This window comes from Cyrtonyx montezumae, unplaced genomic scaffold (genome assembly GCF_038088225.1).
Source record: "Cyrtonyx montezumae isolate F1298 unplaced genomic scaffold, pur_monq_1.0 scaffold_2, whole genome shotgun sequence".
Classification (NCBI taxonomy): domain Eukaryota; kingdom Metazoa; phylum Chordata; class Aves; order Galliformes; family Odontophoridae; genus Cyrtonyx; species Cyrtonyx montezumae.
Genome location: NW_027071936.1, coordinates 18,415,314 through 18,487,402, shown reverse-complemented (window position 1 = coordinate 18,487,402; position 72,089 = coordinate 18,415,314). Strand labels below are relative to the sequence as shown.

At 36.7% G+C, this 72,089-nt stretch overlaps 1 protein-coding gene across 1 annotated transcript; it reads right to left on the bottom strand.

The window, feature by feature from the left end:
• Window positions 1–13,302: 13,302 nt before the first annotated feature.
• On the bottom strand, window positions 13,303–43,605 carry TACR3 (tachykinin receptor 3). Its single transcript, XM_065736071.1, has 5 exons — window positions 43,139–43,605; window positions 28,462–28,650; window positions 26,963–27,113; window positions 15,993–16,189; window positions 13,303–13,618 (listed from the first exon to the last, which is right to left on the bottom strand). Exons 1-5 carry the CDS (start codon window positions 43,603–43,605, stop codon window positions 13,303–13,305), a joined length of 1,320 nt encoding a protein of 439 aa, XP_065592143.1.
• Window positions 43,606–72,089: the final 28,484 nt, after the last annotated feature.

Here is a 72,089-nt window from a genome sequence, read left to right as displayed (position 1 = left end):
TACTAATGTTAAAAACTAAACAAAATAGTATTTTTGTCTGTGCATGGGCATTTTTAACATTCAGGTTTTTTTGGTTGAAGCAAGGTAGTGCTTTTTTTTTTTTTCCAATGATGGTATAATACAATTTTTTGCAGCAAGAGGAATAGGCAAATGAGAAATGCTGTCATTTTAAAATTAATGATTTGACAGATATTCTTCATTTGTTCTAATAGGTGTGAGCTAGTTAAGCAACTCTTATTTAGAGGGTAAATAGATTCTTGTTAAAAGCCTGCTTGGAGGAAAAGTAATCTCATCTTCCAAACTGGACTATGTACTTATCCAGGCTAGGAAAAGGCTGAAAAAATTCTCTTAGGGATCTTAAAACACCAAACTTTACATGTATGTCAGCTGCATGAACTTTTTGGCAATAACTACAAATATCACTAATATTTTTGTAGTAACTTTGGGATGAAGCAAATGATGATCTGTCTGTTAGGGGCAGGTAGTTGCTTGATGTGGGTGGGTAACACTGATATCAGAACTTCTAGAGAAGAGGAAACAAAATTGTAGTAGGCAGCATGATCTACTGCTACTGAATGGCTCTGTAGTCCATGAAAAAGGCATCTCTTATTTCATACATATATGTATGGTCCTGTGGATCTTAACATTTTCCTTTTATCAGTTTTGGGTTTAATTTCATTCCTGCTCCCAAACTTTCTGATACTTTTTCTCAGTGTTAAAATGCAGTGTAGGAATCTGCAGGTACCTAATTTTTGAGACCACACAAGTGTTTTGTTTTTATAATGCAAATATTCTTTTTTTCATATGGAAAGAGATCCCAACTGTATCTGTTGCCAGCTGTTAGGTCAAGTGTAGCAAAAAGCTATGTGTGTGAAGCCTGAAGGCTGGGTATATAATGGATTGTTTAATTCTTTGTGGTACATAGCACTATTTCCCAGGAAGGTGGTGGAGTTGCCATCCCTGATGTGTTTAAAAACTGTCTGCATGTGGTGTTCAGGGATGTGATTTAGCAGTGGATTGTTAGAGTTAGTGTAGTATGGTTAGATTGTGGTTGGGCTTGATGATCTTGTAGGTCTTCTCCAATGTGTGCAGTTCTGTGATTCTATTTTTTTAGTTTTTATTGAGAAATTCTAAGGTACACATTGACATGTGACTTGGCAGAGACATCTGTGCCTCAGCAAGGAAGAGTTTTCCTGGTTTAACTGCAGATTTGAGTTTCCATGGGAGGGAAGTAGTGTTCTTTTTTTGCTCTGGGATTAATGGAAGTCTCTGGTTAGAAGGTGCTTTAGGTGTAACTCAGGTACCATGTAGACTTCCTATCTGTGATTTGTTATTCTGTGTAGGCGTGAATGTGGGCAAGTCTTCAGCAATGGAGATAGTAGAAACTTCTTTGGAGAAGCAGTTAAGTGTTAACTGTCAGTGAGAACCAGATAAGGTTATTATTTCTGGGGGCTTCGTAATAGCCTTTGGGCAGCAAATGGCTTACTGCCACTAGCCTGTAATGAAGAGTTGTGCAGCCTCTTTTTATCTATCAAGTCTCTGGAGAGAGGTGCTGTACTGGCTGGATGAAAAGCAAGTAACGCTGGCAGAAATTGAAGAGAGTGATGGGAAGATACAGTTCAGCATTCTTACTCATTCTTTCTGAAGTAGATATTGAGGGAGTACAAAATTTTCTTAGACGCAATCAGTGCCTTCTGTTAAGTAATATCACTTAGTCATTAGTCTTTTAGAACCACCCAAATGAAAATGAAGGAAATAGAAGCAGTGGCTCAAGTAGTGCCTTTGGTTTAGGCAACAAAACTAGAAGGTGATTTTGCCTTGTTGACTGACAAAGTCAGATTGTAAAGGAAGTATCTGGGTGCCAGATCAAGCACTTCATATGTCTCTGTGAAACCATATGCCACTATGTTGTTTCCTTATGACAAGAGAATACTTCTTTACTTTCAGAATGCTAATTATTTTGTCAGTCATTTAACCCAAACATCAAAATGTTTGTGACATGAATTCCTCCCCTGGCTACTGGACTGTGTTATCACAGCAGCCTGACTGTTATGCGTGTCGGACATGGGGCCATTGTTCCAATTTTCTTCTGTAATTCCTATGGTACACTGTTTCACCTTACACACTGTGCAATATAGTGGTATTACTGTATCAAGCAATGTGTGCCAACAGCAATGTGTTTAAGTTCCTTTGTCACAACAGCAGCAATCTTAGGCTCTTGATACTTCAGTTATTTTTTTGATAGGGCGTGCTCACTGTAGCCTCTTTTTATGAATTAATGAGATTGGGACTCAAGCAAAGCTTTGACTTGCTGTGAGTTATGTTGAATTGGTGGCAAGTAAATACCTAAAAATAGAATTTTTCTGGAGGTGGTAATCACTGAACGACAGGACTTGCTTCAAGTTCAGTGCCTGATGGGGATTTGTGAATGATGATGTTAACAGTTGTCAGTGACAGCTTGAAATCTATCACGTTAACAATTAAAGACATTTCAGTGAGTAAAACCACTGTCAAGTCTACTCATGTTTGGCACACTTGTTGAAAATGAAAACGGCTTCCTGACATATCTAATATCTTTTTAGATAAATAAGAAATATGGCTGAGAACAATTTGTTTGGGAGGTCATGGTTCTTGACATTCAAGAAAATAATTATGTGGATGCATTTTTTTTTTTTTAAAGAATCCAAATTAAACTTTGTGATTTGTTAGGAACTGAAGTGAATATATGATCTAATATATCTACAAGGCTTCCTAAGGTCTGGCCAACTCAGTAATGCTCTACAAGAGTTCCAAACCATTGAAGCACCATCTGCTAGCTTCCTTTCCCTCAGAAGTACCTGTAAAACAAACACAGACTAGGCTACTTATTGTAAGACTTCAGGCTGAAGAAGCTGCAGAACTGAGGGTGCCACAAATTGTGGACGCTTAAGGATGGAGAGGGGATATTGATGCCTTGATGTCTGGCTCACTGTGTTAGTTTCACTAAGTAGTGCAGTGTATTTTGTTAGCCATTCCTGTCTTAAAGCAAGTGTGTTATGACTTGCAGAGGGCTGTGTTCCAAAAGAGTAGTACATAGAACCATTTGCATTCTTGTACTCATTTTTATTTCCTCAATTTTTGATAGATAGCAAGCCTAACACAGTTGTGTACTGTTGGGCAAAAAAGCAGAGAATAAAGGTTTTTACAGCTGCATAAGGAGAAAAGAATATTGAAGGTTAATAATGGGGAGAACTAATTGTGTAAGTGTTTTTTGTACAAAGCGCTACTTCTGTAAAATTCTGTATCTGAATGTCTATAAATGGTAATGGTACAGAGCAACTGTAAAAGTGAATAATAGCCTCTTATTAGACACATTTCTATGGCAGAAAATCAGCAGTGGTCATTTGTAATGGATTGCAGATGAAATGTGAGTACTTGTCATTGCTAGGGTCCTGTCCGTATGTTCTTTTCAGCAGAGTATGACAGTACTTGTTTGGCAGGTGTACAAAGGTGTTGCTGAGGGTAAACAGGTGGCTGAGAGGAGCAGTCTGTGGTACTCCACCTCATCTACAAGATTGGTGTTTCCATTTGCTCTGGGAATTAGTATGTCAATCAGACTTCTTTTTAATCTTGTATGCTTGTATGCATCTTCTATGCGTAAGTCACAGGCATAACTGAGTTGAAGCTTTCTTGAAGGTGTAGAGAAATCTAAGTCTGTGTGATTTGTCAAGGATATTTTTGTGCTCTAACTCTTGGTACGTAAGGGAAGTGAGCGATTGCTGTGCTACTCTTCTTGCAGTGATGGTGTGTGAGTGTTTTGCAAAATACCTGACCAAGAGTAATTTTCAGTGATACTCTTGTTAGAGAGCTTTTTTACTTTTGTGCCTGTGATTCATCCCTTTCAGAACCCGAGTTGCTCAGACTACGCATTATACTGTTCAGCTTCTCTATGCCTCAGACTTAGATCAAGATGGCTTTCTGCCTCATCTCATGCAGTATAATGGATTCAATTAAATGTACTTAAATGCTTCTGATTTTTAAAGGTGGCATTGTTTGGTGAGCCACTCACATCTATTTAGGTACAGACATAGATATGAAACATCTTTTGTTCTTTTTATATCTGTCATCTTGTGAGAGAAAGTTGGGATGAATTCTTTATTAAAATAAAACTAAAATGCAGCTGTGGAATCTATTCCTATACTGTCTTGTATGGGGTTTTACATGATAGAAATATTTACCTATTAAGTTACTCAGAAGTACTGCTTACTAAAATGTAGAATTGCTTAAAAACTTCCTGATAACTATTCAGGTTACCAGGTGTCTCACTTCTTTTTATAGAGATATTGTGTAGTACAGAAGGTTATTGCGAATGAAATGCGAGTAGATAAGAGGAATGCTTTTTCCATTAATGAAAATTAAAGTAATCGCATCTCATGTTTTATTATTTAGTACCCAGTTATGTGAAAATCAATGTGATTTTTTTTTTTCCAGCTTAGTCATCCCCCCTTCTAGTTTTCTAGTGCTGACTTTCCAGCACATTGTTCTTTTCAGAGTTTGGTAATTAAGTTCACTTGTAGAGAGAAAATCAGACAATTTTCTTAATGATCCAAAGGTTTTGATTCAGAAATAAGAATCTTGTGTTTCAGAAGCTCATCCAGTCTGTCCCAGAGAAGCTAATGACATTCATCTTTACAATTAATCTGAGCACTAGGTCTCAAAGAATATTTAAGTTAAATCACTTGCTGTTTCTCAAATGCTATTCATGAGATTTTTCATAGCTATCTGATAAAGCAATGGGAAAAGACTCATTTCTTTCAGACAGGAATCTTTTTCCAGTCTGTTGCATTAGATGAGTTGTTCATTTCTTATTGCAGTGCTGGTTGTTTTATTGTATGTAGTAGCTTTTTTCCTCAGCTCTAAATCTGTGTGTTCCAGTTAAATGATGGTAATTCAGGCAAACCATATTCTAGGCTTTCTATTTATGTACTTTTGCAGTGGAGCAGATGTATGGATGAAAAGATTCAAGGAATCTATGTAGCTCACCCCAGAAGTAATGCCTCCTATTTATATCCATGGAAACTCCAACAGACAGAGCACGGTAACGCCATTTGATAGAGCAAATTCTTGGCTGCAGAACACAGACTGGCATGATTCTGGACTGAAGCTTTTATTTCCTACTATATATCTGTTTTGCTTTTTGGCCTGACGGTACTTTGCAGCTCTGTGCTGTGTATTTGGCACTTGTGGGGACAAACTGCCATCACCTTGACCTCTGCTGTATGCTCAAATCTGACACTGAAATGCCTATTATTTAACTCACTTTTATGTAAGTCTACTTCTACATAATGCAGTATTTAATAGAATATTTTAAATGTACAAAAAATTGCCCAGCTATAATAATTTGTCAATTAATTCGTCAGTTATTGCTGCAACATCAGCTCATTAAGTAGAAGTTTCTTTTCCCACAGTTTTTGCCTTCTTTCTATCCTTACCTTCCCAGTTTTTAATAGGTAAAATCCTTGGGAAGAACAAGTAAGCAAAAAAACTAGTTCTAAAAGAGACAGTTGAGTCAGGGCAGTTTGCTGGAGCCCGATGAAATCTGGAGTCTCCCTTTTGGCCTGAGAGATACAATTCGTGTCACAGGGAACTCCCTGTTTCAATGATGCTTTCATATTGCTGCAGATCCTGTAACAAAATAAAGTCTCTACTATAGGAGTCTGTAATGAATATTTGTTTATCCAAGATCTAATAAACACCATATTAACTGCTCATTCAGGCAAATCAGACTTTCAAGCAGTGAAGGCTGGTATGAAATTGCTCAGGTGAGAGCTGTTGCAAAGCCAAAGGGAATGAATGGAGTCTCCTGCTTCATTTCAATGAGGACTGTAGTAGTTTTTGAGCACAAAGGCAAATGAAATAAAAGGAGCTGCCAGAGGGAAGATATTTGACCAAAAAAAAGTCATTGTTAATGGCCACGACTGGAGGGTATGCTCATTGCAGTCTACTTGTGTTTGTGTTCAGATGGATCCCACAGGCCCAGCAGAGATTGGATTCCCATTGCACTAAAACTGAGAAGTACCCTCAAATGCTTTAATCTAGTATTAGTTGTCCTCAGAGAAAGCACATTTTTGTCCTGAAATTTTGAAGCCTAACAGAAATATTTAGGATGCAAGATAGAAAAGGGTCATAACTTTCTGAGATGTAAGTCTTAGCTTGCTCATACATGCATTCCTTTTATCACATTGCTCACTTAAGACTGTTGATGAGGAATGAAGTCAAGTTTGTCAGGCATGTTCTTTGTCAAGAATTACCCATAAAAAATACAGAAAACATTTTTATCAGATGTTAGCATACTGTTACACATCTACTTTTGACTATACCATTTTATTGGTTGACTTTTTGCATATACAACATCTTAAATGCTTTATTTAGTGCACTGTGTGAAGTTAGCTGGTTATTCATTCTCATTAACAATTGGATGCTAGAAATGCTTTTGTTTAATCTTTTTCTTGTTCCCCTTCAGAATTTTTTCTGTAACCTATAGGTGTATAATTATAACAAGTTTTCAATTTCTGTGTAAATGTGTGCCTTGGGAGTAAGCCTGAGAAAATAATGCCTTCTGCATTCTTGTTTGTACCTGAGTGAATAAAAATGAAACTAATGAAAATATTCTTACAATTTTTGCTGATAAGCAGATTTTGCTCAGTTATGTAAGAGTGAAGCCAGCATAATGTAATTAACTTTGTTGCATGCAATTAAAAGGAATACATTATTTGGTCACAGACGCCCTCTCACAGATCATCTTGTGAATGCAGTGTTAACTTTGCAAGAAGAGAAAAGGAGTTGTATTTTTCCAGTGAGGGAATGAAGAGACATTTTGAAAGCCTTATATGAGCAAGCTGATTAATTTTATTAGCAAACTTGTTTTCATCTGCCTGTCACTTCTTGTATTACATTTTATTTAGCTGTATGTGAAGCGTGCAGTGAGTCTAGCTCCAGGGCAAGAATTCAGGCAGCATTATGCTGCTACTGTCAGAGAAATAAGTACAGTGTTTTTATGTTAAGATTATAATTTTTTTTCCTCATACCTACATCTCTGATGTGAGCTATTAAATCCCTATTCTGGTTTTCAATTTCTTGTTTATCCAAGCACTCAGTTTTATATGAAAAAAAAAAAACCAGCTCTGTTAAGCATTTTGGAGTTTCCTATTTTTCCATATTGGAAGGATACAAATATGTTTACTTCTATAGCATATGGCTGTAGAAGACTGGGGAGTGGTGGTGGGGAAGGTTTTATTGGTGTTTGTAGAAAGGCAAGCTAAAAAGACATATGATCCTTATGTATGTCTTTTTTCCTGACAGTTTCTAGTAAAAGCTGTTATGGTGTGTTCATTGAGGAAAACGAGCTCTAAAAATTTGTACGCTTAACAATTTCTGTGCCTCAGAGAATGGAAGTTCACTCTCAGAACAAGCAAGATAAATGTCTTCTTTCAACCCTTTTCTGCTTTGTGGGGTTTTTTTAGGGTTTTTGAAACAACAAAAAGTCACAGTTAAAGATGTTTAGATTAATCATTTCAGGGCACAATGTACTTCTGGGAGAAACACAGTAGAGATGCATAACAGCAATCATCAGCTGCTGTTTGCAGCTTTGTGATGAGTAATTTCTTTTTTTATTGGGTACCAAAGTGTTTTCTGCGTATCTCAACCTTCAAGATCACAAGCAAAGCTCATTTATCCCCTTCCCATCTGGCTGCTTGAGCCAAGATTCATACAGAGGAGAAAGAATTGCTGAAGTCTAATGCTTTTCATTTAGTGGCTTTACTGTAAAGCACTCTTATTTAAATCACTGAGTAGGGCCACTTTCAGGCTTCCTTATAAATACTGTCTTCATATAATAGCCAGTGAGAAAGTAAGGAAAAAAAATGGAGGGCAAGTGGAATTTATATTATAGTGACAGGAATATGAATCTAACAGGATTTGATCTTATGGAGGGGGAAGAAAAAAAAAACCAAAACTTGGCTATTGGCAAGGAACTGAATCATTTCCTTGTACTACAGTACTTTGATTTTATGAAGCATTTGTGAACCTATGAAAGGAGAAGAGAGCAAAACACACTCTTGATTATTAGTCTCATGGTTAAACCTGTCCCTGTGTCAATTACTTATGATAGCAAACTCATTACATATGCTAATTTAATTTGTGTGCACAGTCCTGGGTCTTTAAAAGCACACAGCTGATACTCAGCTGCTGTAAGTGGCAGCTGTTTGCAGGATTGTGATACCACTTGTAAGAGCTGATTCCAGCGTAGGCAGCAAAACTCTGTGTTGCTCTTCAGCATAACTAAACGTATCCCAGAAAAGCTAGCATGTGAAGCTTCCTATTCAGGAAGGATCACCTCAGCAAAATTAAATTGCTGTTTGGCCTTTATTCCTAATGGCTCTGGCAGTGACTGGAAAGACTAAAGTTATTTTAACAGCACTGTGTCTTTTAAAGCATCAAGACCTGTCCTAATGCACCCAGAAACACGTAGTGACTAGTATAAGAGGATGTTACTTTCATTTCTGTGTTCAGTTATTACCCCTAAAGCCAAGGGCTTCTAGGTTCTTCGGTGCAAGCTCCTTTATCCCCTCTTCAGAGGCCTCCAAAGAATTAAAGCTTTTCTTTGTTAGTTAACTACCAAGCCACGTTTATTCAGTAGAATACAGATGTGCTACACGGTTCTGAAATACGAATTTTAAAAGTAATAGTTTAATAATAAATTATGTTGTGGACTGTAGCTACTCTTTCATTTGCTGGCTTTCATTGTCTGAAGTCATTCACAATTCAGTCTCTCCATTCACACCTACGGGCACATCTTCAGCCTGCTTGGCTGTTTCCCCTAGTACATGTATATCCCCCAATTTTTGGCTAATTCATACTCTAAATGTCCCTAATTTTGGAATGTGCTTATTTGCAAGTTTTTAAAGGAAAATAAGTAACTAAGTGTTTATAATTGGGTTATCTGGGAAATTTGTGCAATCCTCCTGAGCTGTGAGCTTACAGCTTCTGTATTGCTATAGCAAGCAGATTTCCAGTTGATCCCACTGTTATATTGGGTGAAGTTATGTCATCTGGGAGTGGGAGCTGCCATGTGTAAGACAGCCAGATCCCTTCCTTGAATTCTGCGTTCTGCAAAACTGGCACAGCGGGCTCATGTTAGCCCACATAGCTTTGCTGCAACCACTTCATTGAAAGTGAATTCTTCATCAGCAGCCTGATACTTAACAGTTCAGGCCACTGGTACTCAGGCTGTTTGAAGATGTGCTGCCTTCAAAAATAAGGAGCAGAAGTGTGTTAGAATCTTTACAGGCTTTTGAACTTGTCTGATAATTATTTAATTTCATTAGTTGTTCATGCTATTTTATTTTAATTTAATACATTTATTTTTTAAATGTTTCCTGTGTGCTAAAATGCTTGCAGATTGTTGTTTCCAAGCTGTTTGAACTGTTCACTTTTTTATGTTCATCGCGGGTGGCTTATTGCACAATGTGGGTGTGGAAAGATGCTCCTAACATAAGCCTGCAGACATATAATAATTTATGCCAAAATTCAGAGTGTTATCTGTGAATTCAGCATTCAGATGACAAAAGATGCAACTTCTAAGAGGCAGGGTGATTGTTTTTCATGCTTGTGAAAAATAGTGAAGCTCTGAGTTGACAAATTCTGTTTATTAGTCTAATTTACTTATAATTACTAAATCTGGGCTCTGAATATGAACAGTTGTTAGATGTTGAGTGTGTTCTGACAGGAATTTGTTAGGGAAATTAATTACTGTTAAGCTGCTTTTTTTTGTTGTTTTTCCTGTATATTTTTCTGAGGATGATATATATATATTTAATCTAAATAATCACTTTAGTTGATACTCAGTGACTAATTTTATATGCTGTTTACTTAAACACTACTGGAGAAGTGTTCCCAACTGTCAGCCTTTTATACTAGAAGAGCAAGTTGTTGATTAGGGTTTATTTATTTTTTGCTATATTGAGGGCCAGAGACTTATTTTACGAAGACAAAATACATTATGGCTGTTTTGTACCTGATCCATTTTTGGCATCTCAGGGCTGAAGAGTCAAGTTGCACATGGGTATACCGCTGCTGCTTGATAGTAATTTTGGATTTCTTTACAAGACACAGAAGGTGCTAGTGTTTGGGATATTGGGGAATAGATCAACAGGGTGTAAAACTAAACTTACAAATGACATGTGTTTAATCTGTTCTACCTGAATAATCATTTCTGAATGTTCATTTACTGTCTCAGTGAGATATTTTTGTCTGAGATTTAAGGTAGCTTTATCTCTTCCTTGGTCAGTGTTAAGCACCTGCAAAAGCAATGAAGCTGTGGCTGTGCTGATTGGTAGGTATGCCATGTTTGATGTACTGTCATTATGACTGAAAAGTCAAATGTATAATATCATCCAACTGCTGGCCTGTAGTGTCTTTGGTGAAAGCTTATTCTGTCTTTCAATGATGCCTGATATGCAGTGCTGATGAGGAAGAGCCTAAAAGAGGGTATTTGACCAGTGTCACCAGACAAATGTTCTGAGGGCTGATCTCATTTGTGACTGGGGAATGTCTGCTGCCTCCAGAGACCCTTCAAAGCTGCCAGAAGGCAGAGTGCTCTAATCACACAACATGAGAGACAAAGCAGCTGGGTTATGTTAACTAAGCAGAGGTTACCTCCAAGAGGAGGCAGCCCCCTCATTGCCTACTATTTGTCTTGCAAGCAGGCAAAAAGAAGGGAGTGGAAGCTGGGATCTTAAGTTAATATGGAGAAACTACCGAAGAACCAAAGGATCTAGTGGAAAAAGAGAGTTATAAAAGCTTATTGTGAGGAGAAATACGTCTCTTTTATGTGACAAAAGTTTACAGTAATTAGGCTTTCTCTGGTTACTGAAGTTGTTCAGCCAAGGAGAAGCTTGTGGTTGTGTGTGAAAAGGGGAATTTCAAGGTCTCAGTTGTTATTTTTGGCATGTCACATTCACTCGAAGACCACACTGCAGTGATCCTTGGTGTGAATGTCCTTGGGCTCAGTGTGACCTAGAGTCAAAGAGGAAGTGTTTCATGTAAGATGTGTGTGATAGGCATTATGTGAGAGATAATTGCTAAAATGGTGCTAGATAAGTGTTTGAAAGCATGGTGGATGGTTGAACTGGGGTTTTTTTTTGTTGTTGTTTTCTAATACATTAGGATAATAAATGCTTTGTAATGTGAATTATGTGAAATCTATGCATGTGTGATTCTGGCTATTGGAATTAGTCACATGGTAATCTTGTTTACCTGTGGTTATTTGATAGTTAGGTAATTTCAAGTTAAATTTTAGCCATTGCAGGGCTCTACATTGTCATGTCTGCACTACTTTTTGTACCTAAGCTCACCTGCTGCTCACTGTGAAGTATCTTTACATCCTACTTGTTTGAGGAAGATTGAATGCCTGGCAACCTATGGAGAGTAATGTTGAATCCAAGGGCAAACTTCTTGGCTTGATGTCTCTTTACTTCTGGTTCCAGGCACAGTGAAAATGTTTCACTGATTAAAAAGAAAAGTGGGAAATAAAAGGAAGTGAGGAAGCTGCTGTTTCTTCTTCATTGTTTGCTAATCAAGGATCATAAAAGTTGTGTGATGTTTTGTTCATAAATTAAGATCACTACAATATTATCATTTGAACTTACATTTGTGTATTGATTTTATCAACACTGATTTTTGTAATAGCCACAGTTAGAAAAGATGGTTTATTTCACAGCTGTAAATTTTCTGTACAAATGTTGCTCAGAAGTTACATATAAGCAGCAAGGAGACTTTATGGTACGTGCAGGTAATGTATCACCACCAGGTTAATTTATCTAGGTATATTTCTCGTGTATGTGGAAATTCTGAGCCTTCTCAGCAGGATTTTAGACACCTTTAAGGATCTCATATCTTTAAAACAGAGTATTTCAGGGGAAAATGAAATAAAACCAAATAAAACGACGTGACATTTACTGGATTACTATAGGCGTGAGGGAAGTGGGTTTTTTTTTTTTTAGAAGTGTAGCCTATTAAAGGAAAAACAAACCGTCAGGAAAAGCCATTAATAACTCTTTGCTTCAGTGGATTTCAGATCAGGCCTTTGATAGGAAAACTCAGAGCCTGGAATTTTGCTAGTGTGTGTATATATACATATAAGAATCAAATACTCTATGGCCAAATTCTTTGTTATTCTGAATGTGAGGGGGTAACTGCTCAATATCACATCTATGTATTTGGGGATAGTTGATGCTGCTTGTGAGTTTGATTTAGTCCAGTGATAGTGATGCACTGAAATCACAATATGAATACAAGTTGCGCTTAGTGGAGTGTAACATTTGCACTGTAGAGGTGAATCACAATACAAACATGGGTCTAATTACTGGTCTCTGTATCTGCTCACCACCATGGTGGTGGGCATCTCCAGTTGCTGGAAAAGGATCCTCATGTGGGTTGAAGCTCAAACCTTGTGTTCTTCAAAATTCTGCATATTTGCTTAGTTTTTATACTGTGTTGATCTCAGCCGCGTGTACACTCCCACCGTACTGCTGTGACTCAGGAAGACAGTCACAATGTTTTCATTAAGTTTTGATAAACTGCTTTAGGGTATATGATTGCACAACCAGTTAATCCATGTAACCAGTACAGCCACAAATGCAGCCTAATCTATGACCATTTAGCTAAAACTGAGACCATGCTCTGCTCACCTTCAAGACTGACTTCCTTTGCAACAGCCGTCAGTTCCTCTCTAAATTCCTAAATTTACAGAGAGAGATGAACTTCATCTTCTCTACTTGGGTGGGGATAAAGCTAAAAAATAAATCAACTGAATAGATTTGTCTCATTTAATCTCTGTTGTAGAGAAATATTTTAAATCAGTTCTTATATAACTTTGTTATTGTCAAATTAATACACTCAAAACAGATGACCACCTAAAGCTCAAGAAATGAAGGGGAACTTGTTACATTTCAGTAAATGCCATGGGTCAGAAGCTGAAACAATGGGTTTTGTGCCTTTAGCTTGTTTTAGGTAGTCCTTACAATAATGTGTGTGAGGTGTGACCACGCTGTTAGCCTGATAAGTATGTCTTCAAGTTTCTTTTTCTCTCCAAAGCACAAAAGTAGGTGATGTCTAACAGTCCCATGGTATTTATAGCTGAGGTTCACCATTGGAATACCTTTGTTTTCTTGTGGAATTAATATCTAGTTCCAAAGTAAGAGAGTGCTGAGTCTTGTGTGTCCAGTGCTGCCTTTCTTGCAAGAAAGTGTCACCAAGAAATGCTTAGGAATAATCATTTCCCACTGTGTACAGAGAACTGACAAAACTGGAGGCTGTGGAGACAGCCTTGGAATTCCTCCGTGAACAGCCATTGAAACTTGCATTCCTTGGAGCTGCTTTTTTCTTGCGACTGGAATGGGAGTTGTCTCCATTGTTGGTGTCGAGCACTACTGTTGTGCTGGACTCCATTCTGGACACAGCATATAGGCTGCTTTGCCGGGTGGGGTGAAACCTGGCAGCCTTGAGCTCTAGTTCATCATGGCTGGACAGCTCAATGAAGGGGCACCAGCGGAAAGCTCTCTTGAAGCCAGCTCGGAACCTGGGAAGAAAGGTACTTAGTGAAAAACAGTGCTGCAAGCCTTTGTCTGAAAACATACACAGGTACTGACTTAACACAGGGACTCAGCTAATTAACAGTGTCTGTAGGGAAATCAGTGAAAGTTTTCTTGGCTGAAGTTGAGGTAGGAAAATAAAGATACGCATAACAGATCTTTCCTGCTTTGTGATATTTTCCTGATAATCAATTTCTCGTCCTTTGCCCATACCTAAAGATATAAACAATTAAATGTCAGCTTTCATAAAGCTGTCGTCATAGCAATTGTTCTGATTGACTTGTGGTGAAAAGTACACCTGTATTTTATCTTTCCTCAGCAGAAACTTTGTAGCGTCCCATCCTTTCCTCAGATTCTAGTATCTCTGCTGTTTCCTTTTATGTTAGAGAGGCCTGAATGGGAATTATGTAATGGCTAATAATGGTTCACATAAAATATTTGGAAAATCATTTGCAATAATCAAGATTCTAGAAAACCTGAAAACTGAGTGTGAATGACTTACAAGCAGTAAAGGATTTTAAGGCTTTAGCACACTGGTGCTCTCAATATTCATATGTGGGTACTTTTTATTAGTTCAAATCAGAGGCAGAGATTAGATAGAGGAACTATTATAATTTTTTGAGTGTAAGCCTTTGCATCATAAAAATTAAATATCAGGAAGAACAAAAAACAACAATTCACAGTGTATTTGTGCAACCTGAAAAAGAACATTTTTTCACCTAGACCTAAAACATAATGCTCAAACTAAATGACCTAGATCTAAAACATAATGCTCAACATAAACTCTTCCTCGTGATGGTTTTGTTTCAACAAGGTTTCTGTATTGCTGATTGTCAGCTTTTTGTTTTGTAGTGATGGTTCAGCTATCACAGTGATAACTACAGATAAAAACATGTATGAATTTTTCAGTGAAAACTCTCCCGAAACTTCCCTTCCTCCTCAGTTTTTCAGAGGGAGATAAATACATTAATTAAAATCTGTTATTCTTTCATACTTTGGTATGGAGTTGTCATGTGATTATAAATGACGATGTAGCATGATATTCATCATTAATCTGTTTATAAGCAGTCCAAACATAGAAGTTTATTCTTTATTTTGCTACTACCTCTTAAGGAAATAGGTTTAGTGTAGTAAGACGCAAAACCTTAAATATCTTTAGATTGTATTTTTTCATTGCGCTTTTTATCCTTTGCGCTTTTTATCCTCTTTCTTAAGGGTTTTTTCCTTCCTCTTGATAGACAGCTATCTTTATTTAGATACATAAGTAGTATCCATGGAAGATGAGGTTGGGGATAACTATTCTAACCATATCTGATGCCAGATCCAGTGGTGCTAACAAACAGTACTGTGTGAATAGGCCTGGCTATCAGCAACAGACTTTCCTTTTCCTACTGTACAAAAGATAAGCAGACATTCAGGCTTCTTAATTTCAATACAAACTTTAATTATAATTGAACTGTCCCCAACATCATTCTTGCATTGAATTTTGAACTAGGAGATCTTTTAATGTGTCTCAAAATTGCAAAGGTTTTTTTATTTGCATTCCTTAATCTAGATGAGTAATTTCACAGTGTGCAAGTGTCAACGTATACTTAAGTCACATAATCAGTATTCACTTTTTATGAATAATATCTTCTGTAACTGCCACAAGTGGTTTTTGAAGTAAATGACAATGTTTTAGAGATGATGCGGTAGTAAATAAGAAAATATGCAACCTGGTTCTTTGGTTTCGTTTTTACAGACACTAGATGTCTAGTGATATCTGATCACCATTGAAATTAATTAAAATTTGCCATTTGAGTTAGGATTTTGGTCTGGGATGCTAAAACTTGAGCTCTTATTTAGACAGTTGTAAGCGTGATTAAAAAGGATCAGAAAGTTTTAAGAAATCATTTTAAGAAAACTGATACTTCAAAAGACTGAAAGCAGCTCTGTAGGCTGCTTCTGATTGAGACAGGTTTATCTTGAAAATGGCTACTTTATTCAAAGGTAATTTGAAACAATCTTGAAGAATGCTTATTTAGTACTGATTTATGCTGACTGAGTTTGTGGACTAACTCGTTGCTCTTAATGGTCTCTATTCAGTAAGAGTACAAGAAACACTGAACAGTTTAGTAGTTGGAAACAGAAAAGGTTGATCGCTAAATACTGAATTTTCCTCTGTAACTTCATTTAGAACAACGTATCTACTGGAAATATGCACTTGGTTCTTTAGGTTTGTACCTGATAGGAATCCAAAGGAAGATTTTATTTTTTTCCTCAGTAACTGAAAACTGTTAAAGTGAAAATTCTTTTATCACGTTGAAACTATTTATTTTTCTCATAAAATACATACATACCAACTTTGTACCTGGTTCTTACCTCTTATTAAGGCAGCAGTAGATAATGGGATTGTACATGGTAGAACTCATGGCAAGCCAAAAACTGGCCAGATAAATTTGCTGAATGTATTTCCATCGATTTAATTGTTGGTAGATTCCAGTAACTATGAAGTAAGTGTGGTAGGGCAGCCAACAGATGGCAAATGTCATCACAACCACAATCATCATTTTTACCACCTGAAGGAAAGAAATTAGAATTCTGTTTTATAATATACTTCACTGCTTTAAAAAAAAAAAAACAAAACTAGTGCTTAACATCAGTTAACTCTTATATTCTCATATTTCTTTTATCTTCCTATTCTTAGATAAAATAATAGATGTTTATCTGACATTTTCTGTATTCTTACAATAAATGTATTTTCTTACTTATATTTGGTTATCTAAATTATTACTTGATTCCGTGTTAAGATCTTGAAAAATGTCATCAATTGTTTCATTTGAACACTATGCTGTGGCATTTATTGACCTTGGTGTCATTTTCTGTTGTGGTCCACAAGTATAGTCCTTGTTCCCAATTAGTAGATGTAAATTAATAAACACTTGGTTGTAGGAAATGAGCAACTGCAGCATCCTCTTTAATTTTGGAGGCTAACAATTTCCTTTGCTGGTGCTTACTGCTTGTTGTGCTGCAACAATCTATTGGCTTCTGCAGTTTCTGTTAAATACAGATGAAGAGTAGCTCTGTTTTGTGCATGACACGTGAGGAAAAGTTGTCACATTAAGTTTTCACTGCTTCTTCCCCTTTTCAGCTGTGCCAACTGCTAGCCCAGTTACGATTTCCAATGAGATGTGTCACAGTCACACAGCAGATTATCCTTCTATAAATATATTAAAACCAGTCATTAGAGGGCTGTGCTGAGTATTCTCTTGTTCATTTGTACTGTGAATACTGAGGAATACCAGAGATTTCTCTGAGCAGTTGCTGTCATTTCTCTGTACAAGGCAGTTTTCTGCTGCTTACAGTTTTCCCAGAAAAAAGACAACCAACCAGAGACCTGAAAATTCCTATGCCTACATATCTTAGGTTGATATACTAGGAAACATCAGCTACTGTGGAAAAATCAATTTACACAAGCATCGTGACACTATTCTTATCATTTTTGTTGAAAATGTAAAGCAATTTAATATCTGGCACTCATTTATGAGCTTATCTGCAAGCTGTCTGTATTGTACAAGATAAGAATGCTAATTGCTGATAACTTTTGCATTTTAAGTGATTACTGATACATATTTACCTTTGTCCACACGTAATATGACATGTATAGTTGTTGTTTTTTTCCAAAGTACTTTTCATCTGGTAGCTGTAAGTCGTTGCAGAAGGAAAATGAGTACTGTTATAACAAGGAAGGCATCGCACACCAAAACATAGTATCACCTTCACCTTCTTTCAGTGTGCGTCTGTGTGCCTCTACCTAGGCATGTATAGATGTATATGGGACTATCTGTGAGGGTAAATATGCCAGGATTATTATTATTATTTTGAGAAGGGAAGGGGATATGACTGTATGTGACTAGACATTTTTGGACTAAACTATATATCTGAAACGATGTCATGAAAATACACTGTCACATCACAGTCTTAATGGCTTAAATGGGATGTCTTTTTTACTCCTTTAGATATCATTTCAGTATTCTTGTGGAATTCCTGTGCCTTGCACATGTTGTACATGTTAGGTAGAAGACCTAATTCCAAGGTTTCACCATGATCCTTCATCTCATTGCAAATCAGCGCACTGATTTACAGATGCACTTTATTTGCTGCTTCATTTTTATATCTGATTGGAATCATTTGTATTACTTCAACACTGTCCAGGGATGTTTTAATTACAGAACAGTTGAAAATTTAATTACTTCTCTTGACATTTAATCAACAATCTTGCAGTACCTGTTGTGCACGTGAAATTATCATTTAGAATATTTAACATTGGAAAACCTTAGGTATAAAATGGAAGTTATTGAGGCATGGCTTTTGTCTCAACAAAAAATAACCACCTCACACCACACTGATCTTTATTGGTAGTAAAATCAGCAAAAAAAAACCCACAGCAAGTTCCTTTCAGATCTGCCTGTATCAATCTGAACATCACTGAAGTGAATTATAATACACTTATATATGTATGTTTAGAAGAAGACATGCATTAGGATTACCTTATTCTGCCAAGTTTTCTGTCCTAGAAGAAAGTGCTCTTTTTTTTTTCCTTTTTTCAAGCAAGAAAGGGCATCTTTAAAAAGTTCTTACTGTTAAAGTCAAGGATAAGTTGCTGTTGAGTATTTATAGTACAATGCACTTATTGGCATATTGCCTAAGGAGAATCTAAGTGAGATGTTTCAAGTCTTCATGGTGTAAAATCGTTTGAAATACAGGGAGTTGACAGCTGAATTTGAAGTAAACCACAAAAGCTGTAAGAGGAATTATAAAGCTCTGTTCTGCCCTCATTCATGGGGTAAGAATGTGTATGTGTTAGCAGAAATGTTGGAAAAGAAAAACAGGAAGCCGAAAAAGTCCAGATTTTTCTTTCAGAGACAGGCATGTCCATGGTGTAGGACAGCACCTCACAGTTTATAGCTGTGATTCTTGTCCACTCCCTTGGTCTTTCTGAACAGTATTATGTTTCAGTTCTTGATGATATCAATACTATGAACAGGAACACCCTTCCAGGTCTGTGAACTCAGGGCACCTTGATTTCACTTAGTATGGGTCCTGATGAATGGATGCCAGTATACAGGCTCAGCTGGGGCGAAGGGAAAATAAATGGAGTGGATGAGCATGAATTTGTTGCAAAAGCCCAATTGTCTTTATACTGTGATGACTCACCAACAAAAAAAGGCCAAGGATTCTTTTATACTCTACAAATGAACTTGCAAAGTGAGCCTTAACCTTTTGTTTGTAAGGAGTATTTAGACCTGTGATTCTGAGATATGAAATAAGAAACATCACTGAAGTAAGCAAACCAGAAAATGCCTGACTTCAGTTGTTCTTCCAGTCTAGCTCTCCTGCCACTGTTGCACAACAGAGCTTTCCAAAATGTGTGATGGCAGTGGGTGCCACCAAGCAGTGTTCTGATGGTACTGACCCCTCCTGGTGCTCTGTTCAATCACCCCTTGTGTATTATGGTAGTGTTCCTTTTCCTTTAAATCCTTCCGTTCTGTGTAAGAAGCATTCTTTCATTAATAAATTTTACATAATGAGAACAAACTATTTAACTATTCTAATGTGCAGAAGACCCATAAGTTTATTGGAGTTTGTGTGTATGTCTGTGTTGTGGAACATCTGAAATGGTCCGAGTGGGAGGGGGGGGGGGGGAGGGGAGAAGAGCTGACAGATTTTATGACACTCAGTAGCAAATATGTTATTTTCTCCTGTATTTACTTTGCATGGAAAATAGCTAGAAAAAAATGAGTCTGAGAAACAGCATTGAAAATGGCTCTTGCAGTATTAAGACTAAAATATACTTTCTGAGAAATTCAGACGCTGTGGAGTGAGGGGGGCAAGAGCAATTCACTTTGCAACACAATGATTTGCCATTAGTACCTAAGACTTAAGCCAGGGAAGCGTTTCCTTTCCAATTTGCTTTGCAACTCTTCATTGCCTAAGTCATCTTTGATATTGCTGCTTCTACAAGGTCAGGAGTTTGTCTTCCAATTTCTTTTGCAGTTTCAGATCCTATAACGTCATTGATATCAGAACTTCTACTTACTCCTAGGTTCTGTAGATGTAAATGTGAAGCAGAGCAAATAATTCAACAACCCGTGCCATGTAAGAGTTTCTTCATTTACCCACTCATGGGTATTATTTATTTACAGATACAATTTAAAAATTGTTCAGAGATAATCTCTGGAGGTCATAATGCGCTTTTTTTCTCACTCTGTGCTCCTCTGAAAGATGTAAAATTCCAAATTAATGCTGCACAACTGCTTTCCCCAACACATTAGCATGAGAACAGTAAATTCACATTCCAGCCTTGGGGAAATAAATGGCATTTGTTCCCTAAACATCATAGGGAAGAAAACTGTTATGTTTTTTTGCTGTTCTACAGTACTTATTTGGAGTAAAATATCCATCTTTTGAAAGAAAATTAGGATTTAAAGGAAACTACTGGCTTTAGGATGGACATTGGACTGTTTTCTGAGATGCAAGTGCTGTGAATTTTCAGATAAATTTTACAACTTTAGGTATTTTCTCTGCTCTCTTAGAAAGGAGAGATCCTTAATATCTGAAATAAATGCAGGTTCAGATAGGGAAGAAGTCAGAGAGCTTGAAATTATAAGAAGTCTTTCAATCAGGTACTAACCATGTCAATTCCCCTGCTCTATAAATCACTTAATTCTTCTGGCTCATGCTGTCCATTTTTTTTCTCAGTTTCTTGAAATAAACTATTTTTCATTGCACTTTGCAGAATCTCTTGCTTCAGACAGAATTCACAGTCACTTGCTTTGTTATTTAAACTGTAAAGATGAAAAAGTTTGTCCTTGTATCAAGTAGCTTTGAATCTGATTGCAGTCTTACAGGTGCTAAAATAAATATTTTTTTCTGCAAAATTAAAGCATTTGACACTTTTTCATGAGTAGCTTTAACTACTGATATTTTTTATTATGCTTCTCTAATGGCTCTGTGCATTTCTGGAGTTTGGCTCTTCTGAATTTTGTTAAATGAGTTTGCTGAAGGCTTTTCTGATATACAGTATTGAAGGCCCATACGTAATAATACTCAGGGAAGACAGAGCAGAGAGAATGGCTCTTAAGGTGCAATGTAAGTTCTTTCTATTTTCTGTTAAATCCTTGAATGAAGCATAGCTTTGTCAGAGTCTTTGATTATAAACATGCCCACTTACAACCTTTCCTTTAAAGAAGGTGGCTACAACTTTTTGGTTTCTGTTTCTTGTTTATTTGTTTCCACCTTGAGTAGGGATGACATTATAGGCATCCTTGTTAACATTATAGAACTCATCTTTTTATGTATTAGTCTTCTAAAAGGTCAGTACATATGAACTTTATTTGAAATAAGGCCTCATATTGAACAGTGCAATAATAATTAAACTGTCCTGAATAGTGCTAATGAATTATGCACAAGTATCCCAATACTTTGTCTCCTTTATGTGGGTTCCTCTCAATGGAAACTACCCTGTTGGACCTAAAGTCAAATAGGCATCCCTGGTTATCTTCAAAATAGAAACACAGGCTATGATTTTGTATGGAAAGCCTTTTGAATTGCTTTATTTTTAGTCTATTTGCTCATAGGTGTTATCACGTAAAAGACCAGAAGTGCCCATTTAATTTATTTAGTGAATTGTAAATAAAGGTGGAGGGAGGGATTTGGCTATAGGAACATCTGTGGAGGTGACACCAGTGAGAGGTAATAAGCAATTTATCATGCTAACAAAAAGTGCTGGCATAAACAGAGCTGCCCATAAATAGATTCAGCCTTGAAACTGAGACCCTGGGTGCGGTGAGGTGTTAGAACACTCTCAGTAAGACGTAGCAGTCCAGCAGGCAAAATGATTTTAAGATGTAGATTTAAGATAGTATCAGAATTTTGTTAAGGTCACCTGTTATGACAGATCTGGGGCCCTGAGGCTTGTTCCCGTTCTACTTTCATTTAACTTTTTAATATTGACAGAGATGAGCTGACATCCAAGAAGTAAGTGGAAGGAGCCCTGGAAACTGTTCGATGTCTTCCAGTGTCTGGCAAAGTAGGAATTAATTTGCTTTGTTGGAGCCTCAAAAGCTGGTGTCTGTTTAGTCCCATTTGTTTTCTTTTCATAAAATGAATAAAATAAAAAAGCTGTTCTATCTCAAAAAAAAGCCTGCCACTATAAATACGTTTTCATGTATTTACTTCATAGTGCTTTACTGGTACTGCCTTAATTGCAAATGCCATCTTTTTTGTCACTGGTGCTACCTTACCTGCTCTATGACTGTTTTATGGCAGCTGAAGTACAAATGAATCTTTGAAAAGACATTTTGAGAGGAATGGCTTTGTATTTCGTCATGCTTGGTACCAATTTCACATCTCATAAAACAAAGAATAATTTCCATTAAATACAAAGCCATCTAGAGCAGTCCATCTGTCCTTTTTATCTCATGCAGAAAATGCAGGCTGTGGGGTTTGAACAGACTAAAGAATTTCAGGGTTATTTTTGATTGTAGCAGTATATGCTTGCATGACTTGTCATAAAGACATCACATGTTGAGATACGGTCTGTGGTAGCACATCTGAGTGAACAGTCTTGCCTGGGTCATGCCACTAGTGAAACTGGCCTACCTCTGATTTCTGGTCTTGCTCCAAATGCTTTCTATTCTTCTCCTCCCTACTCTTCAGCATGCTTTCATGCAGTCACGTGGCTTTCCAAAGCAGTATGTGTTAACAGTGGAACATTTTTGCTTCTGTTTTTGACTTAGAAGGTGAGTACTTTGGAAATATTTCTGTAGGAGATGCTGATCCTCAAATGACATATGAGTCAGTAAAGAGAATAACCACTATGTAATGCATGTGGCAATCACCTGCTTACAAGAAACTTCAGATAGTCAAGCAATAGTCATTTATACAGTATTGCTGAGACTACCTGCTGATAAAATGAAATGTAATGCTTCACCTTCCTCTTCTTTCTTTCTGTTCTAACATGTTCTTCTGGGAAAGAAAAACAAAAACAAAAAACAAACAAAAAAACTTATCATATGTTCATAACTTTCTCTGGCACAACAAATATTTTCCAACCTTGAAGGGTTCTGAACAGGTGTCAAGGAAAAAAATGTTTTTTCATGATGGTGTTGGAAATAGGAAGTCATGTGAAAGACAATGCCTTGGACTCACAGGATCAAGATGTTTTTTTTTAAATGTTATAATCCAAACTTTCATATACATTTTTGAGAATAGCTCAGTACCTAACTAGTCTGTCTGTCTAGTCTTAGTGCTTGCTTGCTAAAAATAAGGCTCTTCGGTTTCAGGATTACTTACTATGAGATATGAGTTCATAGTGTGATGTTTTCATCATCCGATTTTGGCTTATTAATTTTAGGCTATGGGTATAGCCTTATTTTACCAACTCTGTATAAACTTTAGTAGTGCTCATAATTTGTTCTCTTAGGTACTCTTTCTTTTTACATGCTTTAATCTGTTCTGTGACTAGTTTTGTTGAGCACTTCTTAGCTCTTGCATTTCAGGCTATGTTGATCAACAGTTCTTCAGTCATTTTACCCACCACCTTCATGAATCTGTAAACCTAAATCATCTCACTCCTTGGGTTCCTTCTCTCCAAATGGAGAAGTCTGAGCCATTTTAGTGTTTCCTCATAAGAACCTTGATCATCATCCTCTAAATCCATGAAAGAACAAAATGTGATTAACTATGTGTGAAGTGCTCACTGATCCTTCCAGACGTTTTTTGCTTGTATCCTATGGCTTATTTTTGTAGTCTATGAAAAAAGGGAAATGGTTGATGTGTGTATTTCAGAAAACTATTTAATTTTTTAGATGACTTTTAAAATATTTAATATTGTAGTCCTCCTAACACCTCACCTGAAATTTCCTGTTTATATAGTAAAAACTTCCCGTATGGAAATCTTGAATGATATATACTTGGGGCAAGATATTTTGTTTTCAGATGGCAGTATTAAGTAGAAATAAATATGGAGGAATCATGAAAATTGTCAAAACAAACAAACAAACAAAAAACAGCACAGTGAAATATTATTATAAAACTATCAGAGGCAAGGACAATTGTAAAAATAAAATACAAACACTAAGGAGAGTATTTTCAGTTCTTCGTGTTCTTCCCACTAGGAAGAAGCAATGGTGTTTTCTGTTGAGAAACTTACATTTTTATTTTTTTCCAGAAAAAGTCTCATCAGAACTGCATCTCTTGACAAATAAAATAATAGATAAATTTTATTTACAGTATGTGATTATTCCTTTTCGTGGATTAATTAAAGTTGGAAGAGAGATTGGAATGTAAGGTTAGATAGAGAAAACAGATTGAGGAGACAACAGCTGAGAGTAAGTCTAAGTATTATTATATGGGTAGGTCCCTGAGACATGCGATCTGTGAAAGAAAAGGGTAAAGAAAATAAGAGGAAGGAGTAAAGAATGTGATTCAAATGCTGGAGCATGAAGTAGTACAGAAAGTGACTGAAAGCAGACTGAGATTTGAAGCCACTGATCTAATGCTTGTCCCTTAGCTGATAGATTATATGAAGAGTAGATGATCTGTTTCTGTCATGACATACCTTCTGTCAAGATGTTTCATCACATCAGTATTCTTAGTCACCCCTGAATTTCTAAAAATGTCAAGTTTTTGACCCTTAAGTATACTAAGTATGACTTTGTGTTGTCCAGCCTATATAGCATGTATAGTTAAATTCTTTGAGTTCTTTATTCTTTGAGGTTGCTTACAGAAGAAGAATTCAGGGTGTAGTCCCGCTGGTGGATATACCAACTGATGAGAATATTTATTATCAACTTTCTCAAGTTTCAAATCTTTTCTCGTCAAGTATTGTTTCTGTAAAAGGTCTTACGTCAACCGTTCACTAATTTCTTAATATTTAATAATAATTAACTAAATACCATTTAGTTACCATTTAGTTAATATTTAATAATAATTAACTAAATACCATTTAGAAACAACTTAATAATTAACTAAATACCATTACAAACAGCCCTAAAACATTACAAGCATTCTTTTTATGTAACGTGAAACACGCTGCCTGCCGTTATTGTTCTCCTTTGTAGTTAAGTGCAGCCAGCACAGGCTTTCCTTGTACTGAGATAGCTGCATACTAAATAGCAAGATGGTTTCTTTGTTTGAATAAAGAAAAAGCAATAGCTTTGTCACCAGAAGGTCACTGAGGGATAGTTTTATCTAGTCTATTAGTTTATCACTGTGAATGACTGATTATGTTTCATCTTTCCAAACACAAATCATTTCTTAAATCCTGTTGGAGAGCGCCGCAGTAGAACTGAAGGTCTGTCATGGAGCTCTGCCAATGAAGTCACTGAAAAAGTTACAAATGTGTCTGCACATCGTGGATGCCCATTTATGCATATGTTGAAGACAAGAACTCTCATATTTAAAATGCTTTAATCGAGGATTCCTTTTCTTGCATATATCTATAGAGTGCTGTTTTTAAACTGTTTGAGTGATTTAATTGAACTCTTCATAGCATACAGTAGGCATAGGAGCTTTTCTCTTTTGAGCCCTTTAGTGTGTCTGAAATAAGCTGTTTAATTTACTCAGTTATTATGAGGTCTGGTTTTCTAAGTTAATGCTATATATATATTTTTTTCCTCACTTGCTTTTGCAAACTGTATTTGTAAAACAAGGTTATTTGTTGCTTTGTCTTCATGCACACACATTTCCCTGAATGTCTTCCTTTTTTCAGATGCTGGAAGGGCTTTATTGATAATAACCTAGCTCACTGACTCACAAAAATAATTTCTGCTTACATTCTTTCAGGAAAGGTCATCTTGTAACTCTGAACATACACCTTTGGGTAAGAAACAACATGCAGAGTAAAGACTGTAATAATAGACTGGGACTTTTTATGGATAATGTTATGGGCTGAAATGCTGATCTTTTGAAACGCTTTCAACATTTCTGGACATGAATCCAGTAATTTAACCTGGGGGCAGATAATCAAAGCATACTGATTACTTTTCCATTATTTCTACTTAGTTCACATTCCAGAATATCTTTGAGCTATTACAATACAACAGTAGTCAGAATATATTCACTCCCTTAAGGGAAACTAGCATTTTGCACTCCTAAAAGAGGTATGTGAAGCCCCCAAAAAAACCCACCTACCTCTGGTGTCATGGGAAACATTGAATGTCATTCAATGAAGATGTCTAGGTGTATCTGCCATTCTGACAGTTTGAAACTTGATATTGAGGCTTTTAAACTTGTCTCTTAAACCCTGAAGAAATCCTGATCTTTTTATATCCTCTGCCATAACAACTATTACTGCATAGTATCTCTGAAAAACCTCTTCCATATTCTTAGCAGCATCCAGAAAGGAACAGAAAAATCAGTGTGCAATATTTGCATACCATTTCCTATTGTCATAGTATCTAACAAGTTGCACTCTGCTAATGCTGCAACATGGTAACAGCACCTCTGTTCAAAGGCTTCAGGTATCAGGAAGCAAAGAGAATAATTGAAAATGTGCTCCTCATTGTAAACAGGACTCAAGGGGTGGGTTACATTTTTGCAAATCCTAAAACCTAAATGCCCTTGGGTGTAAAAAAGCATTAGACATAAAAAGCTGAATGGCTTGCTTGCTTATTTTTTCTTTTTTTTTTTTTTTTTTTCTTTAAAAATATTTCTCCTGTAGCAAAGAGTAAGTTAAAAGAAAACTTCACAGCATTGAAACATAATGAAAAGTGATCTGTAAACAGTTAAATATTCAGGTCTTAGGTAATCTGCAGTCCTGTTAGACTAGGCAGTGCTTACAGTCAAATACTTTCAAAGAAAATTACTGCAATATATAGCATTTGGTGACAAAATGTATTGATATAAAACCTAAAACATTCAATACTAATGGACTGATCATCTCAAAGGTCCCTGATCTACTGAAAGTTGCAGTAAGATCCACTTATTTTTCAGTAGAGTGAGAATCTGACCCAGGAAAAGTTAATGGTTTGCCAGCCTGTTGTTCAAAACTCAGTATTCTAGGTCTGCAAAGGCTAAACAATTCAGTTTAGTTTCTCAATATCAGACTCACTTACCAGGTACTATATATGGAATAAGAAGTTAAAATCCAAATGCTGCCTTTATTTAATGAAGAACAGTGAAGTTAGAAAAAAAATACAACAAACCAGCTAGTGAACTTGAAGTCAGTCTCATTACTCTGATGTCAAATGCCTTTGTGTTTCTGAAAGAGAATACTATAATAGTTTGCAGCACAATTGCAGGTGAAGTTATTACGATTCACTTAGTGAGGTTTAATGGAACAGTACCTTTCTCTTAGCTTTGAGCTGCTCATGATATTTGTCCGATGTGTCACCTGGTATTTCTCCTCCCCAGAGGGTAATTCCCACTACAGAATAAGTGATGCCCATGACAAGCAGTGGAAAACAGTAGACCAGCACAATCACAATGACATGATACCTGCAATAAAAAAGCATTAAGCTAGTGAGTGCTTTCAGAGCCCATGGATTGGGCTGCTGAAAGAGAGTGCTGTTGTTATGAGAAGCGAGCTTTCTATTGATGGGCTAGTCCTTGGTACTTTCACTGTCTTTTCCAAAAAATCGTGAGTTTCACTACATATTTATTTATGTTTTAATGTGAGTCCTTTATGGGATCTTTAGCTGTGATTCTGAACTAATACTAGCAAAATTCAGTATGTCTCTATAGTAATAATGATTAATGACTTCAGAGTAAGCTATCTTTGTCCATAACTAGCTGAATTGATTGATTTATTGCACAGTCAAGTATCCTAAGGGCAAGCTAAGGGTTTGGAGTTCTAAACTGGACCATAAATGACAGTAGAAAACCAGTATTTAAATACTGTCTTTATACAAAGGCATCCTTTGTATTTGTACTTCATATGAGCCCTCTATTGCTTATGTGCAACATAGTCATCTCTGACCATGTGAGCACTGGGGAGAAAAAAAAAAAAAAAAAGAGAATTTCTTTTGCCTCCTGCTAGGTCCTTGTTAAATGTCATCATCACATAAAATCCCAGTGAATGATCAGTGAAGAATTCCCAGCTGTCACTGAGAGTGACCTTACTGCCCTTAAGATAAAAATACCTGTGGATGGCTCCTACAGTGATTAAAATTATATATGACCAAAACCTCTTCCACCTGCCTGAAGGAAGGCAAAAGGTCAAATTTGATGCTGTATGGCTATGCAGGTTTTCAACCTTGGACATGGAGTTCATCTTAAATACCAGTGAGGATCTGAAAGGGGAAATAATGTTTATATGGCTAGCTAACCACTTATTCCTAATTCTGCCAGAGCGACAAACAAGATACATCCAATTTAATAGGCTGTTGCTTTACACTTTCAGAACATAGAAGGAATTACAGATTTTACAGTTTTCTTGTTCCAGCTCATACCTGAGATATGTAGTTGAGTCAGCGTAGCAGAAGAAAGTAGGAAATCATTTTTTAATAGAACCAGAGAAAAATAGGTTTGTGACAAGGAGAGGCTGGAAATACTGTTTTACTCATTAGGATAAACTATAAGCTTAGTTCAAATTGTATATTCTGTCTCCATTTCTGACCAACTCTATCTATATAGCCACCTGAAGTGAAGCGGTGATGGTAAACATTGCAGCATGAAAAGAAAAGTGCTCAAGACAGACAATGGTCTTCTTCTGGTCATCATTTAAATGCACTATCTTCCAAGCTTAGCAATTCTGCTTTGAATTACTCAGTGCTGTTAGTTATTTTGTGTGTAGTATTCATTTCAAGCGTATCACCATGCACAAGTTTAAAAGAAAAAAGCTTACGTAAAATGCTGTTTTGGACCACCTGGCCATGCTACATAGCAAAGAGTTCTCCCAGGCATCACCTTGGTTATGGAGTAGAGGCACTGGGGAAAGGCCAACAGGAAAGCCAAAATCCAAATGCTCCCAATGACCACCTTGGTAGCAGTTGCTGAGAGCCTGGGTTTCAAGGGATCGATAATGGCCATGTACCTGTAGAAGAAAGCAAAAACCTGTACTTAAGAAATCTTCAGAGATTTGCACGCATCTAGAGTCAGCCACAGGTTGGATCTGGGAGGATAAAAACAGGGGTATTTGTCTTGAGTTCTGATGGCACAACCTTGAAGAGCAACAAGGCATCTGGAACCTTTATTACTCTGCTACATAACACAGGATATATCTCTAATTAACAGTCAAGCTCTAAGGGATTATTATAAATCTGTCCAATAGCTATAGGAACCCGATAAATTACCATGCATTTTGTTCAGTAGGCATTAACTGACTTCACATCTCTGGTCAAAAATCCTGCAGCTGCAACTGGTTCAGAAAGGGTTCGTACAAGCTTTGCCTCGGTTAATGAAGAAATAAATGCATAAAGCATGAAAACATCTCTTTTGCTTTTTCAGTTCCTGTGTACTGGGAAGGGATAGCATTCTTCTTACTGCCCTGTAATTGTATTGGTAATCCAAGTATACTGATCATTTTAGACCTGCATAAAATAATTGAAAAGATTATTCTAGGTAATTACAATTAGAATTTCTCTTAGAAAAGAGAAAACAGGAAGGTATCAAGACAAACAGTAAGAGAAAAACACATCGTTTTCTGCCTTCTGATGTCTGAACACATACTAGGGAGACCCAGAAGTCTTGTATTTTATACATTCCATGTCCCAAACTTCGCATTTTTTACATTTTCTTATCATGCTACTGTTTTGATTTTTAGATTAACCCCTAAATCAACAACTTTTCCACCATTTTCCCTGTCACCCCTTTGTTTCATTTATCAGTGACCAAGTAAAGACCCTCAAAATCCTTGACTGTTTTGATTAAACAGACACACTGTTTCCAGTTGTTTCCACTATTAGTTGGAATGCTTTTGATTATCAGACAGAATTACACTTAAAGAAATTTTTGTCCCTTTGTAAAACTAGTGAAATAGTATCTCTTCTTACACATATGCTAATGGAGCATACTGAATAGCTAACTGCGTGCTCCTTAATATGACATCCTAATGCTTTCCAGTACAACACAAAGAAATGTTTTTTACAGTAATTTTTTGCTCCAGATACAACTGAAAGCATGCTGGAAATTTCTCTGATTCAAGATTGAAATTCAGTGCTATTTGCAAGTGAGTGCGGGAGATGACAGATCGGCAATTTAAATCAGCAGACCTAAAATTATTCACTGTATCTGTGCTTATCTGGGAGACTGAAAGTCTGCTCTTCTGTGTCCATTGGTAGCACTGACATTCTACATGATGTTTCTGAAATCAGAGTTAAATTGTAAGAAGCTTCTCAGGAGTAACGAGAGCAAGAAAAAATAAACTAACAAATTTTAACTATTCTTTTCTGTTGTTGGTGTGCTTTTTGTTTTCCTACTGTAGAAAAACATCTCAAACTAACAGGAAAATGTGGTGAATATGAAAAGTGGTTTGAATTTTCCTACTACTGACAGTTTTACAGACTTCTTGGAGTATGCCTGGATTCATTTCAACAGCTGATTATCATTTACAGAGGTGAATACCAATTCTGGAAGAAACCAACTCATTGCCAAAGATTAATCACAGCCCATATATTTTTTTCACAGTACACGTTTAATTATCTGATCATCTTTGACAAGATTTTTGGAGTACTTCACTGATGTCCTAATAGCCGTTTTATTTGTGACTTTGCTTTCATTGTAGGTTTCCAGACTACAAACCTCATGATTATGTTATTGTCCCTGTCTGTTTCAGGTTTTAAATGCAGTTAGAAAATCAAACCACAGCTGTTCCTGCCTATGAGCACTGAGAAAATATTTTCATCGCTTTCCAGTACAACTTTTATTGTTGAGGCTTTTCTTCCTTCTAAAGAAATTGTAGTAAGTAAAAGATGTACTGTGATTCTTCATCTGCTCTTTTTCTACATTTCTATCTCATATAAAGATGGATTGGGATAGAGCCAGAGATTATTTTTCTTTATGGAAAATTATGTGAGCAGTAAAAGGCATTGTATAGCAATATTGTGTCCTGGAGATATTACATAGCGTGGATAAAAACCACTTTCTCTCACAAGCATTTGTAGATTTTATGCAATTGTCGAGACTTTAAGTATTGCTGTGGGAATTAAAAGTTATAATACCAATTTACAGTCACAGATAATGAGGATAGGTAAGTAGAGATGAATTAGTAGATCCCCTTCCCAAGTGAAGTTAGTTGTTAGGTGTTAGTTGACTGCTTGAGTCTCTATATACTTCCAAATCCATACGGTTTGCTAGATTTTTAACCAGAGTTTGAATTGAAGTCTATTAAAACCAACAGAGAAACTGACATTGACTTGAACTGATCTTGCTTTTGGATGATATCTCTGATCTAGTGCAGTTAGGAGAGTAGCACTCATTTAAAGCAAAGGAAGATACAATTTGTTATGTTAAACACTGAAGACTTGCCCAAGAGGTTTAGATACAGACATTAGCTACAAGACAATCATAACAACATTTATAATAGAAATATTCCTCATTAAAAAATTGCACAAGTAAACTCTTGCATCTATAGTTACTAGATATGGCAAACAAACTTCAGTCAAGATATTGCTACTTTTTGAAAAATTTATATTTGAGAAATGCATAGAATAGGCATTTGTTTTAGCAAAAATACCCCTTGTGTTTGATGGTTAACCATAAACCATGGTAAACCCAACATCGGTCGTCATTGTGTCAGCCCCTGTAGCATTAACAGTGCTATCTTAAAACACCTGAATGCTGTCAGAAATAGAGTGATATAAACCAGCTTCAGTTCTGAAGTTCTGAATCATCAATTTCCATATCTAGATTTTAAGACCTATTCTTTTTGCATTCCTTTTATTGCGTTCAGATATTTTGCCCACAGGGTAATTAATTTCCCGGTCTTTCACCTGCTAGTGTGCTGCTTTTTGGTTGTTTTTGTTTGTTCCACCTAGAGCCAGTGCTTTTGATATTACATATCTACTATGAAATAATTTTATTCTGGTGTTTGGTATGGCAGATCACATGAAAATATACATCAGTTGGATTATTATCCTCTACCTCCAAGTTCTCTTCTCCTTCAAAGAGTAAGTACGACTTGGAAAATGAAGATAACTTTGTAATCATGCATCCTGACTTTCAAATTGATTACCTTGAGGATGGGTTGCCCTATATTGTTCAAAATGCTCAATGTACTTTTAGTATTTGATAACTTATAAACATGTCATCATTTTCATATGCTTGTGGGAGTCTTAAGGTATCTCCTCTTAGGCTGGAATAATTTCTTTCAATTTTTAGTTTTCTTTAGATTGTAACACTGACATTATTTTATGTGCTACTGTCAGTTTTTTATTGCATGCACATTATTCTTATTCCCAGTAGGTACCAGCACTATTTTTCTTTGCCTAAGATAAAATTCTGTTGTTATATCTCCCTGTCTGGTGCCTGCTCTTTAAAGTGGTGGATTGTTTGTGTGAAATGACTCATACAGCAGTGCTAATGGAAATATTAACTATCTGAATGAAGTAAAGCAAAGAACAAGGATCCCTTCCTTAAAAAAAAATAATAATAAGCTGCTGCAGCTACTTGTCTTTGTTGCTGTAACTTAAGTGATGAGCCAACTAAAACTACTGGCTTTTGCAGCAAACATTACAAAAGCATAGCAGTCAATCATTCTATCAAATGAAATGGGAAGGAGGTAGTGGAGACTTGAATATTCTCTCACTAGTGCCTTTGCTTAGGATGGACTTTGCTGACAAGAGAATATTGACAACTCTCTGTTACTGAGCCTTTGACAATAAGAAATACTTTATTCTAATTTCCCAGTACACTAGCAATTGCAATTAAATAGCTAACACATTACCTGAGTTGCTTTTCTTAGAAACAAAATTACTTAATTAAGATGCTGAGATATTGCTTTGTATCTGCAATTGTTACACTCTTTCAAATTTTGTCATACAAGTCTGATAGTATTTTTCTAGGGAAACCATCATTGCTGTAAACAGGAACAGTGAAAAAGGTAGAATTACAGATTCAGTTTGAAAACGATCTCAGTAGCTATCTCTGGACATTAATCTCTGTAGCCAAAGGATACCAAAGGTCCTTTCCACACTGTTAGCTGTCATTTTGAAGCAGGCTTAGCCACTCTTGTCTATAATTTTGTTGGCTGATGATGTTACCTTACCATTACTGGTTCTAAGGGGTGTTCGATCTTTGTCTATCTTCTAATGGAATGGTAGTTGCTTTTTAAGTGTCACTTGCCTTTGCACTCTGTCCTTTTTATCCAGAGCGTTTCCATCAGGAATGAGAGCTCCTGCTAGCACAGGCTACAGGTGCCATGCTTGGATATTGCTTAGAAAATCAGTGAAGGTGAGGAGGCTAAGTATGGTATAATGTGTATACATGATGCAGGATATTTGTATACATGATGCAGGATATACCTATACAGTCCAGTTACTCATGGCTTTTTCCTTGGTGTAGCTATGTCATTAAAGCTCACTTCCATACTCTGTATTCTTACATACATTTTTATATGACAAAGTGCTACTTACAAGGGGAAAGATCAGGCATGCCCTCTGAATTGTCAAGTGAAAGGCATTGTTTAAGGTCTACTAAAAAGTGGATTGTGTGAGTAGACCATAAATAAAAGGGAGAATGGTGAGATACAAGATCTGGAGAAGAAGTCAAGTGACTGAGGTTGGGAAAAGGCTTCTGAACACTAATGTTTAGGAATGAGGTGAAATAAGAATGAAAGAAAATTGGTAAGCGGAGAAACAAAGAACATGGGTTGGGAAAAGGCACTAAGGAATGATAGGCACTTGAGCTGAAGGAGGATTTATTATAACTATGAGCAACTTGTTACTCTGGTGAAACAAATTGTGTAGCCATGCAAACATGATTCAGCAGGGTGCTGTGCCAATTTGCTTAGCAGTTTACTCTTCAGTCCCTGGGCTGGAGAAATGGGACCTCCTGACAAATAAAGGCTCTGAACTCTCACTGAGTTTTTCAGTTTCAGGATTGGACTTCAGATGCTTTCTTACTCTAGGAGGAGTTGATAATGATGCAACAGATAGCTTGTTCCACACAACAAAGAGGGGAAGCTGAATCTGAAGTACATGTGAACTGAGAAGACTTATTATGCTCATTTATCACAACAAGTAAAAACCATGAGTGCCCTATCCAGCATAATCACTAACACTTGCAAGGCAATTATAAAACAGAATATGGACTTTTAGAAATTTAAGGATGTAAACAGGTACAGGTAGAGATTCAAGCCAACGCTGGTGAGAATGTGAATGATTCAACATCTGAACTGTGATGGTAGCACTAGAATCACTAGCATATAATGTTCAGTTTTCTGTGATCAAACTATGTCCCACTGACATTTCTTTCTTCCAACCGTGACTTGTGTTAGTCTTTGTCCCTAGATAATTACTATGGAAGTCAGCAAGAGTCCTTCCATTGGACATAATGAGAATCAGTCAGGCTGCAAAATATACTAGCTGGTACATCATGATGAGCTTGCTGCAGTGCTTTTTTATACTGTTTTCTTATCTGCTGAGGTTACAGTAGATCAAGTTTCTTTCTGATCTGCTCAATTTAGCCAAAGTTCACAGTTTACTGTTTGATACTTACTTCTTGGATTCATCAAATTAAAAACAAAACCAAAAACCTTGTTTTCTCTGAAACCATAATAGAGACAATCCTCATGTGGAAAACATTGGTGAACTCTTTAAGTCACTGTTTATAGTGGCAGTTAATCTTGTAGCTCTCTGATAAAAGTGTCCTAAGTTTATGTCTTATCGTTATGACAATAGAAAAGCTAAAAACAAATCCTAATTTAGTTTTTCTGTAAAACAGTATGCATTTTTTAATACAGGCAGGAGAATCTTCATCTTTTGACACATTATTTAGAAAATTGTTGCAGAAATACCTAGGACGTTTGAAAAAAGCTGTGTTCAAAATTGGATCCTACAGATGCCCATCTGGAGGCACAATTGGAACCCTTTAATTATCCTAAGTGATTTGTTTCATCTGTTTACAGTGTGTTATAAAATCAAATGGAGAAAAAAGTAATCAATTAGGTGCCAAATTATAATGAGAAATTGGGGTTGAACAAAGGAAGAGGCTGAGAGAAAATCATAATGCTTGTGTGTAAGTGTCTTGTCGACTGCAGAAAGCAGAGTGCGCTTCCTTCATGAATACACAGATGCTCTTATTCCCTGAAAATAGAAGCTGGTTTCGAAACTTTGTCTCCTAGTACCGCATGGAATCAGCAGGTAATTAACAGACTTTGTTAGGGAAATTGCTGTGATTCTCGGTCCCTTATTAAAACATAGCTATGAAAAATCCTATTTGATGTAGTAGATTGAAGGAGGTGGAATGGAGTATGAGATTTCAGAGGCATTTTTTGATTGATGAAAAACAAATGTTCAACTTCCATATTGTCTTCTGCCTACTTAGTGCAAGGCTCAGTCCTTTCTTATGCAACCAATATGGGATCGTTCATTTAGGCTGATTTTCTTTGAAGGAAGCATGGCTATGGGAATCTTTTAGGGTTATTCCTTACTGTTGAATGAGACTGCTTTTTTGTGGTCAAAAGAATCTGCAGTGAGCTATGTAGCTATTATGCAGTTTTCACCTTGAAACTAACAGCATAAAGAAAGGGCATATGACAGTGTGAAAGGAAAACAAACACTATGCAGTTGAGAGGTCAGTGCTTGTTCCCTGGGGGGTAAGTTGGTCTACATTTACCCAAAGGCACATGTGTTGCTCTTGGGGAATGGCTGACCTGGTTTGGGTTAGGGGTACCGTTGTAATTTTTGTAAAATCAGGAGTAATGTCCAGAGCTTTGCCTTTCAGCACCTGTTATCAGACACTTTACATGGCTGAATTCTCATAAGATATGCAGTGCTTTCTACTTGAGGAACATTTCAGTTGTCAGCACTGAGCTAGAGTTTTATAAGTGTGTCATCAATTTTCCAAAAGGTGTGCTATAATTGTGTGTATTCATAGAAAAGAGATAACCATTTTCTTTGGTCTGTCTCATAAATTGGTAGATTGACTTCCCTTGACAGAATGGCTTCTGTTCCTCCTGTTCTTTGGAGTGAGTCCAAATGGCTATCTAGGACCAATCCCTATGCAGTCTGAAAAAAACTGCTCCATCTGTACAGCTTACAACACATTCTGTTCTTGTCTACATTTCTGACGCTGCTATCTGAATGAATGTTATCTTGCCAGGATAAATACCTAGGGCAAATATGGAGATAGATAAGTTATTCCTTTCTCCAGTTATAGGTCTGACAGTTCACTATGTGAGATTGTAAGAAATGAATTGACATCTTGGATCGTTAACTGACTATAGCAATTTGGTAATGAGTAATCATTTATTATGCATTACAGTTTAATTATTTCAGTGCAAGGTATGAAAAAGAAACCTTACTTCACAATAGTAAAACTTATAGACCTGTTACAGCTGCTTAAGCATGAATGTTCTTTGTGATAAGAAGCTTTCTGCTTTACATTAAGATGACTTTTGCCAGCTAATACCAAAGGAGAAGTGCAAATCATTCACAGATCCCATCAAAATCAGGGGCTTTTCGAGAGGCCAGCAAAAATTATCCTCGGGTAATTTCTTTGTCGTGCCTAGAATTGATTTAGAAGCCAGTGATAATCTTTTGTTTTAAAACAGAACAATGGGTTTAATACCTGGTTTACCCAAATGTGAGGTTTACTCAAGCTCTTGTCTAGTAAGCTGCATTTGTTCTGACATAACATAGTTTTAGCTAGACACAAATATTGTAAATGATACAAATGTGTGTCTTGTTTGGAAAATGAATCAGAAATACATGCCTGTAGGTAATAATATTCAAGGAAAAAAACCCACCACCAAAAACCAAGCCCTTGACTGCATATGGAAAAGTGCTGCAGACTGTATTCTGTAGTAAACTGCAAATGCATATTTTAATAATTTCCATTAAACTATGGATAAGGACACTGAAAAAATGTATCAAAGTTTGAGATGCTGTCTAAAATGAACTTAGTCATTTGAGCATATAATTTGAATTTGTCAGATGTTTGCTCATGGCTTGGATGCGAAGACTTGTGGTTAGTTAGTTGTCACTCTAAATGTTGCTTTTACTCCTGGAAACACAGACTTATCAACCTCATTGTTTTCACTGCATCTTTTGAAAGCAGCTTGTCAAATAAAGTATTTATTCAATGCGAGAAAAAAAAAAAAGCAAACAAACAAAAAAAGCAGTGATGCCTATATTTATTCCCAGACTGTCTCTGTATGTTATCAGGAATTGATATTGTGATTGATAACCTCTGACAATAATTATTACAAAACCCTAGGATTCTATATAGTTGCTAGATCATTATGAGCTTATGCCACAAGAAACAGATTATTTTTCTCATCTCTGGCTGTCTGAATCCTGTAGCTTATAGGATCAGGATATTCTGCAGAATATTTCACCTCTTCTCTCAGAAAGAAAGAAAGAGAATCATCAAGCCAGGAAAATCATTTCAGGGCCTCAGGTCATGTGGTGAACTTAGAAATGACATTTCAGAAAGGAGTCCTTTATGATTCACCTCTTGATTTTTGATCACTTAATGCTCTTTTGCTCAACGTTTTCTCTCAATTTCTGGGGACTAATATTTTTAGAGGGCAGGCTAGTTACTGGAATCCAGAAATATCACATGATTCATCTTGAAATACATGTTTTTGGAACACAGAGTATGGAGAAGGGATTTCCCATTTGGATCCTGTTGTTTGACTGGCAAAAATAGAAATATTGATGAAGATTTCCAGTGTTTATCTTTGCACTTTTCTTTCTGTGATATATCTTGATGAAGGCTGATACAGTGCTATGAAGTCATCTGTTAAGTTTGGAAAAAAAAAAAGCTGTGTTCAGCTTTAGTCTGGGGAACAAGCAGATGGTGTTTTCTGTACGGTTATGAGATATCAGAGGCAGATAAAGCTCTAATCAACAATCAAATGTGAAAGAAAAAAGATAACGCAAACCCAAACATACAAAAAACAGACTAGTGAGGTTACAGAAACTCATTTCACCCATCTTCTTTGGGTGAACATGCTCCTAAATATAAGGGGGAATCTGGGGAATGTATCTTGTAAAGCACAAGAAAGCTGTAGAGAAACTAAACTTACTTTTGCTTTTCTCACTTCTGTGTTTATTTCTCTCTCCCTGATCTTCAGTGCAAATTCTATTTTCTCATCTCTGTACATGAAAACCATTTAATTTGAGACAGAGTTTGAGGGACGTGAGAGGCCAAAGGCTGCAGTTCTGTTGGGCTAAGCTCTGTGCAGGCAGTGGCACCCAGCTGCGCAATACAGTTTTTTACTGCGTAGTGGTGAGCCAAGTCCAAAAAAATTAATAGCATAGCCATGTTCAAGTTCAGTTACCAATACAAGCACTGGTGTATGTGTTTTTGACATGTCCTGATGCTGCTACCGTATGACCACAACACGAGGTCATATCCTTTGTGTTCCATAAGAATCGTGTGTTTACATCTTGTGATACAAGCTTGTTATAGAAGACAATTGGAATACCTATGACTATGTAGAGGAATTATTAATAACAATTGGTAATTGAGCAGTGTTACTGAAAGATAGAAAACTGACCTATGAATATGTGTACTTTTGCAGATTTATTAGAAGTCTAGGAAATAGGATGGGAAACAAGAATGACAAGTTTACATAAGGATATTGGTGAAATAAGCATTCCAGAACTAGGATCATAGCATCGTGATGTTATGGATCATTAAAAAAGGAGATTAGAGTGTACAAGAAGAGTAATAGAACTTTATTTAAAATATAGTTTAAAATCAAACCAGGTAAAACAGATGTATTTATAAACAACATAGAGTGTTACAGTTTAAAGCTCCAAGTGTGACTCTGAAAAAGTAAACTTTGGGGTTATACACTTGGCTAGTGCACGGTAATAATAATGACATGCCAGAGGAAATTAGGCTACAAGGGAAGTTAATGCTGTAATAAGAGTAAATAACAGTAACCTCACTGTACATGTAAAATAAATGTTTGAACAACATTAATGACTTCTCTATGGGGCATCTAAAAGGAGAAGGACAAAGTAGACATGGCTTCAGGAAGCTAATAAAAAAGAAATTAGAAGGGTAATCAAAAGAGAGTGGGGACTGTGATATCACTCAATCACAATCTGAAATGCAGGGGTTCTCTAACTACCCAGTGTTTTATAAGCAAAGGTTGAGTTAATTTGGGGTTTGATGGGAGTTCAGCAACATGAGTGCTCTCTGGGCCACCAGAAATGAGTGCTACTGCACCTAATTCTCAGCTCTGCTTTTAATAGCTAATTCTTCCTAAAAATACAGTTGCAAGTACAATTCCGTGGAACAAGAAAAAGGGCCATGCATTCTGTCAGATGGACCAAAAAAGGGGAAAAGATGAAGTTACTGTTGAAATTGCACTTCAACACACAGAGTTTAGAAAAATGGTGATTTACTTTGATAAGCTTCTTATTTGAAGTCAGTTGTGGGACTGTCATTATTAATAGCTCACCAAAGCTGCAAATTTAAAAAAATCCAGAATTTATGTAAACACCACATGTAAAAGAAGTGGAATCTAATCTTTAAAAAGATTAGGTCAAATTCATGGCTTTCTTTTTCTTCTTTTCCTAATAATTTGTAACAAAATGTTACTTTTCTTTGATATGAGCACACCATTTTGATGCTATAGTATTGACCTTGTGTTAAGCAGCCATAATGTAGAATTTCTCTGTACTTGTATTTGTATGATCAATTGTAATTGTATGCATCAATTGTAATTGTAATTTGTATGATCAATTTGTATGATCAATATGTAAATCATTCTTTTGAATTATTTTGCATATAAAGAAATCAATTATCTAAGTAAGTTCTTCAAACAGCAGAAGTTTGTTTATATTCTAGGATGAAGAGAAGTTGTAAGATATGAATCAGATCAGTTACTACTCACTGTTACTGTTAGAACACCTTGTTTAATTCCACAGCAGTTGCTTTTACAAATAGTAAAACTTAATGAGATAAAATGTTCTACTGAAGGCATGATATTTTATGCTATATTGCCATGGCTCCAAACTTCTGCTTAAACCCTCAGATACCTGCAGAGAATTTCTGGGTCTACACACAGAACTGGTTCTATAATGAGACAGTCTTGGGACTGGACATAAAAAGTTACCACACGTGAACCAGTACTTCGTGCATGCTAAGAACAACTAGGAAAGGACAGTAGGTCTTCAGTGGCTGAATCAAGATGTCCAAAATTGCATGGATAGTCTAAAGTTAATACATGTGACCCTTTAGGATCATGTATGGATGAGAGGCAAGGACCTTTTAACTCCAGAACCATTTAGCTCATCTTAGGAGTGTTTTATGGGTTCGTCCCCATAAGCTAAAGAAACTACAGTGAGTGCCAGAAGTGAGGTAAGTGGTACTGTGCAGCCCGCTCTGGGCATGGGCTACAGGAGAAGGGAAAAAAAGAATGCCTGTGAATCAATGCAGTACATTATCTGTGCTGGATCTGCCACTGGAGCTGGCTTGTTCAAAGCTGCCTGAGGCAATTCTGCAGCCTGAATATAAGAAAGAGAAAAAATATCACCAAGGAGTGGTCAGAAACACGGATAAATCCATACATTTGAACCTATGTTAAGTGGCCAGGTGGTCATCCATTGAGCAGGATAGTAATCTTGGATACTTTCATCCTCAATTCCAGAGCCAGCACACCCCACAGCTGGAACTGCCTACTCCACAGAAGTCTGTGTCATCCCAATAATTTCACAGTGCACACACCTTAGTATGACTGACCTCCAGAAACCACAAAATCGGATGTGAAAGGAAAATAGTACTACATGTGGCCTTTGCTCAGTGATGCTTAGGGTCACAGTGACTCATTTATTCTCTTGAATGTTAATGTGGTCTAAAATGATCAGCAGAGCAAATCTTTTTAGTGAGTTGGAAACCATGACCCTTCAGTGTTTTGAGATGTCAACCGTTCTTGCTGCAAAATCATTCAACACGATCTCATTCTTGAACTCGCTTACTGAGTTAAGCTGACAACTAGCTTAACCCTAATTTGTGGTGTTTTTGTTTGTTTGTTTGTTTTTAATGAACATAAACATATAACAATGAGTTTACTGCATTAAAACTAAAGCACAGACTCCTCCCTGATGTACTGGCTGAGCTTTTGCAGAAAGCAAATAGAAATTGATGTTTTAAAAAAATGTCCACCCAGCAAATCTGCGCTATGGATTAGGGCAGACTATACATTCAAAAAAATTCCTCAGGATTCACTTCAGTCAGTTTTCCTTTTGACTCTGAAGAGAGGTAACCAGAAAATGGTTAAAGGCGCTCAACAAATCAGATGTGATTTGGTATAGAAGGAAAAAGAATGGCAGTGTGAGTCAGGAAGGGCTGACAGACTGCTTTTCTGTTGGCTTTAAACGATGCTCCTGTAGTACCAAAGAGAGCTCAGTCAAAACCAGATCACAGATTATCATTGTTCCCCTTGTTCCCCCAGAGGGCTGGAGGAAGGGGGTAATTGCGATACTCTTGTGCCTTTTTGAGACAAAAAATTGGATTAGAGGGAGCAGCAGCAGGAGTTAACTCATTACTAAGCATCAAGTGTTTCACACTGTTAAAGCAAGGAAAACATCCCAATGCATTTATATCTGACTATTGTGTTTTTAACAGTCAATGTGGAACAAAAAAGCATCCTTTCTTTTTCCAAGGAACTGCATATAGAAAACATCCTGACCTTCATTTTTGGTTTCTTAGCATATTTAGGAACTTTCAGGATAGTACTGACACTAAGTATCTGTGGATATTTTTGTCAGAAAAAATGAAAAAAACATTCCTCAGAATGCCCTAGTAACTTGGCACAGCTGGTGATGTGGACAGCTGCAGGATTAACAGCATCAATTAAACACCTTTTGTCTTTCTCAGAAACTTAAGCAAGGCAAATAGCTTTAGCTAACCTGAATTGGCAATGCAAGAAATCTTTGCCTGGTTAAAGACAGTATCACTGGCTTTACACTATCACTCCTTTATGGGAAGTAACAGTTGGGAACAAGATGCATCACAGGCAGGAGGAAAGAGCTCTGATCTCCTCCTGTCTTAACCTATCCCAAGAGCAAAGATGTAGAGGAGTTATTAAGACTTTAAATTCCTCTTGAACTTCCAGCTTTACAGAACAGAAATTCTCAGCATGTATGAGAATGCAACCCAAAATCCACAATTAGTTCAGCCAACAGAAAATCATCACGTCCTTGTCCACAGCACCGAGAACTGTGCAGCAACATATTTCCATCTTTTCACCTGGAAACAAGTAATTTCTAAAGTATTGGAAGATTGATTGCACCTTACAAAATCTGAACTATAGGAAGCACTGCAGCTGTGCCACATTGATTCGTATAGGATGCATAACATGATTTTAATATGTGGAAAGGAGTTTTGTGAGTAATTTCATTGTGTTGCTAATGGGAAAAGAAAATAATGAAGAGAGATTTGAAATACAAAGCAAGCTGTTTTTCAGAATGAAAATCCAGGGAAGTGTTGGTTTTCTGAAATGTGTGTTAAATTAGCTTGCCAGTACAGCACATGCGAAAACGATTGTAAAGAAAGGAGCATTTCCTGTGGGAGAATCACTGCACCTTCTGAGAAAAATGATCCATTAAAGCATCTATGCTGGAAATCTGACAACTACATCTCCCCCTGTGCTCTACAGAGACTACAGCTGTACTATTCAATTACTGTCAGGAGCTCAAAGATAAAGTTTTTCCCTGTCCTGTTTTCTTTCAGTTTCAGATGCTGCTTTGCTGCAAGTAATTGGGGAAAAAAAACCAACCACTTTGAAACCTTGTTCTTACCAGAGCTCTCGGTATGCACAGATGGCAACCTAAATAGTCTCATTAGTTAAAATCAGGAGGAAGCAGGCAGCTCAGTGCTTTTTGTGAGAAGAGCTATGAAAAACAGAGCCTGAAGTGATTTCTGAGGAGGAGGATAATGCCTCTGCCATCTGCAGAAATACAAAGAGGAGGGAAATTTGAAATGCTCTCCCTTTGCATGAAATCTCTACAACTCCTCATCGATATGAATTAGATGGCATTGGCTGAGGGACAGGTGCTGTTTTTGCAGGTGGGGAAAGCAAAACTCTGAGCAATGAGTGCTGTCACAGTATTATTACTCGAAGATGGAGCACAAAGAGCAGCTGGAGTGAGAGAGAGGGAGTGTTTGTTGTAAGAGAAAGCAAGAGAGTAAAACAAATGAAAGGCTGATGGAGAAAGACCAAAGACAGGAAAAAACAGTGTGTTAGGAAGAGACCTTGAAGAAGCACAGAAGAGCACATTTGATGAACTATTGAGGACTCTGCCTCTCATCATTTAATGGCTGTTATGTTTGAATATTTATTTCATCAGCGAAGTCGGATCTAAATCGCTCACCCCTGCGCTTTTTCTTTCTTTTCTCACCTGTCCACAGCAATCGCTGTCATGGAGTAGATGCTGGCGAATACAGCTGTGATGGGGAAGAAGTTGTGGAAGCGGCAGTAAGCCTCTCCGAAATACCACTCACTGTGCAGTGCATAGATGAAGTTGATGAGAGTATTGAAAGCGGCCATGGAGGCGTCAGAGAAGGCCAGGTTCACCAGGAAGTAATTGGTCACGGTCCTCATGCGCTTATGAGCCAGGATGATCCAGATGACAATGAGATTTCCAAAGATGGCCACTGCCACCACACCACCATATGCCAGAGACCACAAGGCGATGCGCCAGGAGGGCTGTACAAACTGGTTGGAGAAGTTGGCTGCAACAGGGGTAGAAGCATTTCCAGCTGGGGCGCCCAGCACCTGTCCCCAGAGATCACCTGCTGCAGCAAGGCTCATGTTCCACCTGCTGCTCATGCTTGCATTCCAGTTGGTTGTGGGGACAGAATTCATCTTGGATGTTCCTCTCTTTTCTTCAGGGAATGTCTCTCCCACCTCCCTCTCCCAACCCTCCAGAAACCCCCCAAAAAGTTAAGAAGAGGAAAGAAGGAAGTTAGGCAGCACAGCAAGAACTGGGAAGGAGAGAGCTGTTAGAGAAAGCTTTGGCTGTGCTGTTCAAACTGTCAGAAATGCTGTACTAGCTGAATCAGAAGAGCCATCTCTGGGTAGAAGACAGTCTCATTCCTCCTCTGTGCAGCCACCTCTTGCTTTTGGTTTTGCTGAAGGAGGATGGGACTGGGAGCTAAGGCACATTTTATAGGCTTATGAGTTGTCAGCGTCATGAAGGGAGTGGAGTGATAAGCTCCATCGGCTGGTAAGACAACACCTCTTTCTCTCTGTTCTCTCTCCTCCCCTTTTATTTCATTCATTGTCAGCAGCAGGCACTTTCAGGAGCTGTGGAGAGCACCACGAGGAATATGAATTCTCTCATTTCTGTTGAGAATTGTTTTATATTACCTTTCTTTAGCTTTTATTATTGTATATCCTTTTTAAATAGCCTTTTTGCCCTGTCTGTGCAGAGGTTAATTGGCTGGCTTATTTGAACGTCCAAAAGACCAAGACTGGTTTTTTTAATTAATATTCTTTCCATATCTGCTTTTCTGCTACTGTCTTTTCATTTTGTGCATGCTTTCCTTTTAATCTTTCTGTTACCTACAGATTTGTAGTAGTAGTAGTGATCTCTTTCAGGTAAAGAAATACATCTTGTTGCTTTCTAATTTCACTTCACAGTCTGTAATATGCAAATAGCATCCCAAAACACTTGTAAAACTAAAATGCAGCTACTTTTTCCCAACAACAGAAATGTTGGTTCCTGCAGAGCCATTTGCATATTCAGCAGAGACTGTTTGTTGAAACGTTACACAGCCCTGAATATAGATGTACTTGTACATGGGTAAAATACTAGTGGAGTGTTTGAGCACAAAAAAAAAAAAAAAGCATATTTTGACTTCTTTACTTATTTGCATTTCGTTCACAGTTACTACTATTATTATTTTGAGCAAATGATTTTTAGATCCAATGATTTCTATGCTGGTAGAAAAAGGTAAATGAGTAAATAGAACACCTCATGTTTTCACATCCATAAAATCAGTTTTCCTTTTAGTATGTTAGCTGGCATAGAGATTGCGTGCTTTGTGTAAGGGTTGACTGCAAGGTACTTCAACTAGCAAATCTTTGCTATTCAGTTGGCTGCAGTCTTCAGGGAGAAAATGTGTTTTAGTGCAAACTACTCCATACCTCAACAATTTAGAGCTGCTACTAGTCATCATCAGAGATTTCAGCTATCGTAGCAGTGGGAGCAGTTCAATACCCCTACTAGCAATCACACATTCCACATATTTTAAAATAAAAGATTCACAGAAAAACTAAATATTCCTGTGTGCCACTTCTTCCGTGTTTTATTTAACCATTGAAAGTACTGCATATTATTTGCCTTGTACAATCCTTGCAATTGAGTAATTGAGGTATGCTTTCCTAGTGAAATCAGTGGGATGCCAACCAGAATTGTCAGCTAGAACTCCTTGTTGCATCATATTCTCCAGAATAGGCCAGTGGGATGGACTGAGATAATCCCATACCTGAACAAAAGAAGTCTGGTGTGTAACAAGCAATCCAAATTACAGACAAAATCCAAATAAGAAATTGAATTAACTGTGGTGCAAATAATCTCTATGAATCTAAGTATCTTGAAGAATTCAAGTACTGTTTCCAATGCATGAGGAATACTGGACTCACTAATTACAGTAGAGATTTTGACACCCAACTCTTGACCTTAGAATCTTCATCCATGATTCTCATATGGCTCTAAGCCAGAAAGCAGAAGACCAACTCCGTGCCCTGCCCTTTTCAACTTTTATGCCCATACTAGGAACTGTGTAAAAGACTGTGCCCTTTTACTAAGCTGATCTGTTTTCCATCTTCCCACATGCTTCTGAACAAGCTCCTGCAACATCCAAAGGGCTAAAGAAATAGGTTGACCTGTCCTTGAGCACCTATCTTAACTAGCAATTAACTTTATTAAGGAAAGAGGTAAGGAAGCTAGCAATTGACTCTTGCCTAGAAGGGTAGTTCACGTGAACAGTGAAGGCAGCTGTTCTTTTCTGTCAGAATTTGTATTGATTATACGTGTACTGATTGAAGTTTGGTTAGTTGAGGCTCATCAGTGGTCATTTTCTCAAGTAAGTTTTACAGCAACTTTGGTGAAAGCATTTGTATTGGTACCTTCTACATAGCAAGATCTGCCTGACTAGTGAAATTTATTTAAAGGAGCAGTGCAAGTGCTCCTTTAAGGACCATGATTTGTTGGTTTTTTTCTTATTTGTGTAGAAAAATAAGATAGTTCTAGAGGGTGTCCACCTGGAATTTTCTTCTGAAACTGTTACAAGCATTTCTTTTGCCCGTTCCAGATTACATATATTCACAGTGGGAAGTTCTGTATAGGTAATACTGTAATCAGTTTGAGAGTGACTACTTTCTTACTGTATGCTGTTTTCTATTCTCTTTTGTCCTTCTGCTGATAGTTTTGTGCTTGAAGAGTCACCTTTGGTTAAACTTGTGGCTATTAGTAGTTCCTCATTCCATAGCTTCACAGAATTAATGAAGAAAGTGTAAGAGATCCAAACTGTGATTAAGAAACTAACCGTGGGTGTCTGTAGTTCTTCCTTTCCCTTACATTGAAGCTATTTTTTCTCAGTTCCAGACAAAGCTCTCCTACTGAGCTCGAAGCAGAGGCTAATCTCAGTCTTAGTGTTTTGGCTCTGAGGTAGATTTAGAAATCTTTCTGTTCTTTGCTATTTATGGAACTATGATTTCATCTATAGATCTTACAGTGTAACTTAAAGTTTTCATTTGAAGTCACTCTTCCACTAAATTCACTTGTACAGCATGGAAAAGAGAGCCAGAGAATATCAACGACAGCTTACAAGTAGGGGTATAGCAAAACAACATCCTGTACGTGGTATGTGTGGTAACCTGCATCACTGTAAATCACGGCAGTTATGTTGTTTGGTTTCTTTCTTTTGCATACAGCACCAAGGGCACTGCTAGGTTGGCTTTCTTTTTGGATTTGTTCGCTTAGACTTAACTCATGATCTCCTTTCTCTACCTCTGCCACCAGCTGGAAGGAGTGATCCTTCATCAGGAACTGTGGTGGCCCTGATTGTTTTCTTCATTGGGGTGTTATTCAGCTGCTTTTGTATCTTCTGTTCATCAATCAGTCAGGCAAAATTATAGTTATGGTAGGAGAATTTCTGCAGTTTAAAAGTGCTTAACACTGTCCTATTTTTTGTCACTCCTTGTTCTCATTGTGCTGCTGTCATGACAATGTCAGTCTCCCTGGATTTTGAATGGTTTGCTTTTATTTATGTGGCTTAAAGCATAGCTGGAAAACTCAGTTTGAATCTGGTTTCTGATTCTTGTTTATGAATGCAAAAGCTTTCTTGCCATCACCAACTGAAGCTGACTCGGTAGGATATCAGGCATCTACACAAGCATGTGAGTAAGGTTGATGAAGCTAAGAGGCAGGTCAAACCCAGAAGTATAGTATATGACTTTTCTTCATAGAGGTGGCCAAAAGACTGGGAACAATCCTGTCTGCTGCCATATCATTTAGTTCCCAGGTTCCCTGATCCTTAGCCTCCCACCTATGTTTCCCCAAAGTACATGGTATCTGCATGAATGCCCCCCCCCTTTTTTTTTTTTTGTTCCTATTTTTATAGCAAAAAAAGAAAATATTGTTTTTCTTGTAAAATGCCATGTAGGAGAAATGTTACTATTTTCTTCATATTAAAGAACAAAAGAAGCAATGAACTATCATGCAGGCTTACTAGCTCAGTAATTAAAATCATGCTATAGTACAATTATTGGAACTATATATTAACTTTCCATTTAATGGTGGATGGGTTTCTCCAAGTGACAGCTTTCTCCATACACTGAGGATTGCTCCAGGGTGAGTACTCTTGATTGCTGAATGATAAAGTCATTAAAAATGTGAAGTTACGGGTCAAAAATGGCAATTAGCAATTAAATACAGTTAATAGCTGTAGCAAAAGAATGTGGAGAACGGGGAGATTTTCTGGAGTTGATACTTCAGCATGTTTAAACTATTAAACTTTGTTTTAAAATTTGTTTTTGGAGAACAGACAGACACCAACAGCATTTAAATCAATAGAAATCTTACCAGGAATTTTCTTTTGATCAGCCTATGAAAAATGATTGGTCACAAAAATTCTGTTTATGTTGTTGATTTACATTTCTTGCAGTTGTGTCTGAGAATCTACAATGTTCTTTATATGCCTTGCATGTAAGTCAGTGCCTCAAAATGCTTCTTTAAAGCAGTCAGGTTTTTCCATTGCTCTGTTTTTTTTCTTTCCTCTCAATTTTCTTTTTCTGTTCCCCCCCACACACACACTTAGGTATATTTGTGCCAGCTGCAAATTGGAATGAAGACTTTCCAGCCCTTTCAGCCTCTTTAACTAAACACAAGATGAAAATAATTAGAATAAATGATGACCATCAAATTTTCTAGAATTATCATTTGTGTATAAAGAACTGAGATAATAGCAATGCCGTGACTTATAAGATCTGTTGGTAGGCATAACTGGTCTGGTATAATAGGATTGCATCTGCTGTTACTGGCTTTTTGAGGCTTGGTGTAGAAAGCTACCACTTGTGCCAACCAGTTTTCCTTTTAATCTTTTAACTTCACATATAATCAAATTGGGAGGTAGCAAGTTTCTTCAGTGTGCAGATGTCATTTCCATGTACAGTATTCTATAAAACCATGTCCTAGAAGACTTCATTCTGTTACGGCTCTGCTCAAAAGAATTTTGTTTTCGAAACACCTTTATCATCAGCTTGAAGGGTCATATCTGAAGAGGTATGGATTGAAAGTGCTTTCCTATCTTACTCTACACACTTGCTAGAGGCACTTTTTATGGCATAGTATTTTGATGTGTGATGTGCTTTGGTTATACAAAAGGTTCAAGTGAGAATAGATGTAGTAGAACATAAAAATACTAACAAAAATAACTGAACAAAGAAACTGTGTCAGTATAATTATCAAGTATTTTTACACTTAAGATATCAAGAAAATTTCAAATTGGAGGCTTCAGAAAAGCGATGTTATAGTTATGTAGGACTAATATGAACGATGTTGTGGAATGTCTGTCAGCCTTCAGCAACTGTTCTGTTCCTTTTCTGAACGTGATATAATTAGTATTTAACTTGATCAGTTATTGGAGTGAGGAATTGATTGGACTTTAGAGTAGACCTGAGGCATTTTGTTGCTTTTTGGCATGTTGAAGGCATGGCACCATAATTACTTATCCTTTTTCTCAGATATCTGCAACTATTACATTTCTTGATGCATAGCTAGCAAGTTATTTCAAAGAGTTTTTCTTCACTTCAAAAGATACCTTTTGAAGCAACATAAAGGATCAGGAATTGAAATATTTTTCCCAGTGTCACTTCCTATTGATTTTCATAGAACTAGTTTCTTTAAAATACGTTGCAAGGAGATAATTTACCACCTGTATTGGCTCTGCCTTTATTAACTGCATAGGAGGTGAGAGGTTTCCTCTTCTCTTCTGAGTAAGAGTATAACACTCTTACTACAGAGATGTTATCTGGTCCTTGTGTTAGGCATTATGTACATAAACAAAAGCAGTCTTCTCAATGAGTATAGGATTACTTCCAGATTCACTTTTCCCCCTTTCAGGTCTACTATATAATAAATATGTTAGAAAACAACTGAAAAAGCAAGAAAAGCCCTTTCACATTGTTGCAAAAAATATTTTGCCTACTGTTTGGGGTCACACCATCACTTGAATGAGAGGTTCAGATAGCCACTATCCTGTTCTCTGAAACTTCTGAAATAAGACAAGCCTGCAGTGGGAAAGAGTAGGACAATATACATCTCAGTTGGATGCTTAATTTTTAAAACTGGCTGAAATTCTAAAGTATGCCATATAATATCATTTCTTAATGCTTTATTCATTATGGTACTTGTGGATATAATTGTGCAGTTTCTTCTCTGACTGTGCTGTGTTTTTGGACTTGAGTTCCACAGTCTAGATGGGCATTGTATGAAAAAATCTTTTCTCTTTTAAAGTGTTAGACTTTTCATTTCATTGTGTGCTATCCTAAATGTTAGTCTTTTCTTTTTCTTTCACTTGTTTGAGCTGAGTTTTATATAACTGAAGAGCTAATGTGCAAAGTTGCTTAATGGCCTTACTCTTTGACACTTCTTGGTTTCTAACAGTCTTTCTTCAACTGTTTTTCATTTATCAAAGTTTTCATTTCTAAGCCTTTGCAAAAGAATTTTACAAGAAAAACAATTCCGGATTTGAATTGAATTTTTGTTTTCCCTCCCACACTGTGTGTATGTGCATGGAATGTAACTGCATTTCCAAGCACTTAGCCTGGGATTGTTGCTGTTTGCAATATCTAGATTTCACATCATGGTGTGTGTGGTGGAGTGTTGATTCCCTGTGATCAAGTTGAAGCATACAGCTGTTTTCTTCTACCTCCTGTACTCAACTGTGATTGCAACAAGCCCCGAGTGAAGAAACAGGAGCTCAGTGTTCAGGTGTGGCTCAGACAGGGGCATGCCTTGCTCTGATGGTGAGCCCAGGCTGTCAGAGCTGAAGAATTGATTAAAGCCAACGTTTCTTCTGGGAATTGTACTGAGGTACAGCTATGCTGAAACTGCTTTTGCATGAGGATGAGTTATTGCAGGGAGATTAAATAGCAATAAATATAAATGATACCTGATCTGAATCAGAAATATATTTGCCAAGTTTGTGTTTTTTGTGTGTAGGAGAAAACTTTCATTCTTCTTTGATGAGGGAAGTAGTAGTGTTACCTCACCCACTGTGAGTTTCGATCTACAGATCCTCCTGGAAGGCTAAATACATTAGTTTCCATTGCCACTAGCCTTGCTTAGTCCTCAGTTTATTTAACTGCTGCACATGAAACATTACTCTAGAGGCTGAATAGCTGGTACAGAGAGGTGTCTGTCTCAAAATATAACTTGAAATGTACAGCTGTTCTATGGAAAATAATTCTTATTTTACTTTCATGGTCAGCTATGGCTTTAAGAGGAAGACACATTATGCAGCGTGCAATGCTAGAAATTTTTTGAAAGTGCTTAAAAAATTCTGTTTTAATGCATTAACTGTGTTTTAAATATTGTAGATGGATCTTAAGAGTTTTAGCTGATAACAGTATATCTGGAGAGGAGGGAAAAGGGGTGAAATGGGTTGTGATACAATAAGCATTGTCTTGGAATACTGTGGTTAGTTTTCTTTCCTGACATAATTCTTTTTGCTTTTACATTCTTCAGTGCAGTCCTTGAAACAAATCAGTGTTAAGTCGTAACTGAATTAAAATGTTGTTCTTCTATCTGCTGTATTTTCTACAGTGGGAGACAAATAATTCACAACTGTAATTACAGGCATATCGGCCTTTACCTCTTTCTCAAAGTGCTCCAGTGCCTGTCTAATGTCATAAGTGAGAACAACTAGCATCATACTCACGTGCATACTCATAAGCATTTGCCCTCTATTTTTATTTTCTTTTAAATTTCTTCAGTAATTCTTTTCTGTTTTTCAAATTTGCATTTAGCACTGGAATTATGGAGTCATAGAAATTAGAGACAAAAAGAATTTCCATTAGATTTTGCAGGTTTTGAACTTGCAGTCTTCAAACCATTCGTTAGCTGCTGTTGCAATCTGAAATTCCTCAGGGTCTGTTTGTAAGTCATTCTTATATATCAATTGAAAAGACACCTACACCCATCAATATGTCAATCAAAAAGACACCTAATAGCAATACAGTTTTCTGTACCTCCTACATTGCTGTTTCCAGTGCTTATTTTCCTTTTAAATATTCAAATTAAGGGAGATTTTACTGGTAACTTTTCTCTCTCTTGGGGTTACTGAAATATATGTCATATATAATAAAACGTTCAAGTGTATTCACATATATAAAATGCATATTTTAAGCTCTTGAGAAAGATGGGGAGACACAAATGGAATCATAATAACCCAGTGCTGAGTGGAAGCAAGAAATAAGATTTTCAGGTAATTTATCCATGTAATTAATCGAGCATCAATGACACACAAGTGTTTCACTGTTACCTGAAAAGAACAACAGTTTGGTTTTTTTTATGACAGTGTGCTCCAGAGGTATTGTCATAGGTCCATATATTCATGCCAAAAGATTTGATGACAAAATGATTTTTGTAGATATGTGTGGATCAGTTGTTAATGTAAAGTCTGAAATGGCGTGAATATGCTGAATTATACTTGGAGTATTTGGCTTCAGATGTTGTCTGAATTTCAGTTCCCTAGCTGTGGGGCTCTGATTACATACATCACTGTTATAACTGTAGATGTGTCTATAGTTGCCCTTTCATTTTTTTATTTTGGTAATATATTAATGAATAACAATGTGAAAGAGAATTTAGAAAATAAAGCAAGAAAACAATTCACGAAACTCTGTGATAGCAGCTTCATAGAGTCATAGACTCACAGAATCACTGAATTGTCATAGCATGGCTTCGGTTTAAAGGGGCCTCAGGAGTCATCAAGTTCCAACTCCAGTGCCACAGGCAGGACTGCCAAGCATTAGATCCAGTACTAGATCAGATTGCCCAGGGCCCATCCATCCCAGCCTTGAAGACCTCCAGCGTCTGGACATCCACAACCTCTCTTAGCAACCTGTTCCAGCTCCTCACCACTTTCTCAGTAAAAATCTCCCCCAGCATCTAATCTAAATCTCCCATCCTTTATCTTAAAGCCATTTCCCCCTTATTCTGTCTCTATCTGCCCTTGTAAAAAGTTGATTTCCCTCATTTTTATGAACTCCCTTTAAATATTGCGTAACCATACCCTCCTCTTTTCCAGACTGAAAAAGCCCAGTTTCTTCAGCCTGTCTTCATAGAATAGGTGCACCAGCCCTTGGTTCACCTTTGTGTCCCTCCTCTGGACCCTCTCCAAAAGCTTCATATCTTTCCTGTATTGGAGGCCCAGACTGGAATGCAATACTCCAGATGGGGCCTCACGAAGGTAGAGCAGAGGGAACAGTCCCCTTCCTTGCTCTCCTTGCCACCACTCTGTTTATGCAGCCCAGGATACTTTTGGCCTTCTGCTGCAAGAGCACACTGCTGGTTTGTGTCCAGCTTTTTGTCCATCAGGACTCCCAAGTCCTTCTCTGCAGAGCCACTCAAGGAGTTCTCCCAGTCTGTACTTGTATCTGGAATATTAGTTAAATATAGCTACTTAGTTATATAATACTGTATAATATGTCCTCTGATTGAATCAATTTGTCCGTAGTATATATTATTGATATTGATTATAAAGAATAAATAAAGATTTCAGCATTGATCTGACAGTTGTCCTATTATCTTACTTTCAATATTGCATTAAGAGAATATTCAGCGTTAATTGCCTCCTTCATTAAAAAAGGATTTTCACAAATCCTTCTTCATTCATCTTTACAGACAGTTCACTGATTTAGAGTAAGGTCTACAGAGTATTTCTCAAAAGCAGTATGATCTCCCCTCTGTTAGAAGACTGTCTGCTCAGAATGCTTATATGATACCACGTTCTGGTAGCATAGCAATGATTTGTTACTTTTTTCTTTGTTGTACAAGAAAAAACTTGCAGAAGTATAAACTTCCATGTGATATTATATAATTCTTATCACTTTAATTAAATATATACATATATATATATACATACATATGTAAGTTCTAAGTACTAGAACAGAGTAATAGTTACAGGGCTGGAGCACCTCTCCTATGAAGACAGGCTGAAGCAACTGGGCTTGTTCAGCCTGGAAAAGAGAAGGCTCTGGGGAGACCTTATTGTGGCCTAATGTCTAGTGCATTTGCTTCTGTACCTGTCAGGTGGAAAAAACTTTCAAAAGTGACAAATGAGGATTACAGTGTTCTTTAGAAATACTATTACACACATTGTATTCCTAAACTGTAGAATCAATTTGGCCAAAATGTTCACTAAAGGCTACTGTTTTTTTTTATTTTTTTTAATTGAAGTTAATGCTAAATGTTTTTATTTTATTTTATTTTATTTTTATTTTTTCCTTTCTCTGTGTCTCTTCCTAATGCTCACTTTGTTTTTCTGTTCCATGATGCTTCTCCTTTGGAACTGGGGTGAAAGAAAAAACAATCATGAAATTCAGTTCGTGTCTTCAAGGAGTTAGTCACTCTCTTCTCTGCAAACCATCGAACCATCTTATTTCTCCTCTGACGTATATTGGCAAAATAGTTCTTATTCGTTTGATTTCCTGTATTCATGTGGAAAGAAAAAATATTTACACAGGAATAAGAGTATCAACATTTGCCTTTCATCATTCAGAATTTTTCAGCCTGAGAGGGCTCATTCCCGCAGTCAGCCCAAGGATTGACACTGAAGTTGTCTGGCCAATTGCTTATGAACTGCTGAAGGCTGCATACCTGCTTGGTGTTCAGCAAGCTGCATCTTAGTCCAAAAAATATGAGAAAATATGACTGAATACAAATGAAGTGGAAGACTCCCAAAATGTGAGTAAAAACTAGTGGCTAGTAAAAGTGAAGGAGCGGACAAGAGAAGAGAGTAATTTTGGTAGTTTTCCCTAATCAAAGATTTCTAGAAACTTGCTATTGTAATTTCCTTCCTCTGAGTCCTCCAGACATTGAATATTTTTCCTTCATGTTTGCTGCAAATAGTTTTGTTGATTGCTACTCAGTTTCTGTTTGCTAGGTAAAATGCTTTTTAAAAAAACTAGTTTTATTTGCCAAGTCAACTGAACTTTCTTCTCCACTTGTGTTTTTATAGTGCTTATATTTTAAGGGAAAACAGTAATTGCAAGTTAAGGCCTTTAGAAAAAGTAAATAATAGCGTTTAATACCCATCTCCAAAAAACAGTTATATATATAGAGACAGTCTAAGAAGAGCAGATATCATTCAGCCATGATTTCTATGTTCAACATAATTCTAGGAATAATTCATAGTGCTGAATATATCTTCCTTGTATGATAAAGATATTCTTGCTCCCTTTTTGGAGTCTGACTCATTGTACTTTTATTCTCAATGACTTCTCCTGTACACTAGAGAAAAGTGCTTTCTGAACTAGACTATGGACAAGGCTGTTGACTTATTGACAAAGTTTTACTGGAGAATAAGCAGTTTAGGCAGATGTTTTCTTACTACTTTCCCTGCTTCAAATATGTATGTTAGTCTATAATGACTAACGAACTTGACTAGAAGCGACTTCTAATTACAGATTATTTTCAAAACTATTTCCTGAAGTTTTGCTTCATATTTTTCAAGCAAACATTTTTTTTCAGTTTTGTCTGAGCCTTGAATGTACTGTAGAGGGGAGACAAATGAAGGGTAAGAGTAGGAGAAGCATTTTTCACCTTTTGCTTCTTTAAGCACAGTGTTTCGTGCAGGCTGGTACTGCTTAGTTTGTGGCTGATCTGCAGTTCTAGTCAGCAAGTCAAGAGCCAGATTCTTCAGATGACATTCTGTAGAATATGGAAAAGAAAGAGCCAAGTTGCTCAGGTTCTGTTTCAGTGTAGGATAGTGCTCCTGTTGCCTCTTAATTGTGCTGACCTGAGAAACCACCTAGCTCTTTGACTTTTTGTATTAAATCAGCTCTGTTAAATATTCTTGATGCAAATCAATCAGATTAATCTTATGCTTTTTCCTTAGAGCAGTGACAGGCAAAAGGCAGATTGCTGAGTGCTAAGAGCATTGATACTGGGTTTCTGCAGGCCTGCATTGTAATTTGGTTACAGCATAAGCTAGCTTGGATAAATCGGTTCCTCTCTCAACTTCACATTTTTTATCTTTCTAGTCTCATTTGTCATGTGTTTTTGTTGAGGTTGGAAGCCAATCGTCTGCAGTTTTGTCCCAAGTTCGTCTGTGTATGCCACACTTTGGGGAAAAAAAGAAAAGATCAGATTGGGTTTTTTTTATGTACTATATAACAGCACCCTTCTCCTATTTCAAGTGTCAGACAGGCTAATTTGGCAGAAAAAGAATTTTATTGCAAATGATCTGACCTTTCTCAGTAATCTAGCATGTTCCAGATGCATTATGAGGACAATAGAGAAGCAGCCAATTTATCTTCTGAGGTAAAATGATTTAGACTATTTTATTTTTTGTGGATACAAGATATATCGCCAGATGCAGTTTGAAGAAGCAATGGCAAAGAATGGGGATGATAATTTGTTATAAATTGTAACCTATTTATTTAGACAACCTCTAAACATTAGCATTCACATTTGGCTATCAATTATTTTGGAACGCTGTGGAAGGTATTTCGATGTTTCCAATCAAGTCTTTTTATTTAATCATTATTATTGAATCTCAGGTGATTATGTGGATTTTTTTTTTATGATCTATACTCAGTCTCTTTTTTTATCTTTTGTGAAGATAGAGCCTGCATGCTCTTGAGCTATACTATACTGGACTATGTGGTACTAAATTATGCTATGCTCTTCTACAGCTGATAAAGGCAAGAGTTGGTGACAAAGTTTCTTTCTTTGAAGACTATTTCTAAAGGAACAAACATATTTCATTTAAGAGAGTTGTAATTATCATATTACTTAATCACTGACTGATGTCTTCATGTACTTGTCCAGCTTACAGACTGACATTCATTGTCTGAGTTTGTAGTCAATAAATTACAATGCAAAGTAGAAACTGCCTGGTAAATGTTTTCTTATATTATCATTTCATGAGCAAGACTTGATCAGAAAATTTTGTTACTTTTTGCAGTCATTTATAGACTGTCTTTTCAAGTAGAAAACTTGCCTTTATAGAAACTTTACTTCTCTTACTCTCCAGAGAATCATAGAATAAAAACATAGGATTGAATCAGACCTCTAAGACCACCAAGTCCAACTGTCTACCTAACACAATATTGCACACTAAACCACATAAGTACTACATCTACCCTTTCCTTAAACACCTCTGGGGATGATGACCTTATGTTTTCCAAAAAGATGAACTTGAAAAGTTTTCTTAGGAAAAAGTTTAAATTCTCTGTGTAAGCTTCCCACTGTCAAAAACAGTTGTAAATTAATATTTTGACTGATCTCTTATAGTAACAGAAGCATCTCTTACAGTAACAGAATCATAGAATGATTTGGTTGGAATGGTTGAATTCCTGTTGCTTATTAACTCACTACATTTTACAGTGTATAGTTACTTATTGGTTTATATTTCAGTGAGTGAGCTCACACCTTTCACAGGTAGACTGTGCTCTACCTCTTGTCAAAGCAGACTTCTGTCCCTCATGAAAACTTTAAGGAGCTGGTGTAAGGGACGGCTTAACCCAGCTAAGAAGTGGCAATTAACAATGTTTCAGGCCAAGACATTAAAGGTTTCACTTGCTTTAGACCAGCAGCAAGAATTCAAGGAAGGATTCAGATACTAAGCTAGATTCCCTTAGAACTTCCTTTTTTCCTGTTGCTCTTGGGATAAAGTAAGGTGGTAAGTTGCCTTAAAATACTTGCTTTCTGTTTCATTTACAAGAATTCCCACAGCAATACTTGTGAGGTTTAAAAACACATGGTTGCCTCCAGCCTGCTCCTAGCTTCTCAGTTCTGTAGTGCCTGATTTCAGGGCATAAAAGAAGGACATTTTGCCATATATCTGGTCTTCATGTACGTACATTAGAGATCTTGTATGCATACAGAAAATACGTGCATACACATAAAACATCAGTAAAATAGTCTATTGTAAGGGAAGTTGTGTGCATTTAGGTGAGGGGTTACATCCAGAGGAAGAATGTGATCATCAGCTAATACTGCAGCTCCTGAAGGCTACCATGTACCTGTCTGTAGAGCTGCCTGTGCCTTTCTGCTTGGAACCAAGTTATTTGCATTGTACTTCCATAACTCTGCTCTAAGTGAGTTCTGTCCTCAAGTCTTTTTTCCTCTAGTGCACTGTAATTATAGAAAATATGAAATAATGTAGAATAGTATTTGGGAAACTTGTGTCAAAAATGCAGGTTATTAATCTCTTAGTAATTCTGCAAGATTTGAATTTATCATTGCATTGTGGAAACCTCACCAGTACCTTTAAGGAAAAAAACAAAAACAAAACACTATTATTTATTTCTGACAATGTTCTTTAACAAAAATATTATTGGAAGTACTTAGTGAATCCTTCCTGAACTCTTTGACTCATTTCAATGACTTTTCAAACTCCCAAACGTTAACAAGATTTCTTGTAATGTTGCTACTAGTAAGTGTTTGATGAACAGTTATTACAGTCTCACTTGCAAAGGATGTCATTGTTTATAAGCTAACTAGGAACTGGCAGTTCTCTCACTTGTCTATCATTTGTGATACTGACCATGAGAATCTAAAACCACTGGGAGTAATTCTCTAGGGAAGATCTAGAAATACCTTTATAATACCTTCTGTTTTTCAAGATTCATAGTATTATTATTATTTATGTTACTACCATGAAATAAGGGTGCACCCTTCTCTGATGTGCTCGCTTTTCTCCTCTTATTTATCCTGAAGATGGCTTAGAAACAGCTGTGCAGCAAGTGATTTTGTTGTCTTTTATGTTCTGATTGTACAAATGCAAATAAATTTCCCATCATTACAAGCCATTAAAATATGGTCTTGTGGTTTAGCTCAATTTTAGTATTTTTTTCTTTTGCTGAGCGCTTTCTGTGAATTTATTTAGACCTTCAGGAGAACCTAGCAGATAGTCATTCAGTTATCGATTATTGGCTTTTAGCAGGATATTATGGAAACTCTAAGGAGCCAAGGAAGTATGAAGTTTCTCTCCTGCTGGTCTGATGATCCCCACACTGCCTCCTTATCTGCAAAATATTGCAATTAATTCAGCAGTGGACAGGCTTTTTTGCACTATGAATATATTCAGTCAGAGAAATTTAATTTCCAATAAAGTTGTCCAGATTTCAGTCAGAGTATTACGGCTTCAGTAAAAGCATCTTGGGACACAAAGGATATTACTTTTACTGCATTCTGTGAACAGTTCCTTTTAATCTCTGTTATTGTAGTATGAGTCATTACTGTGGTAGCTATATCAAGAAGATATTCTAACCACTGGCAATAGCTCTCTCTTAAAAAGACTAGAAAATTGGATAATACATCCTAAGAAGGAAGGGAAGGGAGTTGTCTTTTTTGAAAAAAAGAACATGTATGTGAAGATAAAATTAACCATCCTTTCATTTTTGAATGATGATGGAGGTAGCAATCATAAGAAGCTTACTCAACAACAACAACAAAAAAGCTTTTTATCACTTTCTTGACCATAGTAAAGTTTGAATTGATAAAAATTAGTGTATGAATCTGGCCTTCCCCTCCGACATGTATGTGTCTGGCATGTAATACTTTGCTAAATTGTATAGTGCTGCTCCCCAGGACTGTCTTAAAAAGCTTTCGAAAAGTGACTTCACTAAATATTTTCATTTTCATGTTTTAAACGTTGACTTGAATGTGTTGTTTGTTTGTTTCATGTTGCTGTTGTCTTGCTTTATAAAGAATAAACGTGTCATTTATTTATTGAAAAGGTGCTACCAAGTAGGTGTATTTAAAATACTCTCATTTTGTACAGTACAAACAGTTAGTAGAAAAAAATATTTTTGAAATTATTTGAAAGAAAATTAAATCTCCAATTTTATTGTGGCTTAATATTCCATTGCTAGGAAAATGAAATTTCAGAGAAGAAGGATTTTTTTCTTTCTTTTGAGGCTGTCTCTGCTCTGAGTGTAATGATAATTACTCAGTTGTGTCCTAAATCATAGATCCTCTTTAGAAAGTTCCAGTCAACTGAGTGTCTAATTAGGCTTTTTTCAAGCAAGTTTAGTCATCAGTAAATAGATACACAATGAATTTTTCCTTTCCATAAGCTTACAGATGTTTTCACCTTAATTGCAGATTTAATTTCCCTTAACTTATTGACTTAAACTTCTATAGGCCTAGGTTGGTCTTAGGACATTTGTTTTTTGAATAGTTCAGGTTTTGCTAAAAGCAAGAGTAGTTGGAAGAAAAACTGAAAGACTGGGTTAAATTTAATGATGAAGAGGCTAGAACTGCTTCGTAACAGGCTGCCCAGGGAGGTGGTGGAGCCACCATCCCAGGAGATGTTCAAGAAATGTGTAGATGTGGTACTTAGGGACATGGTTTATTGGACAACCTTGGTGGGTGGTGGACTAGATGACTGTAGTGGTCTTCTCCAACCTTCATGATTCTGTGACTATTTTTATAATTTTTAGCTCACAAACCAACTCTGATCCTTCTTTCTGTTGCTGCTCAAGAGAAGCCATTTCACATGAAATAATAATGGTGTTAGCAGATAGCACTGCTACGCCCCTCCTAATCATGGAGTCAAGGCTCATAGATGGTCACTGAATTTATCTGCATACACAATCTGGAATTGCATCCACAATGATGATCAAACTGTTTGGCAACTTTTCTAACCATATGTGAGAATCATACTAATATGATTCTTTTAATAACATTTTTCTCTTCAAAGGATAACACTCATTTACTGCTGTCGACAGGCAGTAATCTTATGGTGAAAATGCGCTTTAGTTTTAGTGGACTTTTTCTTAACAAAAATGAAAATCTTTCCCTGTCTGTGAAAACTGCAAGCCAAATGTCTCATGGCCTGGATGTTTCACACACACACACACACACACACACACACACACACACACACACACACACACACAAAAACCCAACAACAACAAAAAACACCAAAACCCTACTGTTCAAAAACATAGGCAGATACAAACACTAAGTATTCTAAAATAAATTTTTGTACCTTGAAGTTATTGTTCCAAAAAGTGACAAATGAAATTGAATTAACCCAAACCATTCTATGATTCTACAGGATTATGAATGTACAAATGAAACTCTGCTATTGAAAAAAAATAACCCACACACAGAAAAAAACAAACAAAAAACAACCCACAGTACCCTCTCCACATATACTTACAAAGCAGATCAAAACAAGACGTGCAAAAATCTTGGTAACTACTCTTTCCCTTGCAATGTCTTCTATGAGTATAGCTACAAAAAGGACTATAAAAAAGAGTTCAGAGATCTGGGCTAAAATTAAAATGTGAGTCTTCCTTCACTTTCCCAAGGCAGACAGGATAAAACAAAATGGGCCTTTTGATTAAATCTCCCATATCCCCTTCAGGCTATTGTTTGAAAAGAATTTCTTTTCATATACATGGCAAGCACGTGGGATTAAATCTGTTTTATAAATCTTCTGCTGTTTTAAAGCTGATACAGATGGTGGATGTTGATAAAATGTTTGCTGTCTCATTAAATTGTTCAGATAATTTAATTTTGTCAAGCAGGATTTGTAGTGATAGCAGTATGTGTAGAGCTAGCATTTGCAGGCTCAAGAAACTAATTTCTTGTGTTTGACTCGTGTTCAGTGTTATATAATGGATTTTTTTTACAGATTTATCTGGCTAAGAAAAGAAGACTCTTCATCACTCTCACTATACAGCACGCATTTATTTATTTTTTTATATGGATGATAGAGATAAGGTAAATCCTGGGCTGACATATGTCCTTCAGGTGAATTCTGACAATGCCCTAATGAAACTTTGGTATCCCAGAGGGAAGAGCCTGTGTTCCCTGCTGTTAAGCAGTATTTTTGACACATGCTCTTGACTCTTTCTGGGGTAACATGTGCGATGCCCAAGAAAGCAAAGCAAAGGGCAGTGGTAGCCTGAAGGTGAGGCGGGACAAGGACAGAAGTTAAAGCCAGCTGCCATTCTGTACAAAAAGAAAAACAAAAACTGCAGAGAAAAGAAATCAGAAGGACGGTCAAAACAGAATAAGAGATATCAACAAGAAGCCATGAAATGGAAGCTTGGAAGGAGAACACTGGAGATAACTGAAAGATGAAGCAAGTTGGTTTTTGGCGGTTGAGTGAAAGGAAAGGAAAATGAACTACCTGTGTCTGCAGATTAATGCTTGTCTAATGATTGTCTGTCTTCCATTGGGAGACCTAAAAAAAAAATACTGCTATTTTATCTGTGGACACAGAACAACTGTGTTTAGACTGTCTTTCTTTGACAGGATTTTCTGCGGCCTCCACTACCACAGTTTAGATGTCTTAAATATTTATTTCCAAACCTCAGTTCAATGGAATGAATGAGTTTGACTTGTAGACTGCTGAAATGGTTGCTTTTGTGGAATGTGGCAAAGTAGTTAGGTGAACTTTTAAAATTCTAAACTGATGGGAATTTCCACTTAGAACTCGAGATGACTTTTTTTTCCCTATATTTATGTTTGTGCCTTGATTCAGGACCAAAGTACATATTGAATTTTCTCGTGGTTGTACAGTGCAGTCTGACTTTTTGGCATACTGTTCACTTTCTGCTGTCTTTTCACAAGCAGCCAAGCCTTATGGTCAGAAAATAGCAGTTTGATACTCTGGCCAGAAAATAGCATATTTCACTTTACAGACTTTCTTTACTATAAGGTACATCTCTCTTATCCCAAATGCCATCAATCTTCAGCAATCAACTGTATTCTTTTCTGCTGTCATGTCTTATCTGAGAAGAGCAAACTGTTCTTTTTTAAAGTGAAGTGCAACCTGGTATTCCAGGTTTATGTGACTGACAAATTCACATTGATATGCTAATTAACACGTTATCACCTCTCTGCCAGCCTCTTTCTTGCCAGAATGTTCTGTGTCCCACAGGCTTTGTGTTTTTCAAGATTCTTCACTAATGTGATTTATCAGCTAATTCAGGAACCATCTCCCATCCCAGAGAACTGAAAGAATCTTTTTTTGGCAGAATGTGCTCTGCATCTTTTGCATATGATGGAATCATACACTGTCAGATAGATCTAAAATGTATTGTATCATTAGAAAAAATTAACCAGCGTTAGCTCAAAATCCTGTGGAAATTTGCCCTAATATATGTATATATTTCTAAGCTTGTCTGTCTTTACTACTGACTTCACAGGCCATCAGTCAAGTGGAAACTCCTGTTTTATGATGTTAAGTCTGGAGAAGTGCAAAGATCCAAAAACTACACAAGGCATTTCCTGGTCATCACGGTATTATAAAACTACATTTAGAGATACAAATCTTCAACTTTTAAGACAAAGGAAACAGTGAAGTAAATTACTCAAATTCACATTCCCATTGCAGTGAAGATGTTTTTCATTAGTCGCTGAGAGTTCTATATAGAGTGATGTCCCTGCTATTTTTTGTATTATCAAAGAAGTCCCAGTAGTTCCAGGTGAGTACAGGAAGTGTATCATCTGTCCTGAAACAGTACCAGTTATCATTTTTTTCTAATGTCTGTCTTTTATCTCTACATTACAGTAAACTCATATGATGTCCTAAAAGTTTTTGATCTCTTGTTCCAAGTGTTTTTTTTCTATTTTATGCATATCTATTTATTTGATTTCTTTTATTCTTGTGGATTAATAAACTTGAAAGTCATTTTTCTCGGCCTGCTGGCCTAAGGGTCTTTACCAGAGGAATAAGTTTTTAGTGGCTTTCTTGTTGATCCTTATATATTGGTTGGTTATTCCCAGGGAAATGCACCATCTTTAAATCATGTTAATTTGAATCACTTTAGAGATATCTGGATATGACTGGACCATGCCCTGAACACAAGTGATCCTACATGTTGCATGTACTGAGTGAGGTTATTTTTTAATGCCATCCTCCTTATCGTTGAAAGTTGATCCAATTTTAGAATAAATATATGTGGTAGCTGTTGATAGGAGGTATGTTATATCCATATGACATTATGGATATCTAGTACCTGGTCACAGACAAGGACTGTACAGTAAAGGAAGGACTTCGAAGGATTTCTAAAAAATTTAGATGTAGTAACAGAGAACAGCAAAAGAGAAAACTCTGTTGTGGCCTTTTTGTTGAATATCAAAGAAGAACTAAAAAATAAATCATGCTTAAAAACTATTCTTCTTTTGGGAAATTATAATTTATTTTAGAATGTAAGAAGACATTTTACCATAAAAGCTGATCAGTTTTCCACCAACTTAAATATACTTTTGTCTTCTTATAATATCCCAATAAACCACAGCATATCAGAGCTGCCAACAACAACAAAACTATTATAACAACTTACCTTCAGATTAGGTAAGTTTTATATATTATAATGATTGGGAACCTGCTATGCTCTTAGACTGGAAATCTCTTACTAATTTAGAAATCAGGTTTCTGCATTGAAAAACATCTTTTTAAAAAGTTATGCAAGTCTAGAACGCAAAAGATTGACTTCTAAATTTATTTTTCGTTATTGTGTAAGATCCTTTGTATTAAATTATTCATCAAACATAAGTGCATATTTGACATGCTGATTTTCCACACCTTTATATATCTTCAAAACAGTCTGATTAACTAATCAAACATAACTTTGAATCAAAACTCCCTTTGAGTATCTCTCTAGTAGTGAAGCAGTAAGCAGGAACAAATGAAAATATACTTCATTTAATAATGTAAATAGCAAGGTCAACTTAATCTTGAAAAAGTTACTTCCTAAGAAAATTAAGAAAGTATCTTTATGAAAGCTTTGCGTTGCAATGGGAAATGTTTATTAAAAAAAAATAAAAATCAGATGATATTTTAGAGAAACTTCATTAAGAAAACTTGAAATTGTAGAGAGCAAGATATGTTTTCAGCTGAAAAACACTTCCAGTGGAATTAAAGAAAAAAAAAAAAAAGAACTTGACTAAAATTAATTTCACTTCAGTAAGTTTCGAAAGTCAAATTTTGTTTCAGTGTTTGTTACTGACTCTTTCTAACCAAATGTCATGTTCAGAGAAAGAAAGTCAAAGGTTTTTATTTAAAATAAAAGAAAATTGGTTGGTTCTACTGGTTGTAAATTAAAACTTTTAGATTTACTTGATTCCCTATCATAGAATCATTAATGTTGGTAGGATCAATAAGATCATCTAATCCAACCATCAGCCCATGCCTGTGACTGCTCTAGATGATGTCACCCAATGCCACATCTGTCCTTTTCTTGAACACCTCCAGGGACAGTGACTCCACTACCTCCTTGGGCAGCCTGTGCCAATGTTAGGTATACTGAGTTTGGGAAGATAAAGAAGTAATTCAGAGAAATGGGGTTGGTTTCAGAAAATTCTGCTAGCAATTTCTTTGCCAAGCTTCCCAAATACATGACTATGTAGAGATGGACTTCTGTGTGACAACATAGGCACCACAGTTTTGCAGCACAAAGGTGGATAATGCTTATGATCTGCCTTCTACATGAGTATAATCAGCTTCAGCTTTCTATTATAGAAGTATAAAGAACAGGAAATTATAATGCAAGCTCCCTTTTTGGTATTTGTTGTTCTGGAAACTTAGTGAGGAGAAAACATTTAAATTACTGTGTTTATGAGCTGCAATGAGAACCAACAACAGTGATTTTATTTATAGCTTTAGTATATACCATTCTCTGACTGTGAGATCAGCACATAATGTCCTGTTCTGAAAAGTATTCCAGAAAATACCTTTTTTAAATTCATGGCCTAATAACTTCTTTGCACTTCCCATTTCTAAATCTCATGGAAATACCATTCTCTATTAATTTTCTCCAAAACTGTTATGATGTTTTAGAATCGTGGAATGACTGAAAGCTTTAAATCTACCTTCTTTTAGTTTAAACCCCCTCCCCCCCAGCTTTGTCTTATCACTATCAGAACATGGAAAAAAAAAGTATCTGTTGTGTATAAGCTGATATTTCTCATCAAGTAACACCCCAAGTTGTTCCATTCACAGCTGCTCTCAATCCATTCTACACCCAACCTATGTTCTTATTAGGACTGCCACAACCCAGATTTAGGTCCTTGCACTTGGTCTTATTGACATCATAAGGTTTGCATGGGCCCACCTCTTAGGCCTGTTCAGGTTCCTCAGAATGGTATCCCTTCCTTCTAGCAACTGTCAACTGTGTCATCCAGCTTGGTGTCATCAGCAAACTAGCTGAGGGTGCATTCAGTCCCGCTGTCCATGTCACCTATGAAGTAGGTAAACAAAGCCCCAATACTGATACTTGAGTAATGCCATTCATCACTGGTCTCCACCTAAAATCCAAGCTTCAGACTGCAACTTTTTGAATGCAAACATCCAGCCAATTCCTTACCCACAGAATGGTCCATCCATCAAATTCATGTCTCTCCAATTTAGATACAAGAATGTCTTGTGGGACAGTGCTAAAGGGTTTGCACGTGCCCTGATAGATGACCAAGATGATTGTTCTTATGCTGGAAGGGGTGAGTGGCTATGCAAACAGGATAGGTCAGGCCTACGGTAGAAATCTTTGAGGGAGCCACCCCTTGGGGAAGGCATAGATTAGAATAAACAAGACAAAGGAATCATTCTGTTAAAAGACAGGACTTCGGGTAGTGAATTTCTTTTAAAATTGTCTTTGTGTCCATTACTCAGATACCTGGAGGTCATTTTTTTGTTGTTGTACAATGAGTTTATAGTTTATATAACGATATCAGTTTGTGTTTTTCAGTATTAACAGAAAATGATAGTCATTCTTATAGGACTTAGTAATAAATCAGAATAGCATTAGGTGGTCAAAACCTGTAGATGTTACCAGTTTTTTGAATCATATAAAATTGTGTTGATTTTTTTCTAAATCCTGTATAATTTTTCTTGTTGGGATGGCATTCTGAGTGAAATGATTTGTAGGCTTTAGCTAGAGTTTTTAGCAACTCCTTCCAGAATTATAAAAACCGCTAGGTGTAGAAAACTACTGAATAATATTAGTAGGTTTAAGGTTTCCAGAGGAAGATGATCATTGTATGTAAAATGCATTGATCCTCTCTGTAAGGACTATGCAGTATGGTGGATGAAAATCAAATGAAAAAGTGATAAGTTCTCCAACAGATAGGACTATGGATTATAAATGGATGTGTATCTTTTGTCTGACAAATTGAGCATCAAAAAAGAAAAAGAGGCAGTGTGTATACTTCCTCATTAGTATAACTAGGCTTGTTGATTCGTTTGATTTTGTTTTTCAGGTACATGGGAGATTAGAAAGTCTGTGCTGGAAACACCTTGATTGCATAATTAAATGTCATTCTCTTGTGTCAGCATGAATTTTTTATCCCAAGAGTAAACTAATGATAGCCTAAGTGACGAGGGAAAAAGAACTAGAATTTACTTTGAAAAGGCAGGAGGGTGTTTAAATTTATGCCTGTCATAAGTAATCCTTAAAGGTCAATACAGTTTCTTTTTTAGAAAACAATAAATTAAATAGTATAACAATAAGACATCAAACAGTGTAACAAAATGCATTCTGTCATGAAAGAAGAATGGTGACATTTTGCAATAGGTATTGTGGGAGTCAAAGGAAAATATTGAAGAATACTTGCAAACGTTAACAAAGGTTACTGGATTTAGTTAAGCACGTATCCTTCCATTCAGGAGAATGAAAGTATTTACAATTCAGTCATGGCATTTAGGTCTTCACTTTGAGTTAGAGAGCTGAGATGCTGCTGAGTCCTTTTTCAGCACAGCTAGTTCGGTGGAAGTTAACAGAGCTGTGCAAGGAACTGTTTGGGGGCAGAGTTTGCATCTGAGTCCAGAGTAAAGCAGAATTATTGGCAGTTTTGGCAGTTACTTGAAGACAGTTATTCAGTCAATCATGAAACTAAACTGAGGTACATGATTGTACAACTTGAAAGGGAATGCAGCATTTTGGGTAATTAAATGTTTTGGATTTGTCATTCTGTTTTTATATCTGGGGGAAGCTCTCCCTAGTTCTTTCTTTTGGAGTTGACTCTCTCTGGATAAGGAAGCCTATGAACAAATTGTGCCTTCATTACTCTTACAAGGACTTGTGGGTAGTGCCTCCTTACTGAAGCAGGCATCTTCAACTCATTGAAACCTGAAACTCAGAAACCTGTAAGACAAGTGCTAAAGAGAGAGAAGGAGAAGTGAGGAAAGTTGGAGGTGCTTGGCTTTAGGAAGAAACAGCTAGTGGATGGACAGAAGCACTGCAGACAGAACTCACTGTGTAGTTACTGTGCATTAAGGCATGCCTCCATAAAAACAGCAAAATTATATTCAAAGAAGGAACTCCACTTTCACCCCCAACCAAACTCTTATTATTTTAGTCAACTCATATTTTTATTAAGTATTATTCAGGCTGTTTTATCTCTATTGAGAAACTGGAAGTATTGTCTTCCACAAATATGATACTGTGAAGATATTTTGGTGGCTAGGAGCTGTCAGGAAGATGCACAGTACACACAAGGTCCTTTTGCTGTTAGTAAGGGCTAGCGTGGTGTCTAATTGGCTGTACTTTGAAGTAAAAGGAGCAAGTAGGACAGTAACAGCATTCAGGCTGAAGAATGACCGCTTTCTATAAGGTCACCCAGTGCTTGTCCTTTGATGCTATCTGAATGCAAAGCCCTTGGATTATAGGAAAATCTTTTCAAATAAGGTTAGGCAGGCTACCTATTAAAAGGTTCACTTCTGCAGTGAAATAGAAAAATAAACCACCAAATGGCAATTCACAGTAATTATCCAAATGATTTTCCAGCAGAGATTTATCTTGGATGTGTGTAGAAGTCAAAGCATGAGACAGATTAGAGAAAACACCCCTGGACCATGTTGTTTAGGTATTTACCTAATAATCGCTTCCTTTGAATGAGTGTTTTGTGAATCAAATAGCTAATCTTTATAAAGCTATTTGGAAAATGTAAGTAGAAACACAGTGCAAATGCTCACTGTTATTACTACATATGAATAATTCTATTAAGAACAACAATCATTTATCTCAATTAAAGACCTAATCCAGCTCCCAGTGTTCTTGATGGGGTGGATTTCCTCTAGGCTAATGAGTAGGCCAAATAAGTTGGCTTTTCTATTGGTTAGGAAGAAAAATATGTCATTTCCCAACATTATAATTATATACAGTCTCTAATGGGAGCCCCAAGCCTTTATGTGTAATAGTTGGTCCTATGGGTATTATTTTTTCAATAGTATTTTTGTATATCATCCCACATCCACAGCATTTGAGAATCTTAAATAAACATTGTATTTGCAGTGTTGGATTACAGAAGATAATGCTTTAAAGATTTTTCAATGTACTGCATTATGATGAATGCCACCAGCAAAACTGCTGTGTTCACAACTCCCACATTTCACCTGCTAAAAGCTAGCAGAGTGCTTCTCAGACTTAACAGCTCATTACATACAGTAACTTTTTATTTCTGTTTCGTATATATCATGGTGCCTTATAATTTCTTTGTCTTTTATTAGCAGTCACTTTCATTTTCCTTTATAAATGTGCAAGTAATCAGATGGCTCTTAGCTACAGCACTTTTTAGCACTCTTAAATTGTATATATAGCATTAATTTAGCTGTATGGGAAAAAATAGACAAAATGATTGTGATTTAGGTGTTTATTCCAAGAGCATTATCTGCTGTTTCCCTTCATGGGTAGCATAGAAGAGCAGTAAAAATGCTCAACTGCATGTTTAGTACAGTGTCAGTGGGCACTCGGAATGTTGTTGTCAGGCTTGTGAGGCCAGACAGAAGATAAATATGTAGGTGCAAGGAGTAATGACAGGAGGGAAAGCTCTTCCTGTGCACAGGCTAACAAATGTCACAGCTGTCTGAAGTAATTCATCTGCCTTAGCTTCTGCTTTTGTGTCAGGGGCTTGAATTCATGCTTGTCTTTCCATTGTAAATGGCGTAAATATCTTTTCAGATTATTTCATAAGTTTGTCCTGATACTACCTGTGAAGCCATTCCCTTGTCGTGTACTTGCACAGGTAGCAACATAGACCTTTTTTTAACACTTTGAAAGAACTGACCCTTGCTTACCCTCCCTCTGCCTTTGTTGCCTTGTGCTAGAATACAACTGGAAGATGAGACAGAAAGGTGTGCATGTTTCAAGCTGGTGTAAACTGGTTGCAATGCCACTAGAAAATATCTTTGAACTGGTTCTCGTGCCATCCATAGGGATTTGATTTAGTAGTTCAGTGGGTAGGGATGGTGATAGGAGGATGGTTGGACTAGATGATCTTGTAGGTCCTTTCCAACCTAATGAACCTATGAACCTATGAATCCATTTATATCTGTTCAGCCCTCTCTCCAGTTCTCTGTACATTGAAATGAAGAGCAGAAAACAGGGATGATATCTGTGCAGTATTTCAGTGGATTTCTTTCTCTGTTGTTTAATAAAATTTCGTGATTGAATTTGGCTTACTTTAAAAACAAAAACAAAATGATAAAAACTGCAAAAGAAAGCTAAGATCTCTTAATTTCCAAATCACAGAGGGATTTGTGCTGAATTTTTGGGGCTATAAGGTTCTGAATTAAATCTGATGAAAGTGGCAGGAAATTAAAATTAATTAAAACACCTTTTAAGGATATATTTTTACATGTACAATGAAATAAAAATAGTTTTTGTTCATAAGAAATTATCATTACTTCTTAAGGATTTTTGTTGGAACATGTGTATTTCAAAGGTTCTGGAAAAGATCTGCTGATAAATCTGTTAATTTATGACATAACTCATTTATATGTCCTTTGAATATCGAAAGGGGAGCTGCAAGAAGAAAGGGGACAGACTCTTCAGCAGGGTCTGCTGTGACATGAAAAGAGGAAATGGTTTCACAACAAAAAAGGGAAGATTTAGATTGTACATGAGGAAGAGTTTTTTACAATAAAGGTGCTGAGGCACTGGAATAGGTTGCCCAGGGAAGTGGTGGCTGCTCCATCTTTATTCATTGCAGGGGGGTTGGACCAGGTGGCTTTAAGGGTTCCTTCCAACTCTGTAGCATTCTATGATTCTTTGATTCTGTGTTGTCAGGAAAGGACAGCTTTGGCTTCTGATATTTCTTGAATGCTTTGTCCATTGTTTTGGCCCCTTTCATGTACTAGATATGAAGATGTACTTCTATTTAGAGAAAAGGTTTCGTACCTTGCATTTGAAACCACGTGTTATAGGCAAGGTACAGAATAACAGAAGACCAAACAGTAGCTGTTTCTGCTGCCTGTTTCCACAGATACTTAATTAGGGAGGAATAGAGGGCAGTGAAGATGAGCAGTGAGGCAAGTGCAGAACAGGAAAAACATTATTTTTTTTATTTGGCAACAAATGCAAATGAAATAATGCTGAACTTCCAACTATGGCAACTGTACACAGTTACATAAATGATTAATACAATTTCCTGTCCTGAAGATGTAAGTTAGAGATTGCCTCTCTGAGGCTCTTTTCTTCAAGGTGGTGTAATGAGGCAAACTGTTCATCTTGATCCTGCTGTGCTACAGTCGTGATCTGTGAAGTCCATTGCTAGAGCTGGCCTTTATTTCAACAGCAAAAATAATAATAGCTTGTGGTTAGTTGGTGGGGTGGGTGTCTGTGCAAGCACAAGCTTCTAGAAACTTGCTGTGTAAGGTTTGTCTGGAGAAATTCAGCTAACAAACTGTGCTGAACACTGGACTTACAAACTTCAAAGTGATAGCAACAATAAAATACCTTTATATAGTTTAAGAAATAAATCAAATTCCAATTCTCTTCCACCACTGTTGTTGTGCTTTAGAAGCAGGTACCAAAATACGCTGTTGTTGCAGCGGAAGTGATATCCTCCTCATCTTTGTTTCTTTGAGTCAATTGACTCATGTTCTCAATGAGAAAAGACATGAGAATGAAACATGAGAACTTAAAGCAGTATACAAAGTCAACTGTCCATGCTGCTCAGGAGCTAATGCAGCACAAACTGGAAGTGATTCAGAGGTGTCACTTAGTATGTCCTGCTTCACCTGTGGCAGCAATTAGCAGTCTAGACCACCCTTATGAACAGCTACAGTATTAGGTAGAAAATTAGCTGCAGTCTCTGGTTCCTGAAGGCCTTGCTATACTCTTGAGAGTGCAATGATGTCATGAGACCTAGCTTCATCTGTTCAGTACCATTTTTCATGTAGCTCCTCTGGGGGGACAAACTATAGCAGAAGAATAAATGCTAATTCATACCCAGTTCCTGTTCTGGGAAGAGTAGGGATGAGTTTTGTTGCTTGTTTCAGCTGAAGTCATGTTATATATTTAGCTCTGCTCTGGAGTTAAGGAGTGGTGAATGACTCCTACAGAAATATGTGAATAACAGGAGCTTCTAGGAAAATAAATTGGCAACTAGTGGGCAATTTGGTGTTTGCGAAGAAGGGCAAGAAGAGAAATGATTTATGTGAAGCAAGAGCATAAGAACAGAGTGGCCCAAAATCTGTTGATTATGTGGAGCTAGGAGCCCAGGATTGTTCTGAAAACATTGCCATTTAATTGCCCGTTGACTTTAGGGAGTCATTTCTCTTTGATGCTTTTACTTGCAAAATTAATTGCAGTCTATGCTGTGTATCAAAGCTAGACAAACAGGAAAAATACATTAGTACTATTCTGTT

What these genes read in the sequence shown, in the direction of transcription:
- TACR3 (XM_065736071.1), bottom strand. Translation starts at nt 43,605, where the DNA reads ATGAATTCTGTCCCCACAACCAACTGGAATGCAAGCATGAGCAGCAGG. An exon ending in ACAGCGATTGCTGTGGACAG is followed by an intron (nt 28,651 to 43,138) that starts GTGAGAAAAGAA and finishes TTTCTTCTACAG; the next exon opens with GTACATGGCCATTATCGATC. An exon ending in TACTGCTGCCTTAATAAGAG is followed by an intron (nt 13,619 to 15,992) that starts GTAAGAACCAGG and finishes CTTTCTTCCCAG; the next exon opens with GTTCCGAGCTGGCTTCAAGA.